This window comes from Mustela nivalis, assembly GCF_964662115.1.
Source record: "Mustela nivalis genome assembly, chromosome: X".
NCBI lineage: Eukaryota > Metazoa > Chordata > Mammalia > Carnivora > Mustelidae > Mustela > Mustela nivalis.
This window is the reverse complement of record NC_139040.1, coordinates 68,210,284-68,277,948: the sequence shown is the minus strand read 5'-3', so window position 1 is coordinate 68,277,948 and position 67,665 is coordinate 68,210,284. Positions and strand designations below refer to the sequence as shown.

Below are 67,665 nucleotides of genomic sequence, written 5' to 3'. Positions count from 1 at the left end.
CAGACTCCTCATTTCTTGGGAGGGTAGGAGGGGGGAATTATTTCCTGAGCAAAATAAGAGAACAGCTCCAGAAATATTTAACTATTATACAAAGAAGGAAAAAAAGTCAGTGCCATCTGTTTCTACCATACACAATGCCTAACTCCCAAAGCCCATTCTTTGAGTCTCATGCTTCCTATAATGCCTACTATGATGGAACACCTAGAATGGCAATTAAAAACCAGTTATTTCAACTTTTCTCCAAAACTGAATTCAGTTAAAAAGCCTAGATAGCCAAACAAATTAACATAAACAATACAAAATAACTCAAACCCACAGAACTAGGAACTGCCATCAACCCTATCATCATTGTACAAGTAAAAACTGTGAAAAGGACAGATTATAAGCTTAATGGGTAAAAAAAAAAAATTGCACACTACTGTTTTGCAACTAAGCACTGCCAAAGAGACTAAAGTGTAGGGGAAAGAGTATGATGAGCTTTGGGGTCAGACAGACATGGGTTCAAATCCCAGCCTCACTTATTAGCTATAGGTACTTGGGAAAGTTACTAAAACTGCATTCCTCCTCAGTTTCCTACCTGTAAAATGTCATTTTTTCTAAGATGTAGAAAGTAAAACCTGGTTCAGTGCCTGGCACATAATAGGCACTACATGAACAGTCTGTGTTGTTATTAGAATGCCTTAAGAAAAGAGCTATTTCAGGGCGCCTGGGTGGCTCTGTTGGTTAAGTATCCGATTCTTGGCTTTGGCTCAGGTCATGATCTCAGGGTCTTGAGATCAAGCCCCAGGTTGGGCTCCACAATCAGCGTGGAATCTGCTTGGGACTCTCTTCTTCCTTTCCCTCTTCCCCTCCCCACTGGGCACCCACATGTGCATCTCTCTCTCTCTCTCTCTCAGATAAATAAATCTAAATAAAGAAAGCTATTTCATTCATAGTCCCTAAGGCTCTTGGGTAATGCATGGAAACATTGTCTCTAAAATCCCACAGTAGAGAATCCTTACACTGAACAGTTATGCCCAGGCTTCCTCAGGTCATTAAGTTTTCTACTACTAACAGTTTCCAGCTTTTATTATATTTTCAGGGATCTCACTTCCATTCTTCCCCAAATATAGATAAAGGCGAGTTTTTCTCAGTTTTTGCTTCGATTTTCTTTCTTCAGTTTGGACTTTGCCAAACTTGGAATTTGGAGATCATCATTTCTCAATTAAATTTCAAAGCCAAGGCAGGAGACACACTCTCTCATTTAATTCATTCATTCATTCAAAAATGAAAACACATACACTCTTTTAGGTCTTCAAATGCTGTTTGAGCAGCATGCTGTCCATAGAGAATATTCTGGCCCTCTAGTCTGAGAAAAAAAAAACATAAGGAAAATTAGAAAATGGTTCTCCAACTTTTTTGCCTGTAACCACTTCAACTGGGCAAAAGAGCCTGCAAACCACTACTGTATCTGCACATTCCATCCTTGCAGTGTGGACTAAGAACTAGAGAATAAAGTCCTCTGCAGTGCTCATTGGAAGAAGCCACTCCTGGGGCAGTCCTGAAATGTCGTATATTACATTAACCACAGACCATGGTCTTAACCCAAAAAGTTAATCTAGAACAGAAAGGGCAAATGGCCATATGTATACAGAAAGCCCAAATGAGAATCAATACTGAAACAAATATCCTGGATACTTCAAATCTAAAGGATCAGCACAGGAGGAGAGCACCAACTGACAATCCACCAATGCCAGTGCAACGCCAGCTTCACCATGAGACACAGCATGGGGTACCTGAGAAAACTTAAACACAAAACATTTCTCTCCTTCAGATACTAATTCTACACAAGTCTGGGGAGCACTCAAACTCAAAGAGACTCCCTTTATTTCTGCTCTACCAAGCCCACTGTCTCCCTTTCCTGGAGTCTACCTTCCCTTTGATCCGGAATTTGCCTAACTCCATCATCTCAGGGAGACCTCATTAGGAGGAAATCGGGCGTCCTGCCCTCCCTCTTCAGACTGACTTCCCACAACCTAGTTCAGTTATGGGACCCAGCGATATATCACCTTGGCTTTCCATCCCCCCAGCCCTCTGCCACTCTTCCTTCCCTCCTTCTGTCGCTACAGTCAGGATTCCTATTTCCTTTTTTTCCTCACTGCAATCTTCTCCATCGTCCCCACCCTATCCAGCCATACTTCACTTCTTGCTCACTAGGTACTTATTTTGCCGCACCCCAGTCCGATGTCCCCCTCAGGAGTTTTCCGTATCCTAGGGCCACAACCTAGTCTGGAGACCTCTCTCCAAACCTAGGAAGCCCCTAACCCCCAAATGACCCCCTCCAAGCGTCTTGGCCCACGTTAGTCGTCCCCATGGCAGCCCCCCTCCGTCCTCCGCGCCCTCCCCGCCCAGCCGCCAGGTCCTCCCTCAGCTGTCTCCCTCACCCCGTGACTCACCCGCATGCGAACCTCATAGGTGGTGAAGCGCGCGCGGCCCACGCCCACCGTCTGTGGATTAAAGATGTCGATCTCCAGGAAGTTACTTGGCGGTCCGTAAGCGTCGGTCAGGTCCTGCGGCTTCGAGTTAAGGCGCCGAGTGTCAGCCACTGCCGTGTCCGACATCTTTCCAAATGAGAGACCGGGACCGGGGAAAGGGGTGGGGGGAACAGAGGCCGGAGGCAGGAGCGCGCACAGCCCCTCCCGTTTGCAAAATAACCAGCCAACCCACAAACGACGGCGCCGCGCACGCGCGCCCACGCACGCACGCACGCACGCGCACGTTCCCTTGGCCTCGGGCCCCGCACCCTGAATAGCGACCACGCTGAGGGCTGTGAGTCCCGGACGTCGGAGATCTCATTCAGGCTTCCGGGCGGTGTTTGCGGCCACCCGGGAACCTGCATTTCTGATACTCGGCACCTTGTATCCTGGGAAGCCCTACAGGCCGAGTCCGCCAATCGCTGCTCCCCAACCCGAGAACTAGGTCTCGTACCGTATATCTATCGGCTGCGGGCACTGCCCCGCAAACTGGGACCTTGCAGTGGTAGGCCGAAGCCCCGTGACCTGAATAAGTCAAGGTTTTGCGCGAAAATAGAAGGGTGTTCTCCAGAGGGTGGGGTTCCAACAATAACACTAAGAATCTAGAACGCAGCCCTGCCACTTGGGCCTCTGGTGGTTTTAGTTCGCTCCACATGTAGCAGAGCATTCAGCACTACGGTGCCATGGAAGCACCGAGGGTGGGGTAAATGTGATTGCTCTTTCTCACTTTTCAGGAAAATTGGGGCATATCTTCATCCTCCACTTGTTACCACATAAAGCTAACCCCAGGTGTGCTCAGATATTATATTTCTTAGCAAATTAAGGGCATTTATCTCATACCTCTGTCTCTGCAGAACTCCACAGACTTGACACTGCTCGGAGGTTGCTTGCCCAAATGGAGAGAGAATATGTGTCTAAATGAGAAAATATCTATAGACATGTTGGTATTTATGTGACTAATTTACACATAGCCCACATGAAGGGTGGTGATTTTAGGTCATCCTTTCTCTTTCCTGCACCTGTCTCTTCTGCTATTTCCCATGTCACTGATGCCTGAAATCCTTTGGACAGAGTACAAGGCCCTCTAATTTCACAGTTATTTAATTCAATTTAACGATATCTACCCAAGCAACCACTTCTTACGTTCCAGGCACCCAGCTAACACTAACAACCTAACAACCTAGAGTTGAATAATGGTGTCTCTGCCCTCAAAGAGCTAACATTCTTTACTGAAAGGATGGGAGACAAGTAAATAAAACTAATGACAAATACAAAATAAGTGAGTGTTCAAAGCAGCACATAGGACATAAATAATTGGAGGAATTAGGGAAGTCTTCTGGAGGAGGAAACATCTGACTTGAGACATGAAAAGACGTGGAAACGGGAAAAGGCAATTTCTTGCAGAGGGAATAGCCTGTGGAAAGCCATCACTATAAAAAGCAGCATATTTTTAGGCAAGTGTCTCCCATTCCCATTGCGTAAAGAAAGTGCTTGGAGAGGTACACTGTCTGGGGACAGGCAATGAGGGTGATCCTTTTATATTAAGCAAAGAATCTCCAGCTTTATGAAGTACGTGATAGGAAGCCACTGAAGGATTTTTTTTAAAGGTTTTATTTATCTGAGAGTGAGAACATGCACAAGTACAAGTGGGAGGCAAGAGGCAGAAGGAGAGGGACAAGCAGGATCCTCAGTGAACAGGGAGCCCCATGTGAGACTCGATCCCAGGACCCTGGAATTGTGACCTGAGCCGAAGACATGCTTAACCAACTTAGCCATGCAGGCACCCCAACACTGAAGGATTTTTAACAGGAAAAAAGACACGATCAGGAATTCCTGGGTGGCTCAGTCAGTTAAGCGTCTGCCTTTGGCTCAGGTCATGATCCCAGTGCCCTACGATCGAGTCCCCGTGGGGGAAAAAAAAAATCCTTGCTCAGCGGGGAGTCTGCTTTTCCCTCTGCTTGCAGCTCTCTTTCTGATAAATAAATAAAAACTGAAAAAAAAAGACATGATCATCATATTTGTGTGTTAGAAGCATTGTTTTTCAGGCAACATGAAAGATATATTTGAATTGAATGAAACTGATTATGAGAGTATCAACAATATGAGTTGGAATCAGGTGGTGATAGTGGGAATGAAGAAAAGGAGAGAGACAGGACTGAGACTGAGGAAACAAGTAAAACTCATCTGATTAAATATGGTACTAGTAGAGAATACTGCTTAAGCATGTATGTGAGCTAGGGACTTAAGCTGCCTGGGGTTTGAATCCCTGCTTCCTAGCTGTATGGCCTTGAGCAAGTTACCCAGTTTTCCTCATCTGTAAAATAGAAATGATAAGACTAAAAGCCACCTTTGGGGCTTTTGTGAGAATTAAATGAAACAAAATATGTGCAAATAGTAAGTGTTCAGTAACTATTAGCTGTTATTACTATTTGAGGGGAGAGGAAAGAAAATGAAAATGACTCCTAGATTTCTGATTTAGGTAACTAGTTGGATGCTGGTACCACCGATCAAAATTGGAGTTACTCAAAGAAGAGTAAGTTTGGGAGGAAAGACTATGAGTTCCATTAAGAAAAATCTGGGGTGGGGTGCCTGGGTGGCTCAGAGGGTTAAACCTCTGCCTTCAGCTCAGGCCATGATCCAAGGGTCCTAGGATCGAGCCCCACAACAAGCTATCTGCTCAGTGGGGATCCTGCTTCCTCTTCTCTCTGCCTGCCTCTCTGCCTACTTGTGATCTCTGTCTGACTTGTGAGCTCTATCTGTGAAATAAATAAATAAAATCTTAAAAAAAAAAAAAGAAAGAAAAATCTGGGGTGTCTGTACACTCCCAGGTTGGAGATGTCTAGCAAGCTACTGGAAATACTGGCCTGGAGCTTGAGGGTGGGGGAAGGGTAAGAGAAAGAGATTTGGGAGTCGTTAGCATACAGCGCAGAAAGAAAAATGTGAAGAGGCAAGAGCAGAAGATTTGAAAATTGGTGAAGCAGGAGTGTCTGGGTGTCTCAGTCAGTTAAGCGTCTGTCTTTGGCTCTGGTCATGATCCCAGGGTCCTGGAATCAAGTCCCACATCATGCTCCCCACTCAGCAGGGAGTCTGTTTCTCCCTCTATCCCTTCTCCCCGACTTGTGCTCGGGCTTTCTTTCTCTCAAATAAATAAATAAAATGGTTTTTTTTTTAATTGGTGAAAGCAGGCAGTGTTTATGAGAGTGTAAATCCATGCAGTTTTTCTAGGAGGCAAATTGGCAGTATTTTTTTTTTTAAAGATTTTATTTATTTGACAGAGAGAAATCACAAGTAGATGGAGAGGCAGGCAGAGAGAGAGAGGGAAGCAGACTCCCCATGGAGCAGAGAGTCCGATGCGGGACTCGATCCCAGGACCCTGAGACCATGACCCGAGCCGAAGGCAGCGGCCTAACCCACCGAGCCACCCAGGCGCCCCCAAATTGGCAGTATTAATTGAAAAAAACTTTGACCTCAAGAAACTTGTAATACTGGTTGTCTCTGGAGAATAGGAGTCAGGGATGGTGGGAGAGTTGTTTTTCATTTTCATTGCATTTGTGTTTAAGTACTTTTGTATTTAAAGAAAATTTTTAATGTTATTTACAGAAACTGATGACTCAAAAATTTCACTTCCAATCATTTATCCTGAGAAAATAATCAGTCACATAAAGATACCAATATATGGAGCTTATCTTTAAGAGTACATAATTGTCATTTTTATGTAATGGAATATTTTTGTAGCCATTTTTTTTCTAGCTTGCAAATGGGTTTATATGGTGAGTCTCACATAGGAGTAGTGGGTCCTATATTTTACAGACTTTGTATCTCAGTCACTTCCTATATAAAACAGTTTTTAGTATAAATGGCCAAATTCAGGGTTTTCTTTTATAGCCATTTAAAATGATGTTTTTTACTCACTGATATGGAATGATGCCCACGAAAAAGGGAAAAAAAACTGGTAGTATATATTGTGATGTGAGACCACCGGATATGATATATATATGTAATTCTTTTTTAAGATTTTATTTATTTGACAGAGAGATCACAAGTAGGCAGAGAGGCAAGCAGAGAGTGGGTGGGGGGGAAGCGGGGGAAGCAGGTTCCCTGCTAAGCAGACAGCCCGATGCGGGGCTCGATCCCAGGACCCTGAAATCATGACCTAAGCTGAAGGCAGAGGCTTTAACCCACTGAGCCACCCAAGTGCCCCAATATATATAATTCTTAAAGACTGGAAGGATATAAATCAAAAGGTTAGTAGTGGTGAGGTTTCAGTTGGAATTTGTTTTTATTTATAATTTTCTAAAGGGTCTGATTTTAAATATGAACATATATTTTTTTAATCAGAAAAAAGAATTTCCATTTGCAAAAAATATTAAAGTGTAGGCACAGGAAGAGAAACTTGTGGAGACCAGGAAGAAATAATCTGAGAAGCAGAACGAGAACCAGGTGACAATAGTGATCTGAAGGGGAGGGATAAGGAATTTTCCAAAAGGAGCGAGCAAGTAGGTAGTTACAGTGTTTAATACAGTGCAACGGTCAAGTAATATAAGGCCTGGGAACCGTCCACTACATTTGACAACTGCTTAAATGAGAGCAGTTTCAGTGGAGCATGAGGGATAGAGCCCAGATGCCTGTGGACTGAGAATCCGATCAGAGCTGGAGAAGTGGAAATGTTTAGTAGAGACTATTCTTTTGAGAAGCTGGCTAAGAAGGAAATGTGGTAGCTAGAGGGCAATGCGCTATTAAAAAACGGTTTGTTTATTTAAAGGGAGAAGAGACTTGAATATGTTTAACAGCTGGGGGAGAGGGATTTCATACAAAGTGGGAAGTCGAATATACAGGTAAGTGAAGGCTTAAAATCAAACAGTCCTAGGAAACTTGTACAAGTTAAATTCATAATAAGGTGTAAATACATGGTCTTTTCTCTAAAGAGAAAGACTTGATGGCGGGGGGGAGAGTAGAAGGTACTGGGCTAATTAAATCCTGTGCAGTAATAACAGATAACAGCTGTTACCAGCTGGCGCACGAGCGCACGCACACACAAACACACACATTTTTTTTGCTTTTCGTGAGAGGCACAGAGCTTCACAGTTACCAAGTGATGTTGAACAAGGCACAGTTATCCTCTGTACCTTAATCATCACACCAAGAAAAAGAAATAGCCCAGTCAAATGTCTTGGCAAGCAGGTGACATCAAAACTCAATGTGAGCAATATCCATTTTTCTCTCTTTCGGGTTTCGCCAGGAGGGCAGACTGGGGTGGGGGTGGGGGACACAAAGGACAGAGATTTAGGATCCTTAAATTGAAAGAAATCTTATTTGTTCATCCTCCTGCCCATTATTGTACCTTAATCAAATGCCTATCCATGTTTCTGCTCATAAATTTTTCCAAAGGGAGATTGCACAATCTCCAAGTCTGTGTTGTGCAATCATACTGACAAGAAGTTCTCTCTAGTCTTTATTCAGACTGTCCCAAGGAAACAGCAAATCAAAATCCCTTATAATTCGGGGTGTTTGTGTTCTTGGAAACACGGGTCTGGAACTGCAAGGAGGGCGTGGGGGAACGCCTGAGTGGAAAAGAAGCAATGCAGTGAAGAAAACCAGAGAACAGCACTCATGACGCACAATTTGTACTTCAGGGAATGTGGATCCAGAGTTTAGCCGCCTTTCTGTAGAGCCCTGCTCTCTTTCCACACACACCTATCTAGCTGTCCGCTAACATTATTGACTTCTCCCCCTCCAGATGTTCATTTAGCCCTAAGTTCACCTGGCGCCTCCCTATGGGCTAAGTCTCTACCTTATTTATTTATCTTTAGTTTTATTTTTTTTAAGATTATTTATTTATTTATTTGACAAAGAGAGAGAGATCACAAGTAGGCAGAGAGGCAGGCAGAGGGAGAAGGGGATGCAGGCTCTGCTGAGCAGAGAGCCTAATGTGAGGCTCCATACCAGGACCCTGAGACCATGACCTGAGCCGAAGGCAGAAGCTTAACCCACTGAGCCATGCAGGCGCCCCATAAGTCTCTACTTTAAATCCCTTCTGAGAGTTGTCAGTTTCCTCGCTATGTTGACAAAGTGTTCTTGAAATACTCAGCTTGTCTACTTAAGTTGGTGATTATATTTATTTTACTAAAGTCTCTCTGGATCACCTAGGGGTGAGGGCAATTTGGGGGAAAATGATGAGGCCTCAGTGTGTGAGCATCTGACAGGTTTATTCAAGGGTGCCAAAGACAATGCTTTAGCCAGCATGGGTCTGTCCTCCAGCTTCTGTACAGATGTTTGCTAATCATATAATGAATTATCCAGCAACAATAAGACCTGGAAAGATAATCATGTTGCTGTTAGTTAGCCTTCTTCCCTTAATAAAAGCTAACATTTATCGAGCACTTAAGTGCCAGGCACTCTTTTTAAAGTATTTTAGATATTTTAACTCTTATAATCCTCAAAACAAGCCTATGACATAAGTACTATCTTTATATCTGCATTTCATTTATGATGCCGAGACAGATTAAGTAACTTGCCCCTAAATCACACAGCTAATATTGTGGTAGATAATAAGCTAATAAGTGGTAGAGTAAGGATTTGTACCCAGATAGCCTGGTTTTGGAGCCCAGGTCTTTAACTAGCCTCTCGAAAAAGAATCTTCTAGCCCTGTATGGCACCACAAAGGGAATAATATGAAAAAAAATTAGAAAAGGAAAAAGGAGAGAAAGAGAAAAAGTACATACGGTGGGAAGGGCTAGAATGTCACTAATAACTGCTCAGTAACATTCTGATGTAAGCTCCTACTCCTGTTGTTCTTCATCTGTTTGGTCTTTAGCTTGAAACTTTTTATGTTGAATTCTATTTTCTTATAACTATGAGAACTTCAAGCCTATTTAATACCTGCCCATCCTTCAAAGCCAAGTGCATATCCTACCTCCTCCATAAAGTCTCTGTATCTATCCAGTCTACAGTAAATTTTAAAGTTGTTACAGACTTATTTTTTTATAGACTTATTGTCTGTAATGTCCATTTGGCTCTGAGTCGCATTCTTAATTAGCCTTGTGTCCATTTATGTCTCATCTTACCAAACATACTGTAAACTCCCTAAGGGAAGAGACTAAAACTTCTATTTCTCTTGCATCTTGCATCCCCCATAATGCCTAACACAGTGTCTTGCAACTAATAGAGTAAATATTTGTTGGTTGACCGAATGATTGAAAAATGTCAGAGTCTGTATCAAATCTTGGTTAACCTATGCACCATTTAGTGAAGAACTATGCACTTAATGTGTACTCAGTAAACATTAACAATGATTACAAAATCATTCAAGAAGTCTTTACGGAGTTTCTACAGTATCTAGAGAACAGTGCCGTGAGGATAGAAATGAAATAAATGAACACAGCTTCTACCTTTGAAGAGTTTAGATTAGTTTTCTCTTACTACGTCAATGCATACTGTCTTCCTTCTCTGAATTCTTGCTGCATTTGAAATCAGGATTAACGATCATTCACTTGATGTCTCCCCCAATTCAATTGTGAGCTCCTTGAAGGAAATGTATAACACTGTGCTGGGAATATAACAGAATCATAGAATTGAAAGGGACATTAGAGCTTTCTCTATTGTCAAACTTCCCATCCAGCACAAGAATCCCTTTTGCAACAAGCCCTGATCCAGCTTTTATTTAATTATATGCTCCCAGTATCAGGAATTAACCTATATAGGAAACACAGAAGAAAGATCAGTTTCAGGGGCTAGATAATGAGTTGGGTTTTTGACTACGTGCAGTTTAATGAGATTGTTAGGCAACCAGGTAGAGACAAATAGCTGAAATTCAAGTCTCAATCTCAGGAGAGAGGTCAGGGCTGAAGATAGAGATTTAGGAGTCTTGGCATGCATGTATGTTGCAGTTGAAACACTAAGATTGAGTAAGACTGCCAAGGACAAGAGAAGAAAGCCACCAAGGACAAAGTCTCTGAGAATGCTTCTACCTGGAAAATGAGGGGAAAAAAATCAATGAGGTGGAAGAACTGGAAGACAAATAAGGGAGTTGTAAGGAGAGACTGGTCACCAGAGTCAATGGAGGATGGAGCAGTGAAGTTGGAGAGGATAAGACTGATACATTTATTTGATCTGGTAATTAAGAAGACAGACCTTTGGGGCACCTGGGTGGCTAAGTCTTTTAAACATCTGCCTTCAGCTCAGGTCATGATTCCAGGGTCCTGGGAGCAAGCCATGTGACCAGCGACTGGCTCTCTGCTTGGCAGGGACTCCCTCTCCTTTTGCCTACTGCTCCCCCTGCTTGTGCTGTCTCTCCCTCTCTGTCTGTCAAATAAATAAATCTTTAAAAAAGGAGAAGAAGAAGAAGAAGACAATGACAGACCTTTGATAACCCTAAAGAGAGCAGTCTAAGTGAAGTAGGTTCTATTTTTACTTAACTGTTGTTGCCTCTAATGTCTGGCACAATGCCAGGCTTAATGCATACTTGTTGAATAACCAAATGAATAGATGGATGAATTGTAGTTCCAGCCAAAAACAGGAGGTGATGGGGAAAAGGGAAAAAGTAAACAAGTTACCCTTTTTTTCCCTAAAGAGAAGATGAGTGATAATTTAGAGAAATGTTATGGTGAAAAAGACAGAAGTTGAGGGCTATGATTTTCCCCCCAAAATATGAAGTAAGCTCATCTAAGAATCTCTCACAGATTCCACTCTCAGTCTGATGGAGTAAACTCTCAACAGATAGCAACTATAAACTCTGAATAAAATACACACACACACACACACACACACGAATGCACATGCATGCATGCACGCACACACACACCCCTGAAAATTCCAGACAGTGAATAAAAGCAGGCAGTTATTGGAGGAGGTTGGAACAAGGGAATAGCTTAGGACAAGTTTCCCATTTTTATGGCTTTAGCCTAAGGGCAGACAGCAGTCACCAGCTACACCACTAAAACTACATTAGGAGAACCTCATCTTTCTACCCTGAAGAACCAGAGGACTGGGCCTGTGGCAATCACAGTGTCTAGGAAGTGAGGGGATATTTCAGAAAGAGATCCTGAGAAAAGGAACACTAAATTATCTGTATGAATTCTTCCCAATATTTAACCTGAACCACACATGCATAGATAGGGCAGGCTCAAAGCAACTTCCATCCATGACTAAAACAAACAGAACTGATACTTAAGCTGCCACCCATGACAGGCAGGCAGAGTTTTCAGTTAGGCTCTAACCAATCTAATCGCCTACTGAAACAAATACATCCACACTCTTCAGAGGAATGTAACAGTATCCAGAGTCTCCACAACATAACATTCACAAAGTCCTGGAAGCCCTGTAAAATTACTCAATATATAAAGAATCAGGAAAATGTGACCCATTATTAGGGCAAGGACAATTGATGTAAGCTTACCCTGAGATGATGATGCTTGATGAGGAGAGAAAAATATCCCAGTGATGAATGAAAAGATAGGAAACTTCAGCAGAAAGATAGAAAATATTAAAAAGAACTAAATGGAAATTTTAGAACTGAAAAACAATATCTGAAATAAAAAATCAACTAGATGGACTTAAAAGCAGAGTTAGATAGCAGAGGAAGGAGTCTGTGAACTTGAAGATATAGTAATAGAAAGTATCTAACCTGAAGATGAGAGGGGATTGAAAAAAGTGCACAGAGGGTGCCTGGGTGGCTCAGCTGGTTAAGCGACTACCTTTGGCTCAGGTCATGATCCTAGAGTCCCAGGATCAAGTCCTGAGTCACTGAGCAGGGAGTCTGCTTCTACCTCTGACTTTCCCCCCCTCATGCTTGCTCTCTCTCATTCTCTCTCTCTCTCAAATGAATAAATAAAATCTTTTTTTAAAAAGTGCATGGAATCTTGAAGACCTATGGGACAATATAAGAGATTTCAAATTATGTTGTGGAACAACATAAAAGGTTAGATTCCCTGAAGAAGGGGAAAGAGAGAATGGGGTCAGAAACCTTATTAAAAGAAATAATGGTTGAACAATTCCCAAATTTTGCAAAACAGAACAAAAACAAAAAGGCCCACATACATTTACAGATTCAAGCTCAGCAAAGCCCAAGCAGGATAAATATGGAGAAGACTGCACCTATGTGCAACATAGTCAAGATGCTGATAACCAAAGATCAAGAGAAAATCTTGAGAGCAGTGAGAGAGGAAAAAAATGCATACTTTAAATCATTATAATGATTCCAAGAGCAATGGACATAATCTCTGTTATGATTCCAATAGCAATGGACTTCTCCCCATAAACTATGGATGCTAAAAGACAGTAGAAAACGTCTGTAAGTTGCTGGGGGGAACATCACTGTCAGCCAGAATTCTATGTTCAGTAAAAATATTCTTCAAAAGCAAAGGCAAAATAAAGACATCTTCAGGTAAAAGAAGAGTCTGTCTCATGTTTATAAGCCTTTATTCTTGGTGTTCCCTATGTCTAGCACACACCGTTTCTGCTCCAGTCCCTTCCCTATCTTCAGCTTGCCTCATAGAATCCATCCTAATCCCCAAATCCAACTTTGATGCTCCTCTTTTATACACTGATAGCCCCTCATATTTCCACAATCTTAGTATTTATCCTGCGGTATGTAATTACTTGTTTAAGTGACCATGAACTCCACTAGACTACGTGCTTTGTGAGGGCAAGCATTTTGTTTTTCTGTCCCTGGTATGGAATAGGCCCTCAATGAGTATTTACTGACTAAAGGGGAAAAAATGTCTGATTCCAAAGTATTTTTTCCTTTCTACCACACGAGGCTGTTATCATGGAGAGAAACATCCTGACACTATCAGATTCACTTACTATACTTTCTTAAACTTTACAGGGAAATACTTTCTCTGAAAAACGGCAGCTCTCATTGAACTATCATTAGCTTATCATTACATGGGCAGTCACTGTTTGAGGACAATCTATATGTATTTAATATAGATCCTTGGCAATGAATGCTTGCGAAAATCCTCGTTTTAATACTACTTCAACAAATGGCTGGCAATATGGACATGATTAAACTTTGGTACATCCAACTGAAAGAATATTATGCAGATTCTAAAATCATATTTATCAACCTATGTAATCATTTGAAAATATCCTTATATGTTACGTGGGGGGAAAAGCCCCAAATACAAAATTATACGTATAGTGTGATTATGACAATATCTTTTTTAAAAAAATCTACATAGAACGGGGCACCTGACTGGCTTAGTCAGTAGAGTGTGCAACTCTTGATCTTGGGGTCCTGAGTTCGAGCCCCACATTAGCAATAGAATTTACTTTTTAAAAAAACTATGGCTTTCTGCCCTTGGATGCCACAAAGTAAGTATGGTTAAAATCTCCTCTCCCACTGCCATCATGTTCTAAGTCATAGCCTCGCAAAGAGCCCGAACTGCTGCAAAAGTTCTTCATTCGATGTTTGAGCCTTGAAACAACTGATGAGAGTCTGAGGAGCCACTTTGAGCAATGGGGAACACTTACGGACTGTGTGGTAATGAGAGATCCAAACACCAAGCACTCCAGAGACTATGGGTTTGTCACATATGCCCCTGTGTAGGAGGTGGAGGCAGCCATGAACGCAAGACCACACAAGGTAGATGGAAGAGTTGTGGAACCAGAGAGGGCTTTCTCAAGAGAAGATTCTCACAGACCTGGTGCCCACTTAATTGTGGACAAGATTTTTGTTGGTGGCATTAAGGAAGACACTGAAGAACATCATCTAAGAGATTCTTTTGAACAGTATGGGAAAATCAAAGTGATTGAGATCATGACTGACCAAGGCAATGGCAAAAAGAGAGGTTTTGCTTTTGTAACATTTGATGACCATGACTCTGTAGACAAGATTGTCATTCAAAAATACCATACTGTGAATGGCCACAACTATGAAGTAAGGAAAGCCCTATCTAAGCAAGAGATGGCTAGTGCTTCATCCAGCCAGAGAGGGTGAAGTGGTTCTGGAAACTTCAGTGGCGGTGATGGAGGTAATTTTGGTGTGGATGACAAATTTGATGGTGGAGGGAACTTCAGTGGGCGAGGTGGCTTTGGTGGCAGTCAGGGCCGTGGTGGATATGGTGGCAGTGGGGATGGCTATCGCAGATTTGGTAATGATGGAAGCAACTTTGGAGGTGGTGGAAGCTATAATGATTTTGGCAATTACAACAATCAATCCTCAAATTTTGGACCCATGAAAGGAGGAAATTTTGAAGGAAGAAGCTCAGGTTCCTGTGATGACAGACGCCAATACTTGGCCAAACCATGAAACCAAGGTGTTATGGCAGTTCCAGCAGCAGCGGTAGTTATGGAAGTGGCAGAAGGTTTTAATTACTGCCAGGAAACAAAGCTTAGCAGGAGAAGAGAGCCAGAGAAGTGACAGGGAAGCCGCAGGTTACAACAGATTTGTGAACTCAGCCAAGCACAGTGGTGGCAGGGCCTAGCTGCTACAGAGAAGATATGTTTTAGACAGTACTCATGTATATGGGCAAAAAAACTCGAGGACTGGGTTTGTGACTAATTGTAAAACAGGTTATTTTAGTTTCTGTTCTGCGGAAAGTGTAAAGCATTCCAACAAAGAGTTTTAATGTGGATTTTTCTTTTGCACCCATGCTGTAATTGCTAAATGTAATAGTCTGATCATGATGCTGAATAAATGTGTCTTTTAAAAAAAAATCTATGTAGAAGAAAATAAATAACACTGGAAAGACATATAGCAAAAATTACTGTAATTTTCACTGGGTGATGGAACTATGGGTACTTGAGATATTTTTCTCTGTAGTTTACCATTTTTCTGGAATAAACAAGCATTACTTCCATAGTGGGTGGGAGAGTCTCAAGGGAGGGAGAAGTCCCCTGGTACACCAGACCGTAATCACAAGGAAAACAGGACTGGGTTTAAGCCTTCCTTCTCTTTAACTTCTATCTTAATGGCCTGATACCACTTACAGATTAACTGAGTGCATGACCTTATTGAAGGATGCTCTAAGACTGGCCCCAGGAAAAGCAGAAAGGGGATCAACAGTGGAAACTGCCAGAGACAGGAGAAAGAGACTAAGCAAAGAGATCAGAGAAAGTAAACATAAAAGAACAGGAAACAGGAGGGGGAAGGGAAAGACAAGACGCTAGGTATACTTCATACATTGGCATCCATATGAAAAAGAGGAGTTCGTGGTGGATCTTTATGATAGGCATAGCTATCAAATTTTCATGTTTATTGTTGTCTGTGTTAAAAGTTTGTGTATTTGTGCTTTGTGCCTCACTATTCCTTTCAGGGTCAGGCTGTGTATTTCTTCACCCCACAACGTGCTGTCATATCTGCCTGATGCTGCCAGGGAAGATCAGCTAGACGCTAGATCTGGACATTCTGGAGCCTACTCTGAGAGCAAATTGCATAATGACGTGCCTATCTATGTGAGCTTATAGATTTAGCAAGCTCTATGGGACAGTCAGGAACCTTCTGGTTGATAAAGGAGATCTGGATGGGGATTCATGGTATCCCAGAGGCATTTGTGGAAAACAAGAAAGTAGATCAGTTCTCTCTGGGTCTAAACCCCATTTATGACACACAGCTCAACTAACTGACAACGCTGGCTCATAGCCAAGACTGTTTTTGTAAGATGTTTGTACTCGTCTGTTGATTTCTGTGTATTACTTCTGTCATTTTTGAAGTTTTTACTGGGCTAGTGGAATGACTGCTGGGGTATTTTAGCTTATTAAATGTTAAGTGAGGGTGTTAAGATTAGAAATGAATTTCTACATGGTTTGGCACGAGTATAATCATTCCCAGAAAGGCAGACTTTCTGGCAACCTTGTTTTTTCCGTCTGATAATCCATCTTGTAACCCATCTGGGAACTAGGAACATGGAGACTTAACCTTAAAAGAAGGACCAATACAAGATCTTAGCATCATCCATTGACCTTTGGAGGGTGGATGCAATTGTCTTAGAGCTCCCGATCATGTAGTTTGTAGTATAAAGGATTGTGGCTTCCATTATCCTAGGCAAGAGTGTTGTACCATCCAATACAGTCCCCACTAGCCACATGTGATGTTTAAATTAAAGTTAAATAAAATTAAAATTCAGCTCCTTAGTTTCTTGGCCACATTTCAAACGTTGAATTGGCTAACATATTGGACAGTGCAGAGATAGAATATTTCTATCATCCCGGGGAGATCTACTGGACAGCACTGTGAGTTGAGGCTCACAGAATACTTGGGGACCAAGCATCTCTGTGTCTGCAGGTCAAGTAACTTGTGTTTTCTTACTTCAGGTTGACTCTTTGCATTGATATGCTCAGAGTAACTAGGGAAGTTGGGGCAGTTTAGCAGAGTTGTTAGCCCTCTTTACACACACACAGATGAGAATTCTCCTTTAGGGAATGGCTAAATAAATGTGGCACAGTCATTAAATGGAATATCATACAACAGATAGAGGGAATAAACTCCATGTGTCAATAAGGATGAATCTCAAAAACTTTTTTTGTGTGAAAAAAGCCAGTTGCCGAACATAACCATTTCCTGCACACAAAACAATACTACATTTTTCCTATAGAAGAGCATTTTTTTTTAAGATCAGGAAGAATATATGTCAAACTCATGACAGTGGTAACTTCAGGGAGGGGTAGGGGTAAATGGAATTAAGGAATCAAAGGAACTTTTAACTGTTTCTGTAACATTCTGAATGTTTTTTTGAAGATTTTAAGTAATCTCTACAGGCAACATGGGACTCAAACTTACAACCCCAAGATCAAGAGTTCTATGCTCTATTGACAGCCAACCCCTATGATATTCTAAATTTTTAAAGGAAAACATTCATGTACTACTTTTGTAATTACACTTATTAAAACAGGACATGGATTTATGTACAAAAATGAATAGAAATATGTAAACATATGGTCATAAAAATAATAAGAGAAGTACACAAAACTCTAATGCTAATTGTGTTGGGATTGTGGGTAATATTTTCTTCTATTTCTCTATTTTTTAAAGAGATTTTATTTGTTCATTTGACAGAGAGATCCTAAGTAGGCAGAGAGGCAGGCAGAGAGAGAGGAGGAAGCAGGCTCCCCGCTGAGGAGAGAGCCTGATATGGGGCTCTATCCCAGGACCCTGAGATCATGACCTGATTTGAAGGCAGAGGCTTAACCCACTGAGCCACCCAGGTGCCTCTATTTCTCTATTTTTAACAAGTTTTTTATCTTGTGGCTGTAATGTTAATATAAAAAAAATTTTTTTAAATAAAAAATGAGTCCATTCTTATGGTGCAGACAGAGTATTATAATGCATCAGGTATAGCTCTTTTTTTTTTTAATTTTATATATTTATTTGAGAGAGACAAAATCCAAGCAGGGGAGGGGCAGAGAGAGAGGGAGAAGCAGACTCCCCGCAGAGCAGGGATCATGACCCCAGCCAAAGGCAGGCGCTCAACCAACTGAGCCACCCAGGCACCCCTCAGGTGTAGCTCTTAAGAGGCAACTGGCTCTGGTACATAATTAGAGTCAGAAATAATGGCTCAACATCATTTATGTAACAAAATTTAATTGTCCTAGGTGGCAGTCTCCAAAACTCAATTGGTCAACATAAAACCCCATTATGCAGCAAATCCAGAGTGGCAGGCACACGGGGACCCTTCAGTTCCTAAAACCAGGGGTTCCATCGGATTATTTATGAGACTTCCCTTTGTATGCCCAGGCCACCTGACTGGTTGGTTATGGGCTTTGAAAACTGTTCCAATCACAAAAATCCCTCCTCTGTGGTGTGCAGTGCAGCTTGAAAAGCCGCTTCCTACAAACAGCCGGCTTCACCTGCGCCCTACCTCCAGGAAGACACACGAGGTGAACTTTCACGCAAGCAACAGTGCTGGTCAGCCTTCCCGACTCTCAAGCCAGAATGTAAACCCAACCACCTGTTCATCTGGCTTCCAAAACATATGGATCTGCCTCCATCGACAACAGAACATACCAACACTTCTGGCCTTCACCAGAGAATTACAGCCAGCCTCTGAGGTCCTGTCAAAAGGCTGGCTACAAGCAGAGTTATTTATGGAATATATTGTAGGGGACATTCTATCCATCCACTCCTTTAGGTGGCATTTTAAGTTGTGTCCCCAGATCAAGTTAAAGCGCCAGAAGGTTACATGCCTGAACCATATTAGCTGAGCCCCTGCAGAAATGCTTTAATGTTACACCCTTGGCTTTTAGCCAGGGTAGTTACAAGCAAGGAATATGAATATCTCTTCTGTGTGTGTTGTGAAACTGTTACTGAGGACATTGTCTTTTATGTTAATCCCGACTGAGAGATTTCTTATGGAATTTAGTGTCAGCAATGAAACATTATGTAGCTGTTAAGAATTATGATTCTGGAAGACTAAATACGAAAGTGTGTTTATGATATGTTCATTGAAAAAAACAAGAACACTAAAGGCTATATAGATTCTCATTGCAGCCATGTAAAATATTTGTGTCTGTGGGTGAGGACTGAAAGCTGATAGATAGAGATGGAAATTGTATGAGGGCAATGGGATTATAGATGTTTTGCTTTTTCAAAAATGTTTGTTTGCTGTAGCCCTGTGTTTTCAACTGGGAGAAAAAAAGAATTTAGTGACAGGGAAATCTCTGTCCCTCTTGAGGACTTGCTATGTGTCTTTCTTTCTGATAACGAAAATTGTTATGTTCCCCCTTTCTCCTGGCTGCCCCAAAAGGTGGACTTGCACATTAGCTCCTCCTTCCTTGCCATGCCTCTGATGTTCTGTTTTTATAATTTTATGACATTTGTACTTTTTTGGAGGGGGCAAAGTGCCCCCAAATCCCTTGGAGAAAACGGTAAAATATAAAACATTTTTCCCACTTTAAAAGTTATACACAGTCATAGGGCATGCCTGGGTGGCTCAGTCGTTGGGCATCTGCCTTCAGCTCAGGTCATGATCCCAGGGTCCTGGGATCGAGCCCCACATTGGGCTCCACAAAAAAATATAAAAGTTATACACAGTCATAGTAAACTGGAAATATGTAAGAAAGTAAAAACAAAAAAGATAACTACTCTTAACAGTTTTTGGCATTTCTTCCCTTTTTTCCTCAAAGTATTTTATTTTATTTTCTTAAGACTGTATTTATTTTTTTGGCAGAGAGCACAAGCAGGGGGAACAGTAGGAGAGGGAGAAGCAGGATCCCTGCTGATCAAGTAGCCTGACACAGGGCTCAATCCCAGGACCCTGGGATCATGATTTGAGTTGAAGGGAGATGCCTAATGAACTGAACTACCCAGGCGCCCCTCTCAATGTATTTAAAACAAAATTATGAGCATATAGCATATGAAGTATCACATCCTGCTCTTTTCATGTAATTCTAAATTATAAGCATGTAAAAGATAAGATAAAATAAAATAAAATAAAAGCATGTTTTCTTATACTGGAAACACTTCTTGTTGAAAACCCCAGTAAATATCATGCCCGTGGGACTTTCTTTTTTCCTCCCTCCCTCCCTTCTTCCCTCCCTCCCACGTTTCTTCTCTGTTTTTCCCTTCCTTTTTTCCTCCCTCCCTTCCTTCCTTCCTCCTTCCCTCCATCCATCCCTCCCTCTCTTTCTTCCTCTCTTTCTTTCTCCCTCTTACAAAGTTTGGAACCATTGAGGCCTGCAGGAAGGGTTAAAGATGAAGTTGTATGGGGCGCCTGGGTGGCTCAGTCATTAGGCATCTGTCTTTGGTTCAGCTAGGTCATGATCCCAAGGTCCTGGAATCCAGCCCCATGTAGGGTTCCTTGCTCAGCGGGGGAGCCTGCTTCTCCCTCTCCCACTCCCCCTGCTTATGTTCCCTTTCTAGCTGTCTCTCTTTCTGTCAAGTAAATAAATAAAATCTTAAAAAAAAAAAAAAAGACGAAGCTGGAAAATCAGTTCCGGTGAGCCCAAAACCTAAAAGATAAAGCTCTGTGGACCTTATTCCTAAGATGGGGCATGGTGGGGGGGGGGGGGAAGTGCTGCAGAACCGAATTGCGTGGGTTTGAAGTGCAACCTCAGGGAAGCCTAAGGCGAGAAGGGCAATCTGGGGTCTTGTACCCAGATTGGAGATCACAGGAAATAGGATTTTAAAACTAGGACAGACATTAGCTATCATCTAATATAATAGGCTCATTTACAACTGCAGAAACTAAAGCCAGAGGAGACAAATTGACTTGTGTAGGCTCTGGAGTCAGAAGGCCTGGATTTGTCCCTCTTCTCTGCTACTTAGTAACACCAGACCATAAGTAGATGCCTTTACCCTCTCTGCGTCTCATTTTCTTCTATGAAAGGAAAATCCAGCATTTAACTTACATGCTTCTTGTGTGGATCAAATCAGATAATCTACAAAAAGCACTTAGCACAGTGCCTAACATATGATAAAAACTCAATAAATGTTACTTTTTGATAGTACTGTAAGTATTAGCATGATTGAACTAGCTAGTGACAGAGCTATGACAAGGTCCCAGATCTCCTGATGCAAGCTAGTGCTCTTCTCACAGTATTGAACTAACTTTCAGGGTCCAGAAAAGGTTGAAAGTTGCCTTGAACTTAGTTGGACCTAGGACCACTTAGTTGGGGTAGCAACTGGGGGCTAAACCTGACGACTTAAGTCTGGGGTCCACTTTATGTCAAAGCACCTAGCCCAGTGTCTGGAAAACAGTACACTTTTTTAAAAAGATTTTATTTATTTGACAGAGAGAAAAAGAGAGAGAGAGAGAGAGCACAAGCAGGGGGAGCTGCAGAGGAAGAGAGAGAAGCAGACTCCCTGCTGAGCAGGGAGCCTGCCACTCCATGGGACTCAGGGCTCTGCCCCAGGACCCTGGCTGGATCCCAGGACCCCAGCTCAATCCCAGGACCACGGGATCATGACCTGAGCCGAAGGCAGACGCTTTACCGACTGAGCCACCCAGGCATCCCTATGACAGTAAACTCTTAAGAAAGGTTTGTTAACTGAGAAGTCTCTTAAAACAACAACAGGGTTGGGAGGGTGGTGCTGGCTTCTAAGAGAGGCTTCTAAGGCTTCTAAGAGGACTAGAAATCTTTCACAGAGTCACATAAAGAAGGACTTAGGGAAAAGGGCTACCAAAACTATGTACATTCCATGCATGTCTGCGAAGACCAGAGACAAGTAGAGGTGGTACTCTCTGAGATTCCTGGAACATTCTCGTTGTCACTTTTATTAACCCTTTCGTCTTTCCCCAGAGTTACTAGCAAAAACTCCTATACAAACCTGAGGTGGGGGTGGGTGATTTTTCAGAGCTGGGCAGGATAAGAAAAAAGTGGTGAAATATCTATCCCGATTCAAATTAATAAATCCAATTTGGAAACAGGGTTGGGGGGGTGGCACCCAGGTAGAAAAGTGGGTGGTAGCAGTGAAGGAGGCAAGAGAATCAGACCCCCTCTACGATCTTGAGGAAGGAAAAAAAATTGTGATTGGGAAGCCAGTTGAGACCATGAACTCTGAGGTTGCAACTGGGGAAAAGGCCTGACGCCCCCACCCCACCCATATCCTGCCATATCTGTTCATAAGTTATTACTGTGGTGGTTTTGAGGGGTCCTCCAGTTAGTCCTCTTCTCTAACCAATGCCTTTTCTATTTTCTGAGGCTACCTGGCTAACTCTGTCCCTTGACTACTGTATATTCTAAGACATCCACAGTAATAAGGTGAATAACCTTGACCTCTCCAGATACGTGTCTTCAAGTAGCAGTGTTTTTACTATTCCACAGATCCTTTAACTCACCCTCGTAAGTCACCTCCTATAGATTATGGTCATTTTCATCTTTCCAGGATTTCAAGGTATACTCTTATCCCAACACTAAAGACTCAGTAAGTATTTGTTGATTGATTTCAGAGTTTATAATCTAGCTGGGGAAGTAATACACCCTCACGAAATGAAAAGCTATGTAACCGCAAACCCAAAATTAAAGAATATAAACTGAGTTCACAGAGGTTCAAGAGACGGAAAGCAGATGAGTGATCTGTCAGGTTGGGCTAGGCAGGGAGAGCTTCCAAGAGCACCTCAGTTTTGAGCTTTGAATCGGAAATTCAAGGAGGTGATGGACATGAGATGGTGGAGAGGTGGACCTTTTGAAAGAAACGCACAAGGGAGACAATGTAAGATATCACTCAAACGAGGACAGGTGCCCGCCCCACCCTGTCATTTCCCTGTCTTAGCAGCTCTGCAGGATCAGCACATATCAAGCCACACTGCTAGGCACTACACAGATGAGTTAAATTATAGTCCCTGCCCCTAGGAGTTTGCTGTCTTAACAGGAAAACTGAGACACAGCTGGACAGAAAGTCCCCACGATACATTAAAAAGTTGTTCAGATGTACAAATGTAATGCCCTTCAGTTCCTGGTCTCATTCATTCTACCAGCATTTCTCAAATGGGACCTTGGACTCGGGTCACTGAGATACATAAACCTTGCCTCCATCCTAAAGGAGTTCCGTTGAGTGAAGGAGATATACATGTAAAGAAATCATTACTGTACCATATGGATTATGCTGTAAAACACAAGCCTGCACAAAGTACTTGGAAATGCAGAAAAGGTAGAAGTCCACCTAAGGGGAACAAGAAAGGTTGAATAGGGATTTTCCAAAATAAGAGACTTGGGGAGGGTATGATGAGAGGGAGGACATTCTAGGAGGTGGAGGGAAAGGTAGAAAAGGACACGCATTTCCAGGTAATAGTATACAAAAGAACTTAGTGTGCCTAGTGAAGGATGAAGCAGGGAAGGTGGGAAGCGGCCTGAACCTGAAGAAAGGTGTGTACCTTGCTAGAGAGTTTGAACTTTATCACAGAGGCAATAGGGAAAATCAAAGGACGTGTCAAGCAGGGAAATTCTCTGGTCACTTTTAAGTGCCATGATCTCAGTTCTCCTGCCTCCTGGCTGTGACTCTGGGAATGGCACTGAATTTCCGAGCATTCGTGTTTTCATGTGCAGAAATGGGGTTGATAGCAGTACCTAGCTTACGCGGTTGATTTGAGGAGCACATGAGCTAATATATGTAAAGCAATCAGCGCTGCGCCGCGCACATAGTAAATACTCCATACATTTTAGCTATTATTACCGGGAGTGTTTCTTAGAAGGATAACTTTTGTTGGCAGCATGGAACATAAACCACAGTGGGGGAAAAGACTGATGGCAGGAGGTCCGGTTAAGATGATATTGCTGGGGGTGGGAGGTTGGGGGAACCAGGTGGTGGGTATTAGAGAGGGCACGGATTGCATGGAGCACTGGGTGTGGTGCAAAAAACAAGGAATACTGTTATGCTGAAAAAAAAAAAGATGATATTGCAATTTAATCCAACGACAATTAAGGTCTGGAACTGGGATCTGGACGGGATAAGTTAAAGAGATGAAAAGGTGAGACGGAAGTTTAGCTTGGAACACTGGGCAGATCAGGACAACTGTTAACCAACTTCAGAGATAAGAGTAGCCAGAGTATAGGGGTGTGGGTGCAAGAGCAGATAAAGCGTTCCGTTTGGGACCTGTTGAATGAGAAGTGAAGCCGCCCAAGACGGGAACCTGCAGAATATCAGTATTTCAGGGGAGGCCAGAAGAACCAGTGGAGAAAAAGGATTGGTCAGCGATCACAGTCACCGTGAATTGCATGGGGGGAGGGGGGTGTGGGGGGGTAGAGGAGACACTATCGCCAGCATTTAAGTTGCACTAGTCCTTCACCCAACTACCGAACAAGCATACAGCCCATTTTCTGGTCTGTTCTCGGCTTCTTGCCTCTGGGTTTTCTGATTCTCGTAGAGAACGCATTTTTTTTTTCTCCTCCTGCCCTCTGTTCACGGAAAGAGGGAAAGGTCTAGCGCCTCGCAACACGGTCACCTAGGCGACCCGGAGTCACACGGGAGGAGGTGGGAAGGGGGGGAAGGAGGAAAATGACTTTTAAAGAAAAGAAAAAGTCCGCGACGACCTCTAATAATTAAGGTTCCACCTCCCTATATCCTGCCACGCCGCTCTCCAGCCGCCCTTATCGGGCTCCTGGCCGCGAAGTAAGACGGGAAATGTAGTCCCCTAAGGCTGACCAGGGTGGCACGACTGAAGAACTCGGTTTCCCAACCGGCTCTGGAGGCGCGTGCGCAGATGGCTGCCCGGGCGAGTGGTAAACAGAGACGTCAGGCGGGGGCTGCTGCTCCGAGCAAAACAAAAAGGGAACCCGGGGGTGGGGGGGGGGCTGATTGGGGAATTGGTGCGGCAGAGAGGCTGGGGCCGCGGGGCCGCGGACCCTATTAAGAGTGGAGGGCAGGGAAGAGGCGGGGGGAGGGGCAGCTAGGGGAGGGGCGAGTGACGCGGGGGAGCGGGGCGTTGGGGAGGGCAGTGATCCGGGTGGAGGAAATTTGGGAGGAGTGTCCGGGGGGCAGCAACTTAAAAGGGGGAGGGAACTGCGGCTAAGAAGACGTTCGGTGATGGGAGCGCAATGTATGAGGGGATACGGTGCCTCAGGTTTAAAAGAGCAGGAAGCTGAGAGGTTGGAGAAAAAGTGTCTTCGCTAGGCGGAGGTTACAGGTGGTGTCTCGGAAAGAGCTCCGAGGCTGTCCGCTTGTAGTCGAAAAGACGATCGGAAAACTGTGTGGAAGGGACAGCTTGGGGGCTAGCGTCCTGGGGCGAGGGGGGAAGTTCGCGACTTTCTGAGGACTGGCAGGAATGTGCCTCCTGGCCCTCGGTGCTTCCCCCCTGGGGGGAGGCATCGCGAGGGACGGTGGCAGACTCCTCTGAACGCTGAGCGGCGGAGGTCCAACTCCACGTATGGATCCAAGGAATGAGAATTCAGCCACAGAGGCTGCCTCGATCATAGACCTCGATCCCGACTTCGAACCCCAGAGCCGTCCTCGCTCCTGCACCTGGCCCCTTCCCCGACCGGAGATCTCTACTGAGACAGCTGAGCCGCCTGAGCCGCCCGAGGTGGAGGCAGGTCTGGGAGACAAGGTACTCACGGAGGGGCACTCAGAGCCGACCCTGTTGCCCTCCCAGCTCCCAGAGCCGGCAGGGGGCCCCCAGCCCGGGATCCTGGGGGCTGTAACAGGTCCTCGGAAGGGAGGCTCCCGCCGGAATGCCTGGGGAAATCAGTCATATGCAGAACTCATCAGCCAGGCCATTGAAAGCGCCCCCGAGAAGCGACTGACACTCGCCCAGATCTATGAGTGGATGGTCCGCACTGTGCCCTACTTCAAGGACAAGGGTGACAGCAACAGCTCCGCAGGATGGAAGGTAACTATGACCCCCTTACCTTGGTCCCAATACCATCTGCCCCTGGGCCCCCTAGCCTCCTTACTGCCATTCTGGGGCCCCTTTTATGCCCCCACCCCAGGGAGCCACCTTCAAATCCTCAATTACACAAACATTTACTTAGGACATAGTATATGCCGCTGCTCAGGGCTTGATGCTGGAGGATCACAGATGAATAAGACACTGTCCTTGCCTTGGAGAAAATTGAATTCTCAGCTTGCTGCTCAACACTCCCAGTACTTTGGCTTGAGCTGCCCCAGACACTTATTCCCACAGAGAAGTCTTTATCCTATGTACAGCAGGAACTGTGTGGATTCCCCACATGAACCTAGCCTTCCCTCCTCCCCCACCTCCTACCCCAACACCTTTTCTCCCATTCCTGTGGGATTACCTGGATTGCCTCTCAATACCTCAGGGTAGAGGTACTGTTGTAGAATGCCTCTACCCAAGAAGAGGGGGTTGAGTGGCCTGGGTGAAAAAGGTGATACTCATGAGGTAAAGTGGCTGCTCTTATGGACCAGGAGGGGGAAAAAAGGGCCATGAGCTGCTACCTGCCTTGGTTTACCCCATAGTGCTAGGAAACTCTCCCCTAGTAAGGGGTTATCTAAGTCTGGGGTGGCGGGGGCGGGAGGGAGATTTTTCATTTACCGTTGAGGAATAATAGTTATGAAAAAAAGAGATAGGGTCCTGACCTGAAAGCACAAGGTTGGGCGTTCGCTTGACTTTCCACGAAGAAACTGTGAGGATAGATCTTGCTAGATGCTCGGAAAATTTGTCTGGAGGAATATGGGACTCTTAATCACGAAATGGGGAGCTTCGGCCCCTTGGCATCTTGTACCCCCATAGCTGGTGAGATCAGCGTACAAGGAAGTAGAGAAGGTTGAATGAGCCGAGGGTCCTCCCCTAGGTATAGGAGATCGAGGGATCGGATCTGCACTATCCCTAGGAGATGGGCTGGACACAAAACAGGACAGCTGACTGAGACCCTTGGCACTATTTCTGGGTAGACTGCCATGCCACAGTCTCAGCTCCTAAAGAGCTCCCCTCCTTGGACCCAGCCTACACAGCTGTTTTTTCTCTTCCCTTAGGTTCATTTTCCCGGGTAGAAGAAATAATCATGAGATGTTAGTTATGCTGTGGGAGTATAGTCCTTCCTTATAATGTTCACTGATTGGCGGATTTTTAGTTTACAAAGTAGTTTTTACGTTTATTTGTTTTTGTTTTTGTTTTTTATTAATCTTCACAGCGGTTCTGAGATTCCACATTTTACATATGGGGAAACTAAGGTATAGAAAGGTCAGGAAACTTGCCTGATATCAGTAGAGCAAGGACCTGAACTCAGGTCTAACTAGAAATCATATCATCTTTCTGCTAGTCCGTGAGGCCCAAATTCTCTTCATTGGAATAATGGCAAAGCCAAATCAGGCTGAGGTTGGGGCCTCCCAGCCTCTGACCACCCCCCATCAACTCCCCACCCCAAGGGGTAATGGGGCCTGAACTGGCTCCTCTGGTGATGTGCCAAGATTACTACAAGCCCACCAGGGGGTGGCCCTCACTTCGAACAAGAAAGCTTTGTTTAGGTGGCTTGGGGGAACAATTAGGAGTCACCTCCCCAACCCCGCTTCCAACAGGTAAGAATTCTAGGCTTCTAGGGAGCTGACCTCTCCAGGTAGGAGGATGTACTATGGACTAGTTCTGAGGTCTAAAGAAGAGGGGTTAAACAAATGGGCCTCATGGGTACCGAGTGTAGACAGAGGAATGGATCTTCTCAGTAGAGCCACAGCTGAAGGACAAAAAGGGGGGAGGTCCCAGTGCCAGAAGTCATGGGGGTGCTCGGTTACTGAGGCTGGATGGTTAATGTCTAGATGGACAAGTGTCTGTTACTTCAAGGAACGAGGAGTACCATTGCAGCCGGGGTAGTAGCTGTTCCTGAAGTGTCTCAGAGAGACAAGGAGTTCTTTGGCTACAGAACTCTGGAACATGAAGCTACTTCAGCATCTCTCCCCAGGCAGAGGGTCTCCTTATCTGGAGCACCAGTCAGAGCCTCAGCTTCTAGTAGCTCCAAGCCCTTCTGGGCTCCTCCCAAGTTTCTAAACACCAAAGAGCTCCATGTGGGAGGTCAAATGCCCCTAAGGTTGGAGATCTTAGGCACAAATTCCTGAGGAGAAGTAGGGGAAAGGAGGTGGGACAGAGAAGGAAGGTTGGGGGGGGGCACAAAAGGATGGTGTAACTAGCCTGGGGCAACCAGTAGAAAGAAGCTGCTCTGGGGGCTCAAGAAGCTGCCAATCGCAGCTCCCTGGGCCCCTGGGAAAAAAAAACTTTATCTCTAGCAGAATATCAGCAGTGAGGGAGGAAGAGAGAACAGAGGGGAGGGAAGGAGGGAGGGAGAAGGTGCTTCCAATACCCAAGGCTCTCCAAAGCTGATAGAGCCTCAAGGGGAGGCTCACTATTGTCACCCAAGGGCCACCCTCCAATAAGGCAACAGGGTGCTGATTATGTGCTGGGAACCTGGCACTCCAAGCACACGCTGTTGAGGGCTGCCGGACTGGACATCATCTGTGCGGCGGGCGCATATACTCCATGAGACTAATTATATGAAACTGAAAATAATACAATATAGGTTGGGTAAGATTGTGGGGAACAGATTAGAAATACCATGCGAGAGATTTGGCTGCAGAAGCCAAGCAACCACTTAACAGAAGAGAGGGGACTTATGCTTGGTCTGGAGGAAGGAGCAGAATTTACAGAAGGGAGACCCTTCCTGGGAGGAGGAGGGAGGGAAAAGGGACTGTGCCTTGTGTATCTGAGGCACAGAGAGGAGCCTGGCCTGAATGTAGTTGAGCCCATCTGCCCAAGGACTGGGAGGAATGAGAAAAAAAAAGGGCGGGGGGGGGGTGGATCTTCAAATCCTATGGAGAGCTGGGGCTCAAATGCCCCATGGGAAGTAGAGTGCCCGCTCACCTGGGGTTCCAGCCCATCAGCCTATTCAGAGAACTGGCTGGAGACAGAGAGATGGCTGGAGACAGGGTGGGTCAGTCTTGGGCTAGTGTTAGGCCACTGTCCCGGAACTCCAAATGAGCCTACACTCAAGGAAGGAGGTTGTAGCCGTGGAATTCTTTTCCATCTAATCCCAGTTCTTGCGGAATCAGGAGCATGTCTCCCCAGTAAATGCCCACCAGCGCCAGACAGCTCCCCCAGAGACCTGGGAGGAATGCATTGTTGTGAGCTTTTCCAGAGCGGGCCCAGTGCCCTCAGCAGTAGGTTGTTAACTCAGCTTGTCTCCTGGGCCCTTGTGCAGCAAAGTCTGGAGCAGCAGAGGCCAAACATCTTGTCTTTGGGTGGGAACTGTGTATGGTCTCCCCACCCCCCCCTCTCCCCACCCCCCCCACTCCCCCACCCCCATCCCTACCTTTGCTTGCTTCCACCCCCCACCCTTGCCGCGGGGTTGATAGCTCTGGGTTTCCAGGAATGCCCCTGCTCTGTCCCAGCGTGCTTTGAGGTGGAGCCGCTGGCCACTGGCCTCCCTGCACGTACCTCATGCCCCCTTTCCCACTGCCTCTGCCCCCTCCAGAACTCCATCCGCCACAACCTGTCCCTGCACAGCAAGTTCATCAAGGTTCACAACGAGGCTACTGGCAAGAGCTCCTGGTGGATGCTGAATCCTGAAGGAGGCAAGAGCGGCAAGGCTCCCCGCCGCCGGGCAGCCTCCATGGATAGCAGCAGCAAGCTGCTTCGGGGCCGCAGCAAGGCCCCCAAGAAGAAACCTGCCGTGCTGCCAGCTCCACCCGAAGGTGCCACTCCAACGAGCCCGGTCGGCCACTTCGCCAAGTGGTCAGGGAGCCCTTGCTCACGAAACCGTGAAGAAGCCGATGTGTGGACCACCTTCCGTCCACGAAGCAGTTCCAACGCCAGCACCGTCAGCACTCGGCACTCCCCCATGAGGCCAGAGTCGGAGGTGCTTGCGGAGGGGGAGATGCCAGCCTCAGTTAGCAGCTATGCTGGAGGTGTCCCTCCCACCCTAAATGAAGATCTCGAGCTGTTAGATGGGCTCAATCTCACATCGTCCCATTCCCTGCTCTCTCGGAGTAGTCTCTCCGGCTTCTCTTTGCAGCATCCTGGGGGGACAGGGCCCTTGCACACCTACAGCACCTCCCTCTTCAGCCCAGCAGAGGGGCCCCTGGCAGCTGGAGAAGGGTGCTTCGCAAGCTCCCAGTCTCTGGAGGCCCTGCTCACCTCCGATACACCACCACCCCCCTCTGATGTGCTCATGACCCAGGTAGACCCCATTCTGTCCCAGGCTCCGACACTTCTGCTGCTGGGGGGGCTGCCTTCCTCCAGCAAGCTAGCCACAGGAGTCGGCCTCTGTCCCAAGCCACTAGAGGCCCCAGGCCCCAGTGGTCTGGTTCCCACCCTGTCTATGATAGCACCGCCTTCAGTCATGGCAGGGGCTCCCATCCCCAAACCGCTGGGGGCTCCTGTGCTCACACCCAGTACTGAAGCTGCAGGCCAAGACCGAATGCCTCAGGATCTAGATCTTGACATGTATATGGAGAACCTGGAGTGCGACATGGATAACATCATCAGCGACCTCATGGATGGGGGCGAGGGACTGGACTTCAACTTCGAGCCAGGTAGGAGACCTCTTCGTCCACAGTAGCATCTCATGGGCTACAGCCACTCCTAGGTGGCCAGCTGGTGCCATGATCTGAGCCAGAGGGGGCTTTAAGACAGGTTGGTGGGGTGGGTGGCGGGAGCCCCTGGGGAATGGGCGGGAGGGTGTCCTATGAGAGGGGGCACCCCTCAGCAGTGCCCTCCCCTAGTAGCAGCGTAGGATAGATGGGGGAAGGGCTCTCTCTTTGTTGGTTTTTTTTTTTGTTTTTTTTTGGGGGGGCGGGGGGTGGACCTTAATGGTGGAGAGTTGTCATGCCCCAGATGAGCTTCTTACCTTGTCTCCCATCTCTCCTTCCCACAGATCCCTGAGCCATGGCTGGAAGCTTTGTCCTCCCCTGCTTCGGTGGTGGGGCCAGCAGTGCCTCTTTAGCCACTCTTTACCCTTGACCCCTCCCTGGGAATTTGGGACCCTGCTTTAGAGCTAGGGTGGGGTCTGCTCCCATGGGTGTTGAGGAAATTACAAAGATAAAGCTGCCCCATATAGGAACTATGGAGGGAGGGAGGGAAGCGGGTGGGGGAAAGGGAAAGGGTTTCTTCTCACTGTGCCAATTAGGGGGTGAGGCCCCCTCTTGGGAGTCTCCTTGGCTCCCTCCATTCCCACCCCCCTAGGTTTTACATCAGGGGTGGGCAATGCTGTTGGAAATGTGAAGTCACCAGTGGCCTTACCCCTGCCTTTGGGAGCAGGATCTTTTGTAGTCTTATCTGAGCTGGTCCAGGCTGGCTTAAGCCTGGGATTTTTATTCAGTGGCCCCCTAGGCCAGTGGGGTGGGGTGGGTAGGGTGGGTTAGTAGGGACCTGGAAGGGCCAAGGTCTGAGCACCGGAGGGGCTCACTGGGCCAAATCACCCTTGGAAGGCTGCAGATAACAGAAAGGCTTTTTGTAAACTTTTAAAGACATATAAACACAAATATAGAGATTTTTAACAGTGGCAAGGTGCTAGTGATGGGGAGAATGCTTTTTTTTCTTTCTGAAAGCTTTGTCATAGTGACACGATGCAAACACTACAGACATTACTTGGGGAAACACAGGAAGTGGGGGGGGGGGGAGAGCTCCAGGCTGCCACAGAGCAGAGGGGCAGGGGTGCAGCAGTGGACAGCAGTACCCAGCGAGGGGAAACTTCTGGGAGATGCCCAGAACAAAGTCTGCTTGCACCTGGCTTAGAGATTCCCTGTGGAAAAGGCTAAGCCAGGCCCCCTTGTTCAACTTGTGTCTGGGAGTGTGTGGTGTTGGGGGCGCAGTCACACTCCAGCATGACCCACTGCTGATTAGCACTATGGTGGGAGAGTGCATGGAAGGCCTGGAATTAGTCTGTGGCCTGGAAAGGGGTGGGAGGGGTGCGGAAGAAGAGGAGGGAAGGATTTAGGGTGGTAAAGTTAGGCACAGAGACCTCCCTGTTCCAGGCCCCTGACAGCTGTCCCTGCCCTTCTTCCCCTTGCCTGACTACTGGGGTTACATGGTAGTGTATGCGGTGGCAGGCGGGGTGTGTGTGTGTGTGTGTGTGTGTGTGTGTGTGTGTAACAGGGAATGGGGAGCTGGGGAGCTTGGCTGAGTGTCTGGGAAATGAGCAGGGATGGAGGGGAATGTGGATCAGGTTTACTAGCACCTGCCAGGGTGGCCATCTGGGACTCCTTCTCCACCCCAGCCCCCAAAGCAGCCCCTCCCCCAGTCCCCTTTGCATTGTCCCCTCCCCCACCCCTGCTGTGGGTTCCCATCATTTCCTGTGTCAGCGCCTGGCCTACCCAGATTGTATCATGTGCTAGATTGGAGTGGGGAAGTGTGTCAAATCAATAAATGAATAAATTCAATAAATGCCTATAACCAGCTCTGGTTTCTGCTGCCTTGGTGCTCCCCTTGGATAAGGGGGAGGGTGGGGGAAGGGGGAAGACAGAGGACTGGCGGGAGGGACTACTCAGAGGTGGAGAGGTGTGGGGTGGGGAGATTTCAGCAGGGGGAGTTGGTGGATTTGGGTGGGGGGAGGGAAGATGCCCATCCGTCACTGAACCCCAGCAGTAGTGGGCGGGCTGTGATAGGCCTCTCAAGGGGAGGTAGTCTGGTTGGAGACGACCCCTCCCCCTACTCTGTCCCTCAAAGGCTCATTGTACCAGACTTCACAGTCTTGCCTCACCCCCACCCATGTGCTCACCCCAGCCCTCTCCTGCCACTTCCACCCACCCTCAGAGCTTTCATGGTGCCAGGGCCACACTTAAACCTTGGTGCTGATGCGGGGGAAGGAGTTTTTCTTGAAGAAGGGACCTCAGGTTGAATTCCAGTAATTTCATACCTCGTATTACTGCTCTCACTTGGTCACTTTATTTAGTTAGCGATGTTTATCCCTCCTACTGAAAAAGTCCGCTCTGGTCCTAAAGGTTGGACCCCTGCGAGTCGGCCCCTCTTCATCTGATCTTCCGGTTGATTTGGACTAGAAAAGGAAAGGGTCCATGAGTAGATAAGGAGGACCCTCAGGGAAGCTTTCTACAAACTGGGGCCAGTGGCAGGCCAGGCGGAGAGAGGTTGGAGGCAGGTCTTGGGCTGGAGGCAGGTCTTGGGCGTGGATGTTGGATTTGGAAAGGAAATTCATGGAGGGGGGAATGGGTGTGGGAGCCTTGGGTTGGCTGGTAGGGAAAGGGGAGTGCAAGGACAGACCACATTTGGGGAGTCTTACTGGGAGGTTCATGGAAGATTCAATAGGAACAACTTTCTTGGCTTCTTGGCTTCTAAGCAATTTCACTCGGCTTCTCTCCAGGATGTCGCATTGTGTGCGCAAGGCATCTGAAAATGAGAAAAAGGCGCCCCCACCTCTGAGGACTAGTGGCCTTACCTACCCATTCCATCCCTCCCATCATTCCAGCCATCACTGTGAGTGACTGGGCCCAAGGCTAGGTGGAAGAGTGGTCTGAAGATGCCTAAGTTTTGCTCTTTTCAGTGGGAACTGGGACACCAAGACTCCAAGAAAAAAGGATGAAGGTGAAGATGGAAAGGACAGGGTGGGGATAGGGAGAATATATCAAGGCAGTGCCCAAGAAATGGGGAGAAGAGTAAGGGTGAGTGACACACGCCACTCTGGCCGGTTTGAGTGAAACATCCATCCTTAAGTGGACATAGGCCTTGTTCCCCTTTTCCTAGGATCCTGCTTTATTACGCCACTCCCACTCCACAAAGAGAATGTACTCTGTCACCTGGCTATGTACTGTCCTTCCTCCATCCTGCTCCTTACCAATTAGCTCAGGTTCTGGATTCTTGAGGAGAGGCACAAAAGCTCTGTAGGCGTTCTCCAGTCGGGTTCCTGTGGACACAGCAGTGTGCTATTCCCAGCCCCTGTCACCCCATCTCCACCCTTCCAAAGACAGAGACTTCCGGAACCTAACACTCAAGGTCACTGTGACCTGATGTACCCGATTTCCCCCCCCCCTCAGGTCCAAGCCTAGGATCAGGTGCTGGGGAGGGGCTAATATGCGTCAACCTACCCTATTGTCATAGAGGCAATGCTCTTTCTTGGGCTGACTGGAGATGGTCAGTTAGGACCTGGGTGAGGGTCAAGGTTCACGACCCATTTTGGACAAGGTTCACAATTCATTTTGAGGGCCCCACCCTCAAAAAAAGCAGGAATGCTCCCAAACCTCTACCTGGTGCTCCACGCTCCACCTTACAAATGTAGTAGGTGTTGCGAGCAGTAAGGAATTTGCTGGCATAGTCTCCAGGGGTCTTCATCAGGAAAAGCAACTTCATTGTCCCTGTTTCATCACACAAATCGATGGTGTCTGGAGGGAGACCACAGGGTAAATGAGGCCCTGAGGAAGGAGAGTGGGAGCAGAAAGGGCACTGATCCTATCCTGAATGGGTTGGAAGAAGCTGTTGGATTCCAAGGGCTCTTTTCTTGCCAGTCGGAGAGCTTGGGGGCTGGAAAAGACCCTGCGCCTTTAGTCCCCTTGGCCTTTAGTCCCCTCCCCCCAACTCCTCACCTGTTTTAGGCAACCCTACTTTACTGCGGGTGTAATGCAGCAACAGAAGGACAGAGCAATTGGTATTGACCAGAAACTGCTGATTATCTGAGAAGACATGGGATAGGGCACACGGCCCTTCTCTAGTTATACCATCCCTGTGACCATCCCCCACTGCCCTCAACCCCCCACAAGCCCCACATACAGACTTCAGCTCTGTGATACCCCTCACCTCCATGTTTGATGAAAATAAACATGCTCTCAGGATCTTCTTACTCTTCAGACAGAGGCCTGATGAGTCATTTGGAGCAAGAGTGTTCTAGAGGTCCTGGGAGTGGGGGCAAGTGGGCCCATAGGGCTGGGGGTCTGGAGAGGTCGGCAGATCACATAGGCTGAAGAGGCCCCAGACTGGGCAGGCAGGAGAGAGCTATTGGCAGTTGTGGATAACCAGCATCCCTAGGGGGTGGGGCCTGAGGCCGCAGTTGAGGGATTATGAGGTCAGAAGTGGTATAAGTGGCAGAAGGTGGAGTAAGGATAGGGAGAGAAGAACCTGGGTGGGGTCTGTGACAGATTTGCTGGGGTTGGGGGCAACAAGGTAAATCTCATTTGAAAATGCATCCTGCGGGGCGCCATCAGTGGGGTAAGCATCTGACTCTAGGTTTCAGCTCAGATGGAGAGCTCAGGGTCCTGGGATCAAGCCCTGCACGGTGCGCTCCTCCACGCTCAGTGCAGAGTAAGCTTGTCCTCTCCCTCTGCTCCTCCCCATCCCCAATAAATAAATAAAATCGTTTAAAAAAATAAAATAAGGGGCGCCTGGGTGGCTCAGTGGTTTGGGCTGCTGCCTTCGGCTCGGGTCATGATCTCAGGGTCCTGGGATCGAGCCCCGTATCGGGCAGGAAGCCTGCTTCCCTCTCTCTCTCTCTCTCTGCCTGCCTCTCTGCCTACTTGTGATCTCTGTCTGTCAAATAAATAAATAAAATCTTAAAAAAAATAAAAATAAAAATTAAAAATAAAATAAGGGGTGCGTGGGTGGCTCAGTCATTTGGGAAGGCGGTCTGCCTTTGGCTCAAGTCATGATCCTGGGAGCCTGGGATCAAGCCCCGTATCAGGCTCCCTGCTTGGCGGGGAGCCTGCTTCTTCTCCCTCTCCCTCTGCCATTCCCCCTGCTTGTGCCCTCTGGCCCTATCTCTCTGTCAAATAAATACACAAAATCTTTTAAGAATAAATAAACAAACAAACAAACAAATAAATAAATAAGATGAAATGAAATAAAATGTATGCTAATAGAACTGCAGGAGACCTAGAGAAAAGTCAAGTTTCTCGAACGCCACTCTTCTCTAGTTAATTTGTGGTACTACTGCTTCCACATTATTTCATCTACTACTCCTTTTTCCTACTGTCAGCCCCATGCCTCACACCCTCCTTGCACCCCACATTTCCCTTGCTCCCCGCCCCAACAACAGACATTCTTGACGATTATCAACAGAAGCTTTATTTCTCATTGCTTGGAACATAATTGAAGGTTAGATGGAAAGAGGGAGGGAAGGACGGAGGGCCTGCGGGAGAAAGAATCCTGCAAGGAGGAGGAGGAGTGGCTGGAGCAGGGAAGACCAGACGCATGTACAGGGCAAAAGGGGCAATTAGACCATAGGAAATGTTGAATGGGGTGGGGGTGGAGGCAGAGGGAAATTATAGGGGGCATAAAATTCCGAATCAGCCACAGGGGGGCGAGGTGAGCATTGGACCCAGGCTGGTTAGAGGAGGGGAAGTTATTACAACTTAGGACTCCAGGACTCTGGGGATTCAGTCAGGGTATCAGGGCTCTGGTTTCAGGTTTCAGGGTGTAACATGGGGGAGCCCAGTAGGGGCTGTGCTGGCTGCAGGGGGAGCCCCCAGGCCCCTCCCCTGGAGCCCCTCCTTTTGGGGGAATCTCACTGACGTGGCAAAGCCATTCACTGTAGTCTGGCTGCAAGCTCTCCGCCAGGCCCTTGGACACTCCACTCCAGGCCTAAAGACAGATATCTCCAGGTCAAGGGTCAATTAGGGGCAGGGACTCAAAGACCCAGGCTCTGGACCAAGGGAGCTCTTGCAAGGTCTGCAACTCCTGGGATTACAGAAGGCACACACAGACTCCCGGGGAGGGGGTGCCCATACCACGGTTTCCCTCTGCCCCACCCAATCTATATAATCCATTCTTCTGTGCATCTCTCCCCATCTAGCCCCTCCCCCCACTGACTGGCCACATCCTGACCGTTAGTGCAGGCCCCCTCCCCTCTCCTCTGCCCACCCCCATGCTCTGTCTGACTTGCAGACAGAGGCAGCCGGTAGCTGGCAAACTGCAGTCTGCCTGTGACAATGTTCTCACCGAAAAATTTCCATGGTATTCGGTAACCAGATCCTCGAGGTTCTTGAGGGTAGGAATTCGGGGAATCGTCCTGGTGGAGAAGAAAGAGGGAGCAGGAGCATGTTGGTTATGCTGTTTTATGACCCGTCTCCCAGCTCTCCCAGACAGAACGAAGGGATTCTGTGTTCCCTAGGCCTGCAGCTTCCTTCCATCGCCATGCCCCCTTGAGTGATCCCTTGTTCCTTACTGTCCCGTTCTCTACTCCTGGAGACCCTGCGATAACCCTCCAGTACTATTTCTTCCCAGCTACCCCACCTCATTTTCCTGGGATATCTGAAATCTCACCGTTCCAGCCAGCAGTACACACAGATAAGGCTAATAATCAATCCCATGGAGCCAAGGGGGATAAGCACAGCTTCCAATGCAAACAACAAAGGATTCTCTACAAAAAAAAAAAAAGAAGAAGAAGGAGGAGGAGGAGGAGGAGGAGGAGAAAGAGAAAGAGCCCTGATGTCTGTAGTGTCCCAACTTTGGTGCCAGGCACAGTGCTAGACACTTTCCATATTCTTAATCCTCACAGCTCTTGAGAGTGGGGTTGGGGGTGGGGGGAACAATCATTATCTCCATTTTACAGATGAGAAAACAGAATCAAAGAGGTTAGTGATGTGCCCGAGGTCAAAGAGGGAGTAACAAGCAGAGCCAGGTTTAAAACCCTATATCGGTCTGGCTCCAAAGCCATCTTTACCACGCAGGCTTTCCAGGAATGCTGTAGGGGAATCTTAAACATTCTATATCTTTTCTGCCTCCTTCTTGACAACCCCCCCCCAACTCTAACAACATAGTGATCCAACCCTACACAGAAAAAACCTGTGACCTGGGGGTTAAGGTTGAACAGTGAGGGGAGACAGGCCACCAAATCTGGGGGGCTTAGGGGTCAAGAGGTACAGCAAAAGAGAGCGATGCTAGAAAGGGTTGGGGTGCCGGGCTCATGGGTCACAGTGAGGCCTTAGGCCCATTTTACCCTTGGAAGTGTTGCTGCCCCAGTGGACTGGGCGGCTCCATTCACTCCAACGCTGAGCGCTTCCGCAGAGCGGATTATAGCGGCTCCGGACACGGAACGTGTAGAATTTCTGCCCATCCACGCTAGGCAGAGAGAAGCTATTTCGGTGGTCCACCGATTGTTCCTTGGGGAGAAAGAGGGTGAGGGAGAGATGGGTGTCTAAAAGAGAAGGGAGAATGAAAACTTCTGCCCCCCCCCCCCGGGTCATCGTGTTCTTCCTGGCTCTTTTCTCCTCTCTTGACTCTAGCCGCACTGCTCCCTTCACAGACTAGAATTCAAGGCCTCCTCGCCAGATGCCCTTGAAGGCTCCCTTTTGTTTACTTGCCTATCAGGTATAGGTAAGGAAAAGTCCATGGAAAGTCACTGGTGATGATAGGGAAAGGAGCTGGATGAGAGGAGAAACAAAGCAAAGGAACTGGGTGGTAAGGCGGGGAGGTGGGGGCGCAGGTGGTGATGGCAGAGAACAGGTGCTCGAGATTGCGCCCTCCTACTTGGCTCTTTGACTCCTTTATCCTCATCTGCTCAGCCTGAGCTGCTGCAGTCCTGCCCCCATCACTCACAGTCCAGCTGCGGTCCCAGTCACTCCGGTACTGCACCAGGTGCTCCAGACAGTGGTCCAGGTGTCTGTTGCTCCAGCTCAGTTCTAGCTGGGATTCACTCAGGTTGCGAAGGGTCAGGTTCTCCGGGGCCCAGGGGATCACTGGAGAGATGTGTATGTATGGGGGTGGGGTGGGGTGTGTGTGTGCTCATTCCCCTGGCCTAGACGAGTTAGGATCCTGAAGGCAGTGTCCCTGATCCCTCCACCCCTCCCTATCCAGACCCCTCACCTCCTCCTTCTTGCCTAAGTACCCTTAAGGTGAAAGAACACCACTCCATATATCCCAGTGCCCCATAATACATCCCTGGACTCTTGGTGCCCTTTCCAAATTACCCAGATTCTGTAGTTTTAGTGTCCGAATGGACTGTCTCCTGGGTTCCCGTGGGTCCTGGAGCTGGACCACAAATGTTTCGTAGAGATGGATCTCCTCCTTTTGCAGCCAACAGCCAGCAGTGGTTCCTCCAGAGAACAGATAGTGGCCACACTCCTGGACTTTATCATCATTGGAGTTCTTGTACCTAGAGAAGGGTTGGGAGAAAGAGGAACGGTGGCATAAACTTGGGTACTACAGATACCACAGCCCAGCCTCGTCTCCTTTGAACTGACTTACTACCATGAGAAAATAGTGGGGAAGCTCAGACAATGGCTACCCACTTTCTTGGTCCCCATGAAGTCCCTCACATCCAGCCCACCCCGCTCTGACTCCCTTGTGCTGTTCCCTCTTCCCTTCTCATACCAGTAGTGCAGAGTCAGGTTGCTGGGCTGGGGCTCAGAGCTGCTGTCCCAAGTGCAATTCATGTACTCAACATTGAACACAAAACACTGGACCTCTGGGAGGGGCAGGGTGGAAACACTGAGGGTCCTAGGAGGTGTAGCAGTTGGGAAGAAACCTAGGTTGGAGAGAAGACAAAGAGGGGGAGGGGAAGACCAGAAATGATGGTCAGAAGAAGCAGCAGCATGAGGCAGAGAACCCTTCCCCTTTCCTTCTCCACAGTACTCTTAAATTCTGCCCGCATCCTTCTAATCTCCCATGGCAGGTTGGACATTTCTGTACGGCCCCTTCCCACAGTCTCCCCTCTCCCCAACCCCCTCCAGTCCCACGTTTCCCACCAGCTGTGACGTCTTCATTCCCACTGGGCATGGGGACTGTTGGGTTCAGCCCCACCCCCAGCAGAGGCAGCTGCAGGAATAAGAAGGATCTGAGTGGCAATGGTGGCTTCAACATGGCGCTTGCTCTTCGTTCCCTGGGTGTAGACTGTCAGGAACCTGGGCCCCTCACCCATTACCCCTCCCCACCCACACATTTCCTTCTGTCATAGCTTCCGGTGGAAAGAACCTTAGAAACCAGGGCTTTACAGAGGGTGTGGCAAATGTGTGCTGTGACACAGGCCAAATCTTCTGGGAGATTAAGTGTTAATCTAATCCGTAGGTGTAACACCACCACTGTAAAGTGCTGTTAGGCAGGAACAGAGGCTGGGCACACGAGACTGTCATGGACTCGAGAATCCTCAAACCATCCGGATCCCGGGAAGGATCTGTTCCCCATTGCCACCACAACCATCACCACTCCCTACCAACCACCCTCTCATCTAAGCCATTTTATCCCGTAGAGTGGAGGGTCTGGACCTCCCTCCCCTTCCTGTGCTCAGTCACCCTGAAACCTCTGTGAAAGCCCTACTGTCTCGGGTGGAAAGTACAGTCTTGACTCCTGTGGGCACACATATAGCTGTCTTTCTTCTAACCTAATCCAAACCCAAATATCCACTCTTAGCTGCTGCCTGAGCTGGGTCCCTGTTGAGACTGGTGAGGAGGTCTGACTTAGAAGTAGATTCTGGAAATGGAGGAACAAACACACTGGCTTCAAACTCCTCATCTTCCCCTAAATCTGCTTCTCTTCCTGTGTTCCCTATCTCAGTTAACGTGTCATCACCCTTTTGGTCACCCAGACTTGAAACCTCAAAGTCCTCATCAATTTCTCCTTCTCTCTCATTCCTGAGAATCCAATCAGTTCTAGTCTGTGGTGTTTCTCTCAGCAGTGTCCTCCTTTCCATCAGCACAGCCACTATGCTAAATCAGCCTTTCATTCCCTCTAGTCATGATTATTCCTTGAACCCACTAACTGGCCTTTCTTTTTTTCTGTCTTTCCTTGAGAGACGGGGAGCAGAGATCCTTACCTGAGCCAAAACCAAGAGTAAGATGCTTAACCGACTGAGCCATCCAGGCATCCCCAGGCCAGTCTTTCTTTCTTATATTTTATTTATTTATTTGAGAGAGAGGGAGAGCAAGAGTGTGGGCAGGGAGAGGAGGAAGGGACAGAGGGAGAAGGAGAAGACTTGCCTGCTGAGCAGTGAGCACGACTCAGGGATCAATCCCGGGACCTGGGATCATGACCTGAGCTGAAGGCAGACGCTTAACCTACTGAGCCACCCAGGAGCCCCCGGCCTTCCTTTCTAAAGGCCCCTGGTCTCTAACCCATTCTTTGTCTTATTGCCAGATTTATCTTTCCCCAAACACAGAACCAATTGGAGACACTTTGTAAAAACTGTTTATTCGGCAAACATTTACTGAGTTTTAAATATGTGTCAGGCACTGTGCTTATGTTTTAACCCGCCCTAATGTTCTGTGGGTTACAGTTACTTAAGTTACTTAGGGTTGGCTCAAATGTTACCTTCTCCAATATGTTTTCCTCTCCCCAATCAGAATTAATCTGTCTTCCCACTGTGATTCAATAGCATTTTGTCAGTGTTATTTTTGCCATTTGCTAATTTGATTAGTTTTTAATTTATCATTATCTGTTAACTTTTATTACAGCACTCCATCTTTTCTCTAAAGAGAAATTAGAGAAATTTCTCTGAAGAGCAATGGCATCACAGAAAGTGTACTGGCCCTTGAGTCCAGAAAAAAAATCTTAGCCTCAGGTCTGTTTCTTAGTACCTGAATGACATGGGGCAAGTGAACTTCCACTCTGAAAATCAGCTTCCTCATCCACAAAATGGAGATGATTATAATCTCTAACTCATGGGGCTGTTTGCATGTTAAAGGAGGTGATGTCTGGAAGGCATCTGACACGTGCCTCTTTCCAAGTGGGAGTTCATGGACACTTAGGGGATATACTGTTGACCTTTAGGGGTCTAAGAATTTCCCTGGAAAGTATGTAACATTTTGTTTGCCTCTGTAACTTTCCCGGGAAGGCCCATAACGCCTATCAGCATCTTAAAGGGGCTGTGAATGGAATAAAGGTTACAAACCTTCGCTCCAGACCGTAAAGACCTTGAGGGATTACTAGGGCTGGCCTTTCAGGGGTTAATGGGTGCTTTCTTATGCAGACCATTTCTAATCTTCATAATAGCCCTTTGAAGGAGGTGACAGTACACCCATTTTTCAGATGCAGAAACTCAGAAAGGAAGAAGCAGTTTAGGGTAAAAGGCAGAGTACCTAACCGAGACAAATACCCTTGAGCCCCGATTCCAGCCCAAGAATCGAGCCAGCCACTAGGGGCCCAGTTTCAGCTTAGCGCTCGGCGCCGCGGCTACTTCCCGCCTCGCGGGGTCGCACCCAGTACCCATCCCCTGGCCACACGGACCGCTTGAGGACGTTTCGTAGACACTTGGCAAACGAAATCGATCTTCAGAAGCCGCGCGGGCCCTAACGCTCGGCGACCGCGAAGCTCCGCCCCACGCCGGGCTCGGCCCCGCCCCCGCTGCGGTCGGTATTGTCCGACGGTTCCCGTCGTCCCTCGGTTCCCCTCGGTAGTTTCCGGCAACGATCGAGAGTTTCTAACGTGCCCCCTGTTGTCTCTCGGCTGCCGTCCTCTCAACCGCCACCCCCCTTGTCGGTTCCCTCTCCCCCTCCCCCTCAGCCGGCCCCGGCTGGCGCCTCTGGCGCTACGGGCTGGGCAAGATGGCGGCCTTCGGGATCTTGAGCTACGAACACCGGCCCCTGAAGCGGCCGCGGCTGGGCCCTCCTGATGTGTACCCTCAAGATCCCAAACAGAAAGAGGTGCGTTCAAAATATCGGGGTTCTCAAGGGGCCTGAGGCAAGCGATCCGCAGACGAGGAAGCAGTGATGGTTTGGGGGGGGGCGGGGCGGTTTGGTAGGAGCCAAAGTCCCAAAAGGGGTAAGAATAAAGTGGGCTGGTGTGGGAGAGTGGGACCTGGGGGGAGGGGGCTTCCCGGGTGTGAATAGGGAATGATGTAGGGGCCACGCTGGAGGCGCCCCTCTCCACACACACGCACACACACACCTCAGAAAGTTGTCTGAGGCAGCTTGGTGAGCTGCGGTTGCTTATGAGCTTGTAAGGAAGAGTGATGTTGAATGAGCTCTGGGTGGCTGGATATCTTAGTGACTGTGGGGTGAGGGTGGGGTCCAAATGAATATAAGGGCCTAGCTTTTAAATAACAATCTGTTCTACTCAGAATCCTCCTCCTACCTCTCCCCCTTTGCCCCCCTTCTCCCTCCACCCCTGCGTTGTTCTCTTCTCTTCTGCCCTCTCCCACCACCACCACCCTGGGATTGGGGGGGGAGCTAAAATGTCGTTTTCCTGCCTCAGGATGAACTGACGGCCTTGAATGTAAAACAAGGTTTCAATAACCAGCCTGCTGTCTCTGGGGATGAACATGGCAGTGCCAAGAACGTCAACTTCAATCCTGCCAAGGTGAGACAACCCTGCCAGGCTGAAGGAAAAGGCTGGAAGACTGAGAGGGAGCAAAGGCCCTGGGTTGGGAAGACCTAAAGTGACGACCTGAAGGGCTTGAGTTTTCCTTCATAACCTAGTGCTGCCACACTGGTATTAGCCCTTCAGAGGCACGACCACCTCTCTGCCTCTTCTTCCCATCCTGAGGTGTATAGTTCTCTTCCCTCAGATCAGTTCCAACTTCAGCAGCATTATCGCGGAGAAGTTACGTTGTAACACCCTTCCTGACACCGGTCGCAGGAAGCCCCAAGTGAACCAGAAGGACAACTTCTGGCTGGTGACTGCACGATCCCAGAGTGCCATTAACACCTGGTTCACTGACCTGGCTGGCACCAAGCCACTCACGCAACTCGCCAAAAAGGTGAGGTGATGCTTCCTGGTCTCCAGGCCAAGGTGGGGAACATGGGTATGAAGTACCCTGCTATCCCTGGATGAGGCTACATGGGTGCCAGCTCGTGGCAGTGGTAGAATTCTATTTGTGATGTCTGTACAGGTCCCCATTTTCAGTAAAAAGGAAGAAGTATTTGGGTACTTAGCCAAATACACAGTGCCTGTGATGCGGGCTGCCTGGCTCATTAAGATGACCTGTGCCTACTATGCATCAATCAATGAGACCAAGGTGAAGAAGAGACATGTCATTGACCCCTTCATGGGTGAGTAGCTCCTGATACCAGGGGTCCCAGCACTGATTGCATCAAGGAGTGATACAGAGACCCTTGGACTTACTCTCTTTCCTTGTCTGTGTTCCTTGTTTCTGCTTATATCTTGCATTCACTCCGTTGGCAAACATTGTGTGTCTTGAGTATCTACTGTGTGCATGTACGGGGCTGTCAAGGTGACTGGTCCCTTATTCCCACCCTTAGGATGTTTATAATCCAATAGGGATGCTAAGGCATATGTACAAATCACGTAATTAGAGAAAGTATGTGTATGCATGTGTGTGTGTGTCTCAAAAGAGATGGTGAAAGACTTGAGCGGACAGAATTATTTGGGGACACCTGGGAAGGCCATGGGCAGGTGGCATTGGACCAGAGCTTGAGAGGATGAATAGGATTTAGGATGGTGATGGGGGGTGTAGGTGTGGGGTGGGGACAGAAGATGTTTTAAGCTGAGGGATGGTGTAAAATAGACCTTTCCTTACCTTTCCCCTAGAGTGGACTCAGATTATCACCAAATACTTATGGGAGCAGCTGCAAAAGATGGCTGAATACTACCGGCCAGGGCCCGCAGGCGGCGGGGGCTGTGGTTCCACCATAGGGCCCTTGCCCCATGACGTAGAGGTGGCAATCCGGCAGTGGGACTACAACGAAAAGCTGGCCATGTTCATGTTTCAGGTAGGAAGAAGGGCCATGGGATGTGACACCCAGGTGGCTCCTGGTCTCACATTCCGCCAGTACAGGACAGAATCCACCTGCCAGCTTGCCCCAGCTGTGTTTCTCTTCCTCCTTTGATTTACCTTATTGCTTATAGTCCCCAAGGAAACTAATACTCTTCCCACCTCCTTGGACTCATAGGATGGAATGCTGGATAGACATGAGTTCCTGACCTGGGTCCTTGAGTGTTTTGAGAAAATCCGCCCTGGAGAGGACGAGTTGCTTAAACTGCTGCTGCCCCTGCTACTGCGAGTAAGGCCTGGGGTTTGTGGGGGGACGAAGGGTGGAGGGGTCCTAGGGAGGATCAGAGGAGAAAGAAGTGGGGAGAACTGGGTGTCTTGATGGGCATGTCTTCACAGTACTCGGGGGAATTCGTTCAGTCTGCATACCTCTCCCGCCGCCTTGCCTACTTCTGTACCCGGAGACTGGCTTTGCAACTGGATGGCGTGAGCAGTCACTCATCTCACGTTATGTCCACTCAGTCGACAAGCACACTCCCCACCACCCCAGCTCCTCAGCCCCCAACCAGCAGCACAACCTCTACACCCTTTAGTGACCTGCTGATGTGCCCTCAGCACCGGCCCCTGGTTTTTGGCCTCAGCTGTATCCTTCAGGTGGGTACTGGCTGGACCCAGGGAAGCATTAAGAAGCATCCAGAGAAGGCTTGGATGCCCGTCCTGGAGAATGGGGGTGATTCTCAGTGGGAGGTGGGAGCAGGCACTGAGTACTTGCTTTGAGATTGTTGATTCTCACTCCTGGGGCATTAGTTCTTTTCCAGGACTTGAGTAGGCCCAGAGCAAAAGGAGGGGATGAGGGGAGAGGCTCAGAGCTCAGAGACGGAGTGGTGCTACGCCAGGGACTCAAAATGACGTTAGACCAGAAAGCTCAGGCTGGGGTCTTACAGTGGGGTTCTAGAGAGGGAGCCATGGGAACAGAGCCTGACCCAGCTGTTCCTGTGTGGCAGACCATCCTCCTGTGCTGTCCCAGCGCCCTGGTTTGGCACTACTCACTGACCGATAGCCGCATTAAGACCGGCTCACCACTCGATCACCTGCCTATTGCCCCCTCCAACCTGCCCATGCCAGAGGGCAACAGTGCCTTTACCCAGCAGGTAAGTACCATGAGGAGCCAGCCTGGTGCCCCTGGATTGAGATGGGAAGCTGGACTGCTTTTTCAGAAATAGCGACTTAGAGGGGCACCTGGGTGGCTCAGTCAGTTACATGTCTGCCTTAAGCTCAGGTCGTGACCCCAGGGTTCCTGGATGGAGCCCCGTGCCTGAGCTTCTGCTCAGCAAGGAGTCTGCTTCTCCCTCTTCCTCTGCCTCTCCTGTAGGCTCACATTCTCTCCCTCTCTCTGTCAAGAAAGAAAAAAAGGAAATAGTGACTTGGGGTCTGGTACAGTCCTTTGTGCCTAATCCCTGGACTTCTGTACGCCTTGGTTATCCTTAATTAAAGCACTCCCCCTTTTCCCGTACCGCAGGTCCGTGCAAAGTTGCGTGAGATTGAGCAGCAGATCAAGGAGCGAGGACAGGCAGTTGAGGTTCGCTGGTCTTTTGATAAGTGCCAGGAAGCTACTGCAGGTGGGTGCCAGAGGACAGAGAGTAAGAAGGGTGTTTGAAGAAGGGATGGTAAGGACCTAGTGATCTGTGAGTCGGAACGCACTGGGCTTCCTGTTAAGTCCCCTTTCCCGCTTTTCCTCCTGAGGCTTCACCATTGGACGGGTGCTCCATACTTTGGAAGTGTTGGACAGCCACAGTTTTGAGCGCTCTGACTTCAGCAACTCTCTTGACTCCCTTTGTAACCGGATCTTTGGATTGGGCCCTAGCAAGGACGGGCACGAGGTAAGCAAGAAGGGGAACAGAAGGAGCCAAAAACGTGGCAAGAGCAACAGTACACCTGAGGGGAAGGCATGGCAAGGCATGGACACTGGAGTTGTGTGAAGAGATGATCTTCCTGGGCTTGGGCTGTTTTAAGATGGGACCCAGTCTTGAAGAAAGCAGAGCGTGGTACTTTATCTCCAACCCTATCCTGCTCACCCCCATCTTCCTTGGGTCTCCAGATCTCCTCGGATGATGACGCTGTGGTGTCACTACTGTGTGAATGGGCAGTGAGCTGCAAGCGTTCCGGTCGGCATCGCGCTATGGTGGTGGCCAAGCTGCTGGAGAAGAGACAGGCTGAGATTGAGGCCGAGGTCAGGGGGCAGAGATAAGAGAATGTGGTTGGCCAGTGGGGCAGTGACGGCTGGGGTTGGAGAAGGATGGAGCTGAGTAGCGGACCCCAAGTTCAAGTTATGAGAATATAGAAGGGGTACAGACCCTAAAGGGAAAGTTGAGGACCTAAGGCAACAGTAGGAAGGAGTATGTCAGTGTTGGAGTTAGGGAGGCAGGCAGGGCTTCAGTTGGGAGGCAGTAAAGAAAATGGAGGTCAGAGTGGGGATGGAAGTGAAGGGCTTGGCGGGGGAGGCGAAGCAGGCGGCATTTGAAGCATCATGCGTGGAGAGGTGAAGAAGCCGGCCCAGACCGATGCTGGGGTTTCTTCTCTCATCTTGTAGCGCTGTGGAGAATCAGAAGCCGCAGATGAGAAGGGTTCCATTGCCTCTGGCTCCCTTTCTGCTCCTAGTGCTCCCATTTTCCAGGATGTCCTCCTGCAGTTTCTGGATACCCAGGCTCCTATGCTGAGTATGGACCCCTGCCCCACCCCGCCTCTCTCCGCAGAGACTCGGTTACGTGCCACTGTCCCTGGGAAGTGTAGTGAAGGGCTTTCTGGTGTCTATTTCTGTCTTGGGCTCTATGCAGACTGAGTTTGGGGTATAATTCCAGCCTCTGATCATCTTATGGTTGAATAGAATAAACGAATAAGGAGAAGAACCCATGCCAGAAGCGTTCTCACACATAAATAGCAGCAAGGATGCTCTCTTCCGTTACGAGATGGGGTGTGGGGCAGGAAGGGGGTGAACTGACTGTACTCTGTCCCTCGGGTTTGGGGTTGGGGGTTGTTCCTCGTCTTGCCCACCTCAGGTACTCTAGGAGCACTGTGCCTCAGGTGTGCTTCTCTCCTTTGCTGCCTGTGTCCCGTGCTCTCTTAAACCTTTTCTCATTCCCTCCATGCAGCGGACCCCCGAAGTGAGAGTGAGCGAGTGGAGTTCTTTAACTTGGTCCTGTTGTTCTGTGAACTGATCCGACATGACGTTTTCTCCCACAACATGTACACTTGCACCCTCATCTCCCGAGGGGACCTCGCCTTTGGAGCCCCTGGCCCCCGGCCCCCATCTCCCTTTGACGACCCTGCTGATGACTCTGAGCGCAAGGAGGCTGAGGGCAGCAGCAGTAGCAAGCTTGAGGTGAGCAGGCCTCGTCTTGCCCTCGCTACCTCCTTTAGACATTCCCAGACTCCTGGCTCTCAGAGACCTCCAGGTATCCCTTCCCCAATAAGGGGCTGGTATGGGCTTGGCGCTTCGGGGCTGGCCCAGCCCTCTCACATCCCTTGTTGGCATTTGCTCCTCACAATGGGATGAGGGGCTCTGATCCCCCTCCTTGAAGCTGAAGGGAATGAGGCGCAAGGTGGGTATGTGACTGTTTAAAGCTTGACTCCAGATCCGGTGCTTTTCCCAACATGGTCTCCTCCCTCTGACTTCGCCATCCCCCTTTCTAGGTGGTGGGGAGCAGCTCCCTGGGGCTAAAGTGACTTGGCTTATATTCTGTGCCCTTAGGACCCAGGGCTCTCGGAGTCTATGGACATTGACCCTAGTTCCAGCGTGCTCTTCGAGGACATGGAGAAGCCTGATTTCTCAGTAAGTTTGATTCCAGTGTGGAAGAAAGAATCCAGCTCCTGAGGTCCTCCTGTTTTGCCTCTCTGGGGAATTTCTTTATGCTCCTGACCCCCTTTTCACCCTCTAAATGTTCTGCCCTTTCGCCTTTTCTTAGTTGTTCTCCCCTACCATGCCCTGTGAGGGGAAGGGCAGTCCATCCCCTGAGAAACCAGATGTTGAGAAGGATGTGAAGCCCCCTCCCAAGGAGAAGATAGAAGGGACCCTTGGTGTTCTTTATGATCAGCCACGGCACGTGCAGTATGCCACACACTTTCCCATCCCCCAGGTACTGTCCCCCAGCTCCTTGAGACCTCGGTTTTGAGCCGAGGTTTCTGTCCAAGGATTGTGCTTTGGGGTTGGAGCTGTGCTTGTGGGTGTGGTGTGCTGGGAAGGGCCTGAGCACTGGGATGCTGAGGGTCATGGAGCATGCTTTTGAGAGGAGGAGGGAGCGAGACCCATGCCAGCGTCTGATGGTGCTGCTGGCATGCAGGAGGAATCATGCAGCCATGAGTGCAATCAGCGGTTGGTCGTACTGTTTGGGGTGGGAAAGCAGCGAGATGATGCCCGCCATGCCATCAAGAAAATTACCAAGGATATCCTGAAGGTTCTGAACCGCAAGGGGACAGCAGAAACTGGTGGGTTTGAGGCTCCTGAAACAGATCTCCCCCTAGGAGTGCCCTAGTCAGTGTCCCCTTCCCCAGCACAGGGAACCCCCAGTCATGTCCCCATGTCCTGTCTCTTGGAGTCTCCTGAGAGCTCTAGTCCTTTTGAAACTTCCCCCCTCATTCCCCCCCTCTGCAGACCAGCTTGCTCCTATTGTGCCTCTGAATCCTGGAGACCTGACATTCTTAGGTACCTCACAGTAAGCCCCATACTGCCCGCCCTTCCCCCTCCTCTCCCCTGACCTAGCACCTCCCTGTACGTATTCCTCCGAGGTCCATGTAGTCTGTGGTCCTCCAAACCTTTGCTTCACTGACCCCTTCCTTTCATCCCTCCCCCACCCCTTCCTCAACCCTCCCTTCCCTTCTCCCCTTCTCCCTCCCACGCTTCCTCCCTGCCTTCCTACCCTGGTCCCTCCCCCCAACCCATAGCCTTCTCTCCATACCCCCCTCCCAACCCCCCAGTCAACTAGTTCTCTTCCCCATCTGACTGCTCCCTTTCCACTGTCCCCTCAGGTGGGGAGGATGGGCAGAAGCGACGACGCAACCGGCCTGAAGCCTTCCCCACTGCTGAAGATATCTTTGCTAAGTTCCAGCATCTTTCACATTATGACCAGCACCAGGTCACGGCTCAGGTGTGGGCCTAGGTCCTGCCCTTTTCCCAACATTCTGCCAGCCTGCCCTGTTTTCCTTTCCTCCTCCTCTCCCCGCTAGGCAGGCTAAGCCTCCTGGTCTCATCCCAGTCTGCCATCTTCCTTTTCTTGCTTCCCTGGTTCTTTCTGCGTCTCTCCACTCCCGTCTCACTCCCACTGCCCTTATTAGGTCTCCCGGAATGTTCTGGAACAGATCACAAGCTTTGCCCTTGGCATGTCATACCATTTGCCTCTGGTGCAGCATGTGCAGTTCATCTTCGACCTCATGGAATATTCACTCAGCATCAGTGGCCTCATCGACTTTGCCATTCAGGTGGGGAAGTTGGGGAGATGAGGGTGGAAGAAGGTGTTTGTGCTGTATGGGGTCCCGAGGTCAAGAGTCGGGCCTCAAGCCTGTGTCCTGGGCTACTTGGGATGGGCAGGAAAGCCAGCCCGGTGGGGGCTGGAGGGTCAGGTGGAACACGAGCTAAGAAGGCCCAGACTAGCGGCTCACGTGCTCCACAGGGAGGCCCAAGAGATAGATGAGAGCATTGGGTACGGACTGTCCTCCTGCGGTGGAGTTCATAAAACTGTATCCTAGAGATGGGTTAGATTGTCAATGTGGCTTGTGGCGTTAATAGAATAAAGGACAGTGGCGTATGGCAACAGGGTCCTTCTAGACTGAGGCAGCTGCAGTGGAAAGGGGCTCGGGCCTGTCTGGGCAGCTGCCTCATGGGAAGGGAGGTTATATGGCACACAGGGGCCTCTTCTCATTTCTCACCACTTCCCAACACACACATACTTGCTCTGCCAGCTCCTGAATGAACTAAGTGTAGTCGAGGCCGAGTTGCTTCTCAAGTCCTCAGATCTGGTGGGCAGCTACACTACCAGCCTGTGCCTGTGCATCGTGGCCGTCCTGCGGCACTACCATGCCTGCCTCATCCTCAACCAGGACCAGATGGCCCAGGTCTTCGAGGGGTAAGTGGGGGCCACGAAATAACTGGGTGGCTCGGGGCTCTGGCTAGTGCCAGTGGAAGCGGGCCCCTGAAGGACATGGGGCTCTCACCATGGCCAAGCCCCTGCCATTTGGGCAGGCAGGGAAGACTAGTACCAAGAGCCATGAGCCTGTGTCCGGGGACCTTCATGCCTTGGCTGTGCACATGGCTTACGGACCATCTCAACCTTGCACCCTCGTGACAGGCTGTGTGGCGTAGTGAAGCATGGGATGAACCGGTCAGATGGCTCCTCGGCGGAACGCTGTATCCTTGCTTATCTCTATGATCTGTACACCTCCTGTAGCCATTTAAAGAGCAAATTTGGGGAGCTCTTCAGGTAAGAGAGGTGGGAAGTGAGGGTAGAGAGTGGGACCTTGGCCCATCTCCTTCCCATTACCGCTCAACTCAGGAGCAGGGCACAGCCTAGGACCCTGCTGTCTCTGGCCATCTGGGAACTCTGTCCTTCATGTGCTCTTGGTTCTGGAGAGTAGGCCTGCCTCCTTATCAGCCTGGCCTCCAGCCCATCTCCAAAGGGCCCACACTCCTCCTCCCAGCCTCCAGAGGCCTCCCGTGCCTTGTTCTCACTGGGTCCCTGTCCCGCCCACTCGGCTTGGTCCCATCTCCCTTTTGCTTGTCTCAGGGTCCCCAGTGCCTCCCTTTTTTCCCCTCCTCTCCCCCTTCCCAACCATCCCTCTGCCTCGCCAGATCATCCCCGACATTGCCGTGTCCCTTCTCCCACCCCTGCAGCGACTTCTGTTCCAAGGTGAAAAACACCATCTACTGCAATGTGGAGCCCTCAGAATCCAACATGCGCTGGGCACCCGAGTTCATGATTGACACTCTGGAGAACCCCGCAGCTCACACCTTCACCTACACGGGGCTAGGCAAGAGTCTTAGTGAGAACCCTGCTAACCGCTACAGCTTTGTCTGCAATGCCCTTATGCACGTCTGTGTGGGGCACCATGATCCCGATAGGTATGGGGTGTACTGAGTGGGGAACGGCGCTCCTGCCTGAGTTTGGGAGGGATGAGATGCCCGGGAGGTATGGCAAACTTGGTTACTGCTGGGGTGGAGATGAAAAGTTAATGAGTCTGAGGTTTTGTGGAACAAGGTTTTTCCTGAGGGCGTTTGTACTTCTCCCCAGGGTGAATGACATCGCAATCCTGTGTGCGGAGCTGACAGGCTATTGCAAGTCACTGAGTGCCGAATGGCTAGGGGTCCTGAAGGCCTTGTGCTGCTCCTCTAACAATGGCACTTGTGGTTTCAACGACCTTCTTTGCAACGTAGATGTGAGACTTCAGGCCGGTCCCGCTGGGGCATGGGACAGTTCCCAGGGCTTGGTGGGGAGGGGGTTGGTCCCAGTCGTCGAGGTTACAGAGGGACAGAGGCCCATAGAGCGGAGGCCGACCGCTTTGAGTTGGCAGCCTCTCTGCGCAGAGGTGGGATATCTTGGCTGCTTTTTCCTCCAGGTCAGTGACCTGTCTTTTCATGACTCCCTGGCTACTTTTGTTGCCATCCTCATCGCTCGGCAGTGTCTGCTCCTTGAGGATCTGATTCGCTGTGCTGCCATCCCTTCGCTCCTTAATGCCGGTGAACTGCCAATCCATAATCCCTAGAATTTCTGTACCCTAAGTTTGATTAGATACCCGATGGCCACACACTCACTGTTCAGTGTGAGGCTCCCCAGTACCACCAGAGGCTGGTCCAGTGGTGTGCCTTGCTCTGGGAGTGGCCTCATTCTAACCGGCCATTGGTGGCCCCTATCTTTCGATCTTTCCGTGTTTTGACCCTCTGAGGGACTCCCCTTGTACTGTAAGACAGTTGGTTGCCCCACCTCTCCTTGGGCATTATCTTGTCATATTTCCTTTTGCCTGACTTTGCCTTCCCTTGCAGCCCTTTGCCAACACCGTGTCCCTTCGCCCTGTCCAATATATTTTTTTTAAGCTTGCAGTGAACAGGACTCTGAGCCGGGGGCCCGGCTTACCTGCCGCATCCTCCTCCACCTTTTCAAGACGCCACAACTCAATCCTTGTCAGTCAGACGGAAGTAAGTGACCCTGATCTGGGCCAGCCAGCAGTAGAAAATGTGGCTACCACTGCCACCGCCCCCCGCCCCCGCCCCGTTTCTACTTTTGCTTCCCCTGACTTCAGCTCCCTCCCCAGACAAGCCTACAGTAGGAATCCGTTCCTCCTGTGACCGCCACCTGCTGGCTGCCTCCCAGAACCGCATAGTGGATGGAGCTGTGTTTGCTGTTCTCAAGGCTGTGTTTGTACTTGGTATGGGATAGGAAGGGAGCAGTGCCAAAAGTGTGTGTGGGATGGAGTACCAGCCGAGCTACAGAGGACAGTCTTTCTCCCTCCTGAAGGTGGTCTCTCGGACCTCTGGGGAGGAGAGGCGGGAGGGAAGTGTATTTCTGTCCCCTAGGGCCGGATTTGGGGAGTTGCTGCCTCTGTGGGTCCGGGCTGGGTCTCTCCACTGTGTTCAGATCTCACTCTGCCCTTCCCTATCTGCCACCCTTGAACCACAGGGGATGCGGAACTGAAGGGTTCAGGCTTCACTGTGACAGGAGGAACAGAAGAACTTCCAGAGGAGGAGGGAGGAGGTGGCAGTGGCGGTCGGAGGCAGGGTGGCCGCAACATCTCTGTGGAGACAGCCAGTCTGGACGTCTATGCCAAGTACGTGCTGCGCAGCATCTGCCAACAGGTCAGTCTCACCTTCCCCCCTCAGGCCGCCTCGGTGCCTTTCTAGAGCATAGTCCTGTTTTCAGCCGTGATCACGCCACCTTTCCCCTATACATCATGGCCTTCGTCAACCCCCAGCCCGTCCCCCTTATCCCTCACCCCGCTCACCGGTTGCCCCAGTGCCCTAATGACCAGCTTCCTCAGGAATGGGTAGGAGAGCGTTGCCTTAAATCGCTGTGTGAGGACAGCAACGACCTGCAAGACCCTGTGCTGAGCAGTGCCCAGGCCCAGCGCCTCATGCAGCTCATCTGCTACCCGTACCGCCTGCTGGACAATGAGGATGGGGAGAACCCCCAGCGGCAGCGCATTAAGCGCATTCTCCAGGTAGGCCAAGGTGATGGGGGTCTTGGATGAACCAGGGGCGAGGGGGGCCCCAAGGCCTGGGGTGAAACCATAGGAACCCTGAGAGAAGGAGAGGAGGATGGTCAAGGAGGAAGACAGACAAGGATGTGGGCAAAAGGTGGTGAGGAAAACAGCTTGGACGTGGGTTTAGAAGTCATGTCAACACGGTCTAGACCCTAGAGTCAGCCAGTGGCTGAGGGTGCGGCTGTTAGGAGTGGAACTACAGCTCAGCAGCGCAAGGCCCAACATCTGGGAAGCCTAGTTCTGGGCCTTGCTTGTTGGGCATTTGCTCCCTGCTCAGTCCCCAATGGTGGGAGTACCCAATAGCTCCCAGTTATAGAGCATCCGCTTTGTGCTGAGTGTTGTGCACAGCACTCTGTGTTTGTCCACCTATTTAGACTGTCCAGCCCTGTAAAGGAAGTAGGGGTGTCTGTGTTTGACCAACGAGGACTCCCAGGCTTGAAGAGCATAAGTGACCTTCCCAAGGTTACACAGCTAATAAGCTTAAGAGTCAGCATGTGAACCCAGGTGGGCCTGTGCTATGCCCTGCCGCCGCATCCCCTACTCCGTCCCCACTTGGCCAAGCTGCTTTAGACATTAGGGTAACTGGAGGGAGGGTGGAGAAAGAGAGCCATCTGGAAGAGCTACAGGAATGAGGTCTTCTCAGCCTAGAGGAGATAATGTCACAGAGAGATTAACTCGCAGTAGTAGCCTTCAGATTTGGAACGGACTTTGAGGAGCTGGTTTAAAATAGGAGAAGCAGGCTTCAACTTGAACATCAAGGATTTAGGGTAAGCATTAGGGAGAACTCACCTCTGCAAAGGAATGTGAGGCCGTGGAACAGGAGACCAGGGGAAGGTGAAGTTTTCCTGAACCGCTTTTATTTATTTTTTTAAAAAAGATTTTATGGGGCACCTGGGTGGCTCAGTGGGTTAAGCCTCTGTCTTCGGCTCAGGTTATGATCTCAGGGTCCTGGGATTGAGCCCCACATCGGGCTCTCTGCTTGGCAGGGAGCCTGCTTCCTCCTCTCTCTCTCTCTGCCTGCCTCTCTGCCTACTTGTGATCTTTCTGTCAAATAAATAAAATCTTTTAAAAAAATAAAATAAAATAAAAAAGATTTTATTTATTTATTTGTCAGAGAGAGAGAGTGAGAAAGAGCGAGAGAGTGAGCACAGGCAGACAGAGTGGCAGGCGGAGGCAGAGGGCGAAGCAGGCTCCCTGCCAAGCAAGGAGCCTGAGGTGGGACTCAATCCCAGGATGTTGGGATCATGACCTGAGCCGAAGGCAGCCGCTTAACCAACTGGGCCACCCAGGCGTTCCCTGAACCGCTTTTAAAATGGGGTGGATTTTCAGCCATTTTGGGTCGTGTCGGTGGAGGCTTTCCTAAGGAGAGGGACATGGAGGTTCCTTTCAGACCTGTAGGCTTATGTGTTTCAAGGTTGCAAGAGGTCAGGAACTGGTCTTGGGGTGGTGAGTGGCTGGGGCCAGGGGACATGTTGATGATGAGCCTGGGAGCGGTGTCTCTTGTCACAGAACTTGGACCAGTGGACCATGCGCCAGTCATCTTTGGAGCTGCAGCTCATGATCAAGCAGACCCCTAACAATGTGAGTGGTGCCCGGCCCTCTCTTTCCTGTGCCCGCTTCCAGCTCCACATGCCTCACAAGGGTGGGTCACCACAGAAAAACCCATGTCCTGCCCTTGGGTTCTTGGGCTGAGAGAGAAGAGAGGACGGGAAGATGGCAGACACGTGGGGCTGAGGAATAGGGAGGTGGGCTGGGAGAGCTGGGGCTCTGCGCCGTGGGGGAAGGTTGGCGGTGGTGGTGGCAGAGGCTGTTTCTATGGTCATGACAGTGAGGAGGTGTTCGAGGAGAAGATAGTGGGGAATTGGAGAAATGGGGAGGTGCTGGAGGGCATAGCTCCCAGCAGAGTTGTCTCTCCCCACTCTCATTACCCTCCAGATGCCTTTCTCTGCCCTCATTTCCTACATCTCCTACCATCTGTTTTCCTTCATCCCCAGTTACCTAGTTAGTACCCCATGTGCCTTTCATCCCCCTGCCCCAGGAGATGAACTCCCTCTTGGAGAACATCGCCAAGGCCACAATTGAGGTTTTCCAGCAGTCAGCAGAGACGGGGTCTTCTTCTGGAAGCACTGCCAGCAACATGCCCAGCAGCAGCAAGACCAAGCCAGTGCTCAGGTTGGGAAGAAATGTGTTCAGATCCCTTATGAGTTGTTCTGCTAGCGTAAATGATTTCAGTCTCACAGAGGTTTTAGGTCTGTCCGTCAGGTGAGGGGAGGAGGGGTGCTTCCACCCTGGCCTGGCTCCTTTGGGACACTGTGTGCTCTGTCTGTCCTCCAGCTCTCTAGAGCGCTCTGGTGTGTGGCTGGTGGCCCCCCTCATTGCTAAACTGCCCACCTCAGTCCAGGGGCATGTGTTAAAGGCGGCCGGGGAAGAACTGGAGAAGGGTCAGCACCTGGGTTCCTCTTCCCGCAAAGAACGTGACCGACAAAAGCAGAAGAGGTAGAGTGGCTGTGGAGGGGACCAAGATGGAGGGGTAGAAAGGAGAGGATGCAGGGCCAGGGAAGAAAAAAATCTGGGACACGGGTGGGGATGAGAAATCACAGGAAAGTGGAAAATTGAAGGGTAAGAGTGGATACAGTTGAGCAAAAGGCTAGATCTTTTTTGGTTAATTTTATTTATTTGAGAGAGAGAGACAGAGATAGTGAGAGAGAGCACAAGGTGGGGGAGGAGAGGGAGAAGCAGGCTCCCCGCTGAGCAGGGAGCTCCGTGCGGGACTCGATCCCAGGACCCAGGAATCATGACCTCAGCTGAGGGCAGATGCTTAACCTGACTGTGCCCCCCCAGGCAACCCAAGAGGCTAGATCTTGAGAGAGTAGAGTCTGGGGCTTGGAATGATGAGATGGGCAGCTGCCTAATTCACATCTCATGGTCCTGTCCTTGTTCTTTTCCTCTTCCTCCCTTCTTTAGCATGTCCCTGTTGAGCCAGCAGCCATTCTTATCCCTGGTGCTGACGTGTCTGAAAGGGCAGGATGAGCAGCGTGAGGGCCTTCTCACCTCCCTCTACAGCCAGGTGCACCAGGTACAGGCCCCGGAGCCACTGAGCTGCGCCAGAGGGCAGAAATGGGTGCCCCCGAGGCCACCATGTCCCCAGAACCTCCAGTACTTAACGGTCAACGCCTTGAGTGTTTGGGGATGGAAATGAGAAGATGCCGAAAGCTGGTCGTTATGCTTGTTTCTGTCTCAGATTGTGAATAACTGGCGGGACAACCAGTACTTAGATGATTGCAAACCAAAGCAGCTCATGCACGAGGCTCTCAAGCTGCGGCTCAACCTGGTGAGTGGGGGTCCGGGGAGAAAAAAGATGTGGGTGGGACTAGAACTGCTCCATAGAGATGCCTCCCCACTCCAGCGCTGGCCAGGGGTGGGGGTGGAGGGTGCTGAGATGGAGGGCCCAATTTCCACCGGGTCTTTGAGTACTGATCTGGCCCTCCTCAAGACATGGGACCGAAAGTGGTTGAAAGTCTGGATCCTTGCAGAGACCCTGCCTCAGTACCCTAGATTCTGGCTGGGACCCTGGAAACCCACCGTGGAATGTTGAGTGGAATCCTGGACATCCCTTAGTCCAGCTCCCATGGGTTCCTAAGTCAGGAACCCGAGGCCCAGAGGGGCCAAGAATGTAGTCATTGGCTTAGACTCACATAACAGATCCTGGGTCCGACTGGCACGTGGTGGGAGCTGGGCGAAGTGGCAGCCAGGCTGGGTTCTGCTGTGAGCTTTCCCGAAATGCCAGCCTTGGCCCCTGAGCCATCTGACAGGCTCGTTGTGGCCCTGGCAGGTGGGGGGCATGTTTGACACGGTGCAGCGCAGCACCCAGCAGACCACCGAGTGGGCCATGCTCCTCTTGGAGATCATCATCAGCGGCACCGTGGACATGCAGTCCAACAAGTAAAGTACCCCCACCCTCTGCCCTCAGTCTTGCGTCTGGGAGGTAGTCCCTTCCCCAATGCCAGGTGCAGGACGCCCTGCGGCTGGCGCAGCTCTCCCTACTTGGCTCCCACCCTGGAGCCACTGTCTGGCCTAGCCTCTTTCCTCTCTGGTTCTCTCCCGGTCTTCTCATCACAGCGAGCTCTTCACCACTGTGCTGGACATGCTGAGTGTGCTCATCAACGGGACCCTGGCCGCAGACATGTCTAGCATCTCTCAGGGCAGCATGGAGGAGAATAAACGTGCCTACATGAACCTGGTGAAGAAGCTACGGGTGAGCAGAGGAAGCGAGGGCACGGCTCTGGTGGCGGGGGATGGGGACCGGCCCCTCGGCTCCCTCTCCCCTGACCTTGCGCACGCTGTTCGACTTCGTTCAGGCCAGAGCCGCCTCCCCTCCACCTCCCTGTCCACTTCTTGTTATCTGTACAGCAAGGGTTTACTGAGTGTCGTCGTCGTGCCTGTTTCTCTGCTGTCCCTTGAGACTTCCCATCACTCCTTTGCTGTGGCCTTGAACCCTTGCCTGTCTTCCTGTGCCTGCAGAAAGAATTGGGGGAGCGCCAGTCAGACAGTCTGGAAAAAGTTCTCCAGCTGCTGCCACTGCCCAAGCCGACCAGAGATGTCATCACCTGTGAGCCGCAGGGCTCCCTCATCGACACCAAGGGCAACAAGATTGCAGGCTTTGATTCCATCTTCAAGAAGGAGGCACGTCCCCTTTTCCTCCCATCCCTTTTCCTATTGCAGCACCGATCTCCTTACACCCAGCTTTTCCCTCCTCTGGGCAAGAGCTCTCCCTGCATGAACCTTGCTGCTACAACTGGCTTACCAGGCGGGGGAGTCCATGGAGCTCTGCTGGCAACAGCTGTCTCTGGGGTGTGGAGCTGATCACTGAACTTTTTTTTTTTTAATTATCATTTCGGCACCCCATCTTGAGAATCTCATCCTCATTCATCTGTCTCTTCACCTCTACCCACCTCCCCCCATCTGCACCCACCTTTGAACAGACAACCCATTTCTCAGCACCCTGTCCTCCTCCACCCTGGCCAGCACCCCACCCATCTGTCTGGCCAGCTGCTGGATCTCTGTTACCCTGCATTCACCCGTGCCAGCTCCCCCATCTCTGCAAAACTTTCCCTGCCCCTCGTCTCTGTCAGCTGCAGTGTTTGTTGAGTAACCCGATTGGCTGTGGAGAGCCGAGAGGGGGAGGGAAAAAAGAGGAGGCAGAGTCTAAAATCTAGAGTCCAGCCCAGTCACATGTACTCTGTCTTCACTCCTTTTCCTGGCCCATTTGTCTGTCTTTCTGAGTCTTTCTCTCTCTCTCTGTCTCTGCCTGACTGTCTCCCTTGGCCCTTCTCTGTGTCTCTTTGTGCACCTCTTTGTCTCTCTTCCTGTTTCTGTCTCTTTCTCTGTTTTTGCCTTTCAGCCTCTTCCTGCCTTCCTGTTGCTGTGTCTTCCTTTGAATGTCAGCATCTGTGTGTCCCTGCCCATCACCCTCTCCCCTCTGAACTCTGTCTGCTCTGAGCGTGTACCTCAGAGTACACGCTGTTGGTGTGCATGTGTGTTCATGTCCATCCCTCTCACCGTCTCCCAGGAACTGACCCGGGCCTGGGTTTGTTTTTGGTTTTTGGTTTTTTGGGTTTTGTTTTTTTTTTTCTCCGTTTGATTGCCAATAGATCCTTACCCCTCTCCTACAAGCCCTCAAGGTCTGTCTCCTGTTTGCCAAATCTCAGCAGCTCACTGTGTGTCATTTTCTGGAGCAGGGTCTACAGGTTTCTACCAAACAAAAGATCTCTCCCTGGGATCTTTTTGAGGGCTTGAAGCCATCCGCGCCACTGTCCTGGGGCTGGTTTGGAACAGTCCGGGTGGACCGGCGTGTGGCCCGAGGAGAGGAGCAGCAGCGCTTGCTGCTGTATCACACCCACCTGCGGCCCCGGCCCCGCGCCTATTATCTGGAGCCGCTCCCGCTGCCCCCGGAAGATGAGGAGCCCCCTGCTCCCACCCTGTTAGAGCCTGAGAAGAAGGCTCCAGAGCCCCCCAAAACTGACAAACCTGGGGCCGCTCCACCCAGTACTGAGGAACGCAAGAAGAAATCCACCAAGGGCAAGAAACGCAGCCAGCCACCCACCAAGACAGAGGTTAGCGCTGCCCCCCATTATGCTGCCACAGCCTCTCTCTCTCTGCCCCCCACCTCATAATTCTGTGCAGCTTCTGGTTTCTGAGGGAAGTGAAGGGGAGGTGGGGAAGAGGTGCCATAAGAATGACAAAAATGAGTCACATAGGTCTAGCTCCTTTGCAGCCCTGGTCCCCCACCTTGTCCCACCTCTCCCCCTACCCCCTACCCAAGTTACAGTCCACTCACCTTCCTCCTCTGCTCTTCATGCAGGACTATGGAATGGGCCCGGGAAGGAGTGGCCCTTATGGTGTGACGGTGCCCCCAGACCTCTTGCACCACACTAACCCTGGTTCCATATCGCATCTGAGCTACAGGCAGGGCTCCATAGGCCTGTACACCCAGAACCAGCCACTCCCTGCAGGTGAGAGCCAGCCCCTAGGAAGGGGAGTTACCTGAGCATCCCTCCTGCCTGAGGGACAATGTCGCATCCCTGAGGATGTGCCCATGACCGGGACACTGAGCAGGAACTCAGGGAATGGGGAGCCTGGAGAGGTCAGCATTCTCCCCTTTCCAGGCGGCCCTCGTGTGGACCCGTACCGCCCTGTGAGGTTACCAATGCAGAAGCTGCCCACCCGACCACCTTACCCTGGAGTGCTGCCCACAACCATGACAGGAGTCATGGGACTTGAACCCTCGTACAAGACCTCTGTGTACCGACAGCAGCAGCCTGCGGTGCCCCAAGGACAGCGCCTTCGCCAACAGCTCCAGGCAAAGATAGTGAGAGGGGCAGTAGGGAGGGCCGTCAGGGAGAGGGGCTTTGGGGGGTCATGAGACTGAGGAGATGCTTCACAAGGACTTGGCAGAGCGGGAGCTATGAGAACCAAGACAGCAGGAAGTATTTTCCTGAGTTTGAGTTTGTCTCCTTTTTTCCCTCTAGCAGAGTCAGGGGATATTGGGACAGTCATCTGTCCATCAGATGACTCCCAGCTCTTCCTACGGTTTGCAGACCTCCCAGGTGAGGGCATGAGAGGATAAGAAGGGGGTGGGGTGGAAGGGGCTTGAGGCCAGCCACCCTGTGCTGCCTTGGCCCTGACCCCTTCTCTCCTCTTCCTTCTCTCCAGGGCTATACTCCTTATGTTTCTCATGTGGGATTGCAGCAACACGCAGGCCCCGCAGGTACCATGGTGCCCCCCAGCTACTCCAGCCAGCCTTATCAGAGCACCCACCCTTCTACCAATCCTACTCTTGTAGATCCCACTCGCCACCTGCAACAGCGGCCCAGTGGCTATGTGCACCAGCAGGCCCCAACCTACGGACATGGGCTGACCTCCACTCAAAGGTACTACCCAAGGCATCTGTGTGTGGGAGGGGGTCGGGGGTGCTGTGAAGACACACTGGGCTGCAAGGACGCCCAGTAGGGGTGGGGGAAGCCCATGCCAGGAGGTGATGGGACTAGTCTGAACTTTCAGAGATGTGACGAATGCTTAGCTGGCCCCAAAATGCTGGAGCCAGAAGGGACCCTGGTGACCAGTAGGCTTCCGTCCCCTTGCCTGACATTTCTTGGAGGCCCTGAGAGGGGAAGGTCACTCCTCCCACTATGATAAGGAAAGGTCTGGAGCTCTTAGATATACTGTGTGGTAAGGAGTCATCCCGCCGGCAGCAGAGCAGTTAGTTACATGCTGGAATGGACCAGCCACAGAGCCGTCCTACCATGCCAAATGCTAATTGGGCCTTTTAGGACTCGGGAGCCACGTCTTGAGGCTCTGTGGCTTGGGCTCTAGGACACCAGGAAGTGGAGCAGAGGAAAGCCCTCTCCTTAGAAGCATCAGTCAGCCACCCACTGTGTGGCCAGCACTCCGCTAGGACAGGGTAGGGAGAGAAAAGGTTTTAGAAAATACAGAGCCCCTCACCACAGAGAATTTTTCATCCAGTCAGGGAGAGGAGACTCACACAGAAGAGCATTTAACGGTCACGGTGAGGAGAGAGGTATGATCAGGTAGGCAGTGGTGTGCTGTGAAGTAAATGGGAATTCAGAAAAGGTATGGTATGATGTTGTTGTGGGCCTGAGTCTTTAGAGGAAGTTTCATGAAGGAGGTGAGATTTGAGTTGGCCTTTGAAGGATAGCTGTAATTTAGATTGGTGGTGTGGAGGATGAGAAAAGGGAGTCCAGGTAGATGACAGAGTGTGAACGAAGATGGGACCAGAGTGAGGAGGGTGACTTGGGGCCACGGGGGCAGGGGATGGGAAGAAGAGCATGGGTAGCATGTAAAATTCACACCGGGGCAGTAGCAGGAGACAGGCGGGGACGGGCAGGTGATACAGGACTTTGAGCGCTCCGTGCAGAATTGAGACAGAGTCCCACAAAGGGCTCTTTTGATCAGAAGGCCGTGTTGTGAGTCGATGTGTTGACAGATGAATATGGGATGCAGGGATAGGACACATGGGGAAGGAGATGGAAGACTTGAGAGGGAGGGTCTGGCCGGGAGGTAGCCTCTTGCTGTGCTGTATGTGGGAAGGCATGAGAGCAGAACTCCGTGGTCTTTCCAATTCTGAAATGTTCCCCGGGACCACTCCACCAATAGCAGAAAGCAGCTCAGTGGGTGCACTCTAGAACACCTGTTCTGTACTAAGACTGATTTTCGTTCTTGTAAGAGAAAAGCAGTGAAAACAGAATTGGGAGATGTCTTGCCATGAAGGTGATGAGCCCTTGAAATGGGGTGATGCCTTTGCCCCTTATTCCTCAACATAACAATCTGTCAGAACCTAGACGGGCCCTTCTGGTTAGCGCCAGGGGGAGTGAGTGAAGCGACTTGTCAAGATTTCCTTCAGGTCAGGGATGGGGACTTCTCCTCCTCCTCCCCTCCCACCCCCCACCCCCACTTTCCTACACACCCCCATCCTGGGGGCCGGGCCTTGACCTTCGTCCCACTGGTCTTGGCAGGTTTTCCCATCAGACCCTGCAGCAGGCCCCCATGATAGGTGCCATGACTCCGCTGGGCGCGCAGGGCGTCCAGGCCGGCGTGCGATCGGCATCCATCCTGCCTGAGCAGCAGCAGCAGCAGCAGCAGCAGCAACAGCAGCAGCAGCAGCAACAGCAGCAGCAGCAACAGCAGCAGCAGCAACAGCAGTACCACATCCGGCAGCAGCAGCAGCAGCAGATCCTGCGGGTGAAGCCCTAGGCCTTCTGGGGTCTGGGGACCCGGGAGGGGCGGGGTGGTCATTCTTTGGGGGTCTGATGCAGGTGATGGGGTGAGGTGGCACCGGCACCGGGCAGCATCCCCTGGCACTCAGTAAGGGCCCTAAAAGTTCCTGTCCTCCTCTTCCCCCTGCTGGTTTCCACAGGTCCCCTGTGGGAGTGCCCCAGGGAGTCCACGCCAGTGGGATGGAGGTGGGGGGGTGGGGGGTGGAGGGGGTCCCCTCCCTCTGAGGCCCAGCACTCTTGATCGCAGCAGCAGCAGCAACAGCAGCAGCAGCAGCAGCAACAGCAGCAGCAGCAGCAACAGCAGCAGCAGCAGCAGCAGCAGGCACACCAGCAGCAGCAGCAGCAGCAGGCAGCTCCTCCCCAACCCCAGCCCCAGTCCCAGCCCCAGGTAGCCACTGGAGCACAGAGCCTGGCTCAGGGATGGTTGCCCAGGTTGGGCACACAGCCAGTGAACCGGGTTGGGCAGTTTTTTGGGGGGCAGGGGGTCAAGGTGGGAGGCAAGGCATGGCCCCCGAAAATGGGGTCAGGAGATGAGGATGGAGAACAAGGCAGAAAGTTCAAGGTCAGTCTTCCACTTCTGGTTTCTGCCTCAGTTCCAGCGCCAGGGGCTTCAGCAGACACAGCAACAGCAACAGACAGCAGCTTTGGTCCGGCAGCTCCAACAACAGCTCTCCAGTAAGCCTGCCTTCCTCCTCAACCCCCCCCCACCTCCCCTGTTGGGGGAGAGCCCCAGGGACTGCATAGTGGGGTGGGGAGTGGGGGCAGGGAGGAGCTCCTGTGATTGCCTCAGGCCCAGGTCTTCCCATCCCTTCCCTTGGTACCTGAATAGCCTTTCCCTGCATACCTACCTCCTTGCTTGGTCTCCCAGCCTGGATCATCTCTGGTTTTCCGCAGATACCCAGCCACAGCCCAGTACCAACATATTTGGACGCTACTGAGCCACCTGGAAGAACGGCTTGTGCCCTGGATGTGGCCCCACCCCTTCATCTTAATTCCTGGTCTCCTTTTCAGGCTAGCACCAGTAGTGGTTGGGGCTCTTCCCTCAGGCTCCATTTTTAATAAGTTTTTAGCATTTTTGTTAATGTGAGGCGTTGAGCTGTTGGGTTTTATATATTATTTATATAGAGACCCCAGAGCTGTTGCACCCAATACACAGAGCTTCTTTGCAAAGGAAGTGTGTGACTTCTGCATGGCTGGCAAGGGTGGGCTCTGGGGAGAGTGTCGGGGGTTGGAGCAACCAACCGGTCAGAGCCTTTTATCCTAGGTCCCATCCCAGTCCCATCCCGTTCCGATTCAACCCTCTATTTACCTTCCATCCCCTCAGTTTCTGAGTTACAGTTGGATTGCTACTCTCCTCTCTTCTCCAACCTGGTAACATCTTGTATAGGTTTGGACCATGAGTTTCTTAAGGGCGGCTTACCTTTTTAGCTAGACATTGCAGGTTCTTTGTAGCTTCTCTCCATGAGGGCTAGACCGCTGGGGTTGGGGAGGGTCTGTGAGGCAGGAGGATTTTTTTTTAAAGATTTTATTTATTTATTTGACAGAAGGAGATCACAAGTAGGCAGAGAGAGAGAGGAGGAAGCAGGCTCCCTGCTGAGCAGAGAGCCCGATGCGGGGCTCGATCCCAGGACTCTGGGATCACGACTCACGACCTGAGCGGAAGGCAGAGGCTTTAACCCACTGAGCCACCCAGGCGCCCCTAGGCAGGAGGATTTGAGGGGAAAAAAAAATCCATAGAACCTGATTCTTCTGCCACCCATCCCACACACTCACTGGGTTTTGAACAGGCTTCAGGATGGAGGTTGTGACAGACACTGCCTACCTTTTTTGCCACCTCGCGTGCTCCGTGTCATGTACCAAACGGCATCTTAGAGAACTTTCCCTGAGAGTCACATTTTTGGGATGAAAAACAGGCCTGCCATTGGCAAGTGTCCCCATCAAACTGGTGGTGGTGGAAAGCCAGTATGGTTCTAGGGAGAAGAGACACTAAGAGGGAGGACCCCTTTCTTCTCTCTCCACCCTGTTGCTGGAACTGTTTGTTTTCACATGACCCACCTTGGCAGTGACCCAGGATGACTGTTGCTCCCTCCCATCTTGCAGTGAAGCCGTTGCCCCAGAGTTGCATTGGGAATTGCGGTAGGGTCATTCTCAGCCCCTTTGCCTTCAGGTTTGGGGTGTTAGATCTAAGGCTGTTCAGGAGGGCAACCGGTTGACTACAAAGGAGTCTTCTGGTATGCGCAGCTGGGGCTGGAAGAGGACCAGCCTCAGCCTGGTGGCTGGGTGGAAGAAGGTAACAATCTGACAACTTCAGGGGAACATCCAAGCCATAGCTGCACTGGGTCACTGGCAAGTGTCAAGTATGCTGGTAAAACCAGAAACATTGATCAATACCCAAGTTCTAAAAAATAAAAAAAAAAGAATAAATAAAGCAAAATCCCACTTCGAAGTCCATGGCACCCTCGCTCACACGGGACTCAGCAAGTTTCGGAGCTGTGTGCACAAGGAACAAAACCCCAGACAGGGTCCAGGCAGCCGTGACTGTGACTGAAGCTCACTTCTGATCTGTTCTGTCCTGACATAAACACTCTGAGGAGCTGCAGGCTTGGGGTCACAGCTGGGATAAGGGACACTCTGAGGGACTCAGGGGTGGGGGAGCAGGGAGTAAACAAAAGGGACAGGTGCACTACACACGGAAACCTGAGACACAAAGACAGTGGGATCTGGAGGGGAGAGCCTGAAATGGTGGGGCAACTGGCCTGCTGACAGTCTCAGTCTGACATGCCCTAGCAGCAGCAGAAAGGAACAACGTTGACCTTTAGGGAGAGTGACAGGAGGAGAGCCAAGTGCCCCCACCCTCCACTGCTGGCTGCTCTTGCTGCCTCCAGGTGCTGAGGAGGGGAGAGGCGAGGGATGCTGAGCAAGGTGGAGGCTTGTCTTTTGTAGAGTATGACTGGGGGCTCCTGCAGGCGGTGCCTCAGTTTCTCCCTTTGTTTCAATGTTTCAAGCTTTGCAGGTAAAGTTAGAGCTAGCTGCCCTGGAAGATCACCTGTCCTGATTTGAGGGATGCGTGTGTGAGGGAGAGCCGGTGAGCCAAGCGTGCTTGAGCAGGGGAGGAACTGGGCCATGCCCCAGGACTTGAGCCATCTCTGGCACAAAAGGAGTTAATGGCAGGGACCGCGCCCCCCCGTGTCCGGGCACGCGCAGCGCGCCCCCTCGGTGCGCGGGCACAGCAGCCAGGCTGCCGGAGAACAGATCTCGGGAATTCAGGTGCGGAGCCCTTGGCCTGGAGGCGATATGGGTGGTCCGCGGACCGGTTCAGTCGCTCGCAACAGCCTGGGGAACAGGTGAGGCCGCTTGCCCCGGTCTCTCATCCTCTAGCTGCCCATACCTTGCCCCGATCCTATCCCCTCCCAATCCCTGGCTCCTCCGCTCCCCAACCAATGCTCCCCATCCTTCTCAACCCCATGTTCTCCTTAGACACCCCTGACCCTCAATATCCCCCCGCCCCCGCCCCCGCCGCTTAGCTTCTCCTCTCCACCTCCTCCCTGAATCCCGCATCCCTATCATCCTCCCACCCATGGTCCCCCTATTTCCACAGCCTGGCCGCATGCTCATCAAAATGCCCCTACTAAGGGGCCCTGGCCCTATTCCTGTGTTGCACATTGCCAGTCCCCCCTCCCCCGCAGTGCAGCCCCATCCCTCTTCCATCATAGCATCTCCCAGCCAGGCTCCCTCCCCCACTCTCTGCAGCCCCCCTCCCCCCAGGCTTTTATTCTATCCTCCCCCATTCCAATGCAGCTCTGTCCCCCAATACCATTCAGACCCGCATGGCCCCCAGTACTGCAGTTCTCGATACCAGTCCATTCCTGCACAATGCCCCTTGCCCAATACTGCTCCAGCCCCCAAAGTACCTCAGATGCCACTCTAATCCCCGACATTGGCACTTCCCGTTGTCTTCTCCCAAATTGCAAGTTGGACCAGGATGGAGATCTTGGCCTTAGGGGCTCACAGTGGGTCCTAGGGTACAGAGGGCGTTTGGGGGTCGGCCGATTTGTCTAGGTGTTCAGGGGGGAGGGGCTGCAGGGAATGGACTCAAAGGGGACTGGCATTTGGCACTGAAGGGTTACTGGGAAAGGAGGCAACCCGAAGGGGTTAATGGAATTTGTGGGGAGGGGAGGCACTGAGGGGGTTAATGGTGTGGGGGGGTTGCTGGCGGGGAAGCCGTGTGAATGAGCGGTCTGTGCCCCAGAGTTGCCATGGAGACGGTGAATGGGGGGATTGTGTGAACTCAGCTGCGGACTATCCCCCCCCCCCATACACACACACACCCACTCCCTCCTGCCCCACCTCCCTACTCCTACCCCTTCCTTCCCTTTACCCTCCCCCTCCCAACCCCGGGTGCATTCTGGGCAGTGTCTGGGATCCAACCCCCAACCCCGTACTTTGCTCCCCATTTCCTCTGAGCCCCCACCCCTTCAGTCGCTTTGCACGCTCTCCCTCTTCCTTCTTCCCTCCCTCTCTTTCTCCTTTTCTCTCTCCAGCTCTCTCTCTATCTCTCTCACCCTCCCTCTGCCTCCTTTTCCTTCCCTCTCCCTCCCTCTCTCTTCCTCTCTCTCTCTCTCTCTCTCTCTCTCTCTCTCTCACACACACATTCTCATTCCCCTCTCGTGGTGGCCCATTGCCGGGCGTTCCCAATCTCCCTCCCCCACCCCTTCAGCCAGTTCTTAAAGGAGCAGGCCGGCAATCTTGGAAGGCGGGAGAAA

At 50.3% G+C, this 67,665-nt stretch overlaps 5 protein-coding genes across 46 annotated transcripts in view; 2 read left to right on the top strand and 3 right to left on the bottom strand.

The window, feature by feature from the left end:
* SNX12 (sorting nexin 12) overlaps positions 1 to 2,739 on the bottom strand; it is an 8,286-nt gene extending 5,547 nt beyond the window's left edge. The window contains exon 1 of the mRNA XM_082716230.1: positions 2,436 to 2,739. Within this exon, the coding sequence (XP_082572356.1) occupies positions 2,436 to 2,600 (165 nt within the window). The 5' untranslated portion in view covers positions 2,601 to 2,739. The remainder of the gene's footprint in view (positions 1 to 2,435) is intronic.
* A 21,833-nt stretch (positions 2,740 to 24,572) lies between these two features.
* On the top strand, positions 24,573 to 32,226 carry FOXO4 (forkhead box O4). Its single transcript, XM_082716179.1, has 3 exons — positions 24,573 to 25,714; positions 29,304 to 30,363; positions 30,705 to 32,226. Exons 1-3 carry the CDS (start codon positions 25,253 to 25,255, stop codon positions 30,710 to 30,712), a joined length of 1,530 nt encoding a protein of 509 aa, XP_082572305.1. The 5' UTR covers positions 24,573 to 25,252; the 3' UTR covers positions 30,713 to 32,226.
* A 464-nt stretch (positions 32,227 to 32,690) lies between these two features.
* Positions 32,691 to 34,710, bottom strand: LOC309855653 (uncharacterized protein CXorf65 homolog). 2 transcript variants are annotated; one of them, XM_082716228.1, is made up of 6 exons: positions 34,574 to 34,710; positions 34,363 to 34,449; positions 34,021 to 34,161; positions 33,618 to 33,686; positions 33,066 to 33,172; positions 32,691 to 32,822 (listed from the first exon to the last, which is right to left on the bottom strand). In XM_082716228.1, the coding sequence occupies exons 1-6, from the start codon at positions 34,596 to 34,598 to the stop codon at positions 32,721 to 32,723; spliced, it is 531 nt and encodes a 176-aa protein (XP_082572354.1). In that variant the 5' UTR covers positions 34,599 to 34,710; the 3' UTR covers positions 32,691 to 32,720. The 2 variants fall into 2 exon arrangements, with proteins under 2 accessions (XP_082572354.1, XP_082572355.1); XM_082716229.1 differs by having other exon boundaries at positions 34,027 to 34,161.
* Positions 34,711 to 35,810: 1,100 nt separating this feature from the next.
* IL2RG (interleukin 2 receptor subunit gamma) lies at positions 35,811 to 39,655 on the bottom strand. Its single transcript, XM_082716212.1, has 8 exons — positions 39,454 to 39,655; positions 39,080 to 39,233; positions 38,677 to 38,861; positions 38,306 to 38,445; positions 37,707 to 37,869; positions 37,031 to 37,127; positions 36,707 to 36,776; positions 35,811 to 36,349 (listed from the first exon to the last, which is right to left on the bottom strand). The coding sequence occupies exons 1-8, from the start codon at positions 39,566 to 39,568 to the stop codon at positions 36,149 to 36,151; spliced, it is 1,125 nt and encodes a 374-aa protein (XP_082572338.1). The 5' UTR covers positions 39,569 to 39,655; the 3' UTR covers positions 35,811 to 36,148.
* A 2,248-nt stretch (positions 39,656 to 41,903) lies between these two features.
* MED12 (mediator complex subunit 12) lies at positions 41,904 to 64,072 on the top strand. Of its 41 annotated transcripts, none has more exons than XM_082716101.1 (46): positions 41,973 to 42,342; positions 42,893 to 42,997; positions 43,206 to 43,397; positions 43,530 to 43,689; positions 44,189 to 44,370; positions 44,551 to 44,661; positions 44,769 to 45,023; positions 45,374 to 45,520; positions 45,889 to 45,988; positions 46,113 to 46,249; positions 46,468 to 46,599; positions 46,960 to 47,086; positions 47,519 to 47,748; positions 48,118 to 48,198; positions 48,332 to 48,502; positions 48,707 to 48,851; positions 49,018 to 49,068; positions 49,392 to 49,510; positions 49,698 to 49,841; positions 50,322 to 50,485; positions 50,708 to 50,839; positions 51,250 to 51,477; positions 51,647 to 51,791; positions 51,972 to 52,092; positions 52,447 to 52,548; positions 52,665 to 52,778; positions 53,030 to 53,205; positions 53,388 to 53,567; positions 55,119 to 55,190; positions 55,648 to 55,781; positions 55,944 to 56,105; positions 56,574 to 56,685; positions 56,851 to 56,940; positions 57,442 to 57,551; positions 57,729 to 57,864; positions 58,131 to 58,292; positions 59,348 to 59,722; positions 59,971 to 60,121; positions 60,275 to 60,468; positions 60,641 to 60,715; positions 60,822 to 60,876; positions 60,952 to 61,039; positions 62,642 to 62,867; positions 63,153 to 63,290; positions 63,496 to 63,577; positions 63,797 to 64,072. In XM_082716101.1, exons 1-46 carry the CDS (start codon positions 42,244 to 42,246, stop codon positions 63,838 to 63,840), a joined length of 6,456 nt encoding a protein of 2,151 aa, XP_082572227.1. In that variant the 5' UTR covers positions 41,973 to 42,243; the 3' UTR covers positions 63,841 to 64,072. The 41 variants fall into 41 exon arrangements, with proteins under 41 accessions (XP_082572232.1, XP_082572227.1, XP_082572226.1 ...); XM_082716100.1 differs by having other exon boundaries at positions 63,150 to 63,290; XM_082716099.1 differs by having other exon boundaries at positions 60,638 to 60,715.
* The last annotated feature ends 3,593 nt before the right edge of the window (positions 64,073 to 67,665 follow it).

What these genes read in the sequence shown, in the direction of transcription:
- FOXO4 (XM_082716179.1), top strand. Translation starts at nt 25,253, where the DNA reads ATGGATCCAAGGAATGAGAATTCAGCCACAGAGGCTGCCTCGATCATA. An exon ending in ACAGCTCCGCAGGATGGAAG is followed by an intron (nt 25,715 to 29,303) that starts GTAACTATGACC and finishes TGCCCCCTCCAG; the next exon opens with AACTCCATCCGCCACAACCT.
- LOC309855653 (XM_082716228.1), bottom strand. Translation starts at nt 34,598, where the DNA reads ATGTTTATTTTCATCAAACATGGAG. An exon ending in TATTTTCATCAAACATGGAG is followed by an intron (nt 34,450 to 34,573) that starts GTGAGGGGTATC and finishes ATGTCTTCTCAG; the next exon opens with ATAATCAGCAGTTTCTGGTC. An exon ending in GCGTGGAGCACCAGGTAGAG is followed by an intron (nt 33,687 to 34,020) that starts GTTTGGGAGCAT and finishes CTGTGTCCACAG; the next exon opens with GAACCCGACTGGAGAACGCC.
- IL2RG (XM_082716212.1), bottom strand. Translation starts at nt 39,568, where the DNA reads ATGTTGAAGCCACCATTGCCACTCAGATCCTTCTTATTCCTGCAGCTG. An exon ending in ACTGGGACCGCAGCTGGACT is followed by an intron (nt 37,870 to 38,305) that starts GTGAGTGATGGG and finishes TTTCTCCCCAAG; the next exon opens with GAACAATCGGTGGACCACCG. An exon ending in GTGTACTGCTGGCTGGAACG is followed by an intron (nt 36,777 to 37,030) that starts GTGAGATTTCAG and finishes CTTCTCCACCAG; the next exon opens with GACGATTCCCCGAATTCCTA.
- MED12 (XM_082716070.1), top strand. Translation starts at nt 42,244, where the DNA reads ATGGCGGCCTTCGGGATCTTGAGCTACGAACACCGGCCCCTGAAGCGG. An exon ending in AAGATCCCAAACAGAAAGAG is followed by an intron (nt 42,343 to 42,892) that starts GTGCGTTCAAAA and finishes TTCCTGCCTCAG; the next exon opens with GATGAACTGACGGCCTTGAA. An exon ending in TCAACTTCAATCCTGCCAAG is followed by an intron (nt 42,998 to 43,205) that starts GTGAGACAACCC and finishes CTCTTCCCTCAG; the next exon opens with ATCAGTTCCAACTTCAGCAG.